The 71,405-nt window shown below is 48.4% G+C and overlaps 2 protein-coding genes across 2 annotated transcripts in view; one reads left to right on the top strand and one right to left on the bottom strand.

The window, feature by feature from the left end:
* Positions 1–8,649, top strand: part of Acbd6 (acyl-CoA binding domain containing 6) — a 144,631-nt gene extending 135,982 nt beyond the window's left edge. The window contains exon 8 of the mRNA XM_059280606.1: positions 8,367–8,649. Within this exon, the coding sequence (XP_059136589.1) occupies positions 8,367–8,521 (155 nt within the window). The 3' untranslated portion in view covers positions 8,522–8,649. The remainder of the gene's footprint in view (positions 1–8,366) is intronic.
* A 16,742-nt stretch (positions 8,650–25,391) lies between these two features.
* On the bottom strand, positions 25,392–66,064 carry Lhx4 (LIM homeobox 4). The gene is made up of 6 exons (XM_059280990.1): positions 65,989–66,064; positions 48,536–48,707; positions 32,733–32,935; positions 28,551–28,705; positions 28,006–28,177; positions 25,392–25,872 (listed from the first exon to the last, which is right to left on the bottom strand). The coding sequence occupies exons 1-6, from the start codon at positions 66,062–66,064 to the stop codon at positions 25,478–25,480; spliced, it is 1,173 nt and encodes a 390-aa protein (XP_059136973.1). The 3' UTR covers positions 25,392–25,477.
* Positions 66,065–71,405: the final 5,341 nt, after the last annotated feature.

Below are 71,405 nucleotides of genomic sequence, written 5' to 3'. Positions count from 1 at the left end.
AAGTAACCTACCCAGGAATAATGAAAACGGGGAAGTCCCTTCTCACTGGCCTTCTTGGTCAGTGAGGCAGAGCCGATTTCCATGACTGCTATGAGTAAACACATGCTGATACTCATGTCCTGTATGCTTTTATAATCTTTTTCTGTTCACTGGGGTATTAGACATTAATAAAAACTATCCTTAATTCAGGAATCTTACCCAAAATTGATCTACTCAGACACCCTCTATTTCTTTCTCTCAGGTTTATTAATCTTTGTGGAAAGAACTCAGCAAATAACCATATATGTTATAATCAAAATAATTAAACACTAAAATAATATCATCAGTCAGAGGTTTGGGCATTACAAATATATAAAACTAAAATGTTTTGACAACTCAGGAGTGCTTCATGAAAATTAATATTTTCAGATTAATAATCACTTTTAGGGTAATTCACTTTTAGTTGTATTTCTTTACTAGATTACTGGAATTTTGACACTTTTTAGAATAGTCAAAATAGTCTTATATGTCATAATAGCAGTAATGATCATTTATTAAGCACCTATTATGTGCCTAGGAGTCTCTTGAGCATATTTTATTCATTTAGTCATTTAATGTTATTTAATCCTTTTTATTTGGTGGGTGCTGTGGCTTCTGATTTGATTTGATTTTAGGGCGTTAACCTATTCTTGGGGTTTCATGAAACTGTAAGTATAGTTAAATACAGTGAATGCAGACAGTATTGGGGAGGCCTTTGGGGACTCAGCTATTACTTTTTATGAATTATGGCTGAGCTTGACAGCTGTCCTTGGGTTGACAGCTCTTCTGATTATAGCAGTTGTCAAACTCCATCCTTAAGCAGGTTGTAAATCCTGGCTTCTTCCGATTAAAACTGGGTCAGAGCCAACTGCAGGTTAACTAGAGGCCACTATTGTGCTCCTGTATGGCCTTGCTGGTTTGTCTTAAATGGTCTTTTTGTGGAAACATATTAAAACCCTGATTTCCCCATGTTTTACCTGAGTGTTTTGAGTCTTCAGATACTGGTCCTCCTGTTAATTTTGTGATTAAACATGCTCCATGCTGGAGTATATCGCAGTAAGTGTGGTCTTCCTTATAAATGGCCTGTTAGCTTTCCCCTCCTCTTCCTCCACTGGGAATACTAATATCATTGCATCTGTGTCTCCCAGGGGAAATCAAGGCTTTCCTTGCACGTATGGTCATGTGATTGCAGAGTGGGCCGGCTTTGTATCCTCATGAGCCCTCAGGCTTCCACGGAAAGCACCATCTGTTCTGTTCCTTCCACACTGTTACAGGGCAGTGGGAGGAGGCAGTAGAGTGAAAATAAATAAAATAAAACAAGAAAGAAATTCATCATCAAAACCCCGAGGATTAATGGAGTCAGAAGGCTCACTGCTCTGAATGAAAATTCATCTTCACCTGTGCCAGTGTCGGGGCTGCCTGTATGGCACTTGACAAATAGAGGTTCCCAGGGTACCATAAATTCACCAACTGTGCTGGTCCCTGTAGACTGGCTTGGGCTTTTCCAGGATGGGCTTCCGACTGTTTTTGTGTTTCCCTGACTTTGTGGGCACCGATGAGGCCCTCGCTAATTTGGTGGATGTTAGCCCCGGTCCCCGTCTCCATCACCTTCTTTCCTTTCCCGTTGTCTTTGCCTTTGTTTTGAGAGAGTGAGAAGATTACACATTCTGGCTTGTGACCTGTGAGTCACTCAAGATGCCAGAGGCAGGGGAATCAATTCTGAGCAAATTCTAACTTCTCAGCACCATGCTGGATGGATGGAAAGGATACCTAAACAAACAAACAAACAAATAAATAAATAAACTAGAGCATGCACTGGAGAGAGGATACAAAACCAGCAAGCATGTGACTGGAGATCCAGGTCCATTTCTTCAACAGCAGTGTGCTGGGCACCTGTGTGAGCCAATCTCCCCTAGGTTCCAGTGTGCCCCCCGCATGCCTCCCTCAGATCCAGCATCAAACTCACTTGTATGGCTTTATAGGCAAGATCCCATCATTTAAATTGATCTGTCTCTCTTTTCCTCTGCTGTGACTCCCGGCTTGTCTGTGCTTCCATGTGGGTCTGTCTTTGCATGAACCTCAGGTGCGTGTTAATAAAACTCTTTATGTATGTGTATGCAGCACACTCTGCTCTGGAATATTGTCAGTTAAGCCTCACTCCCCTTCACTGAGTGAAATTCAGCTTCACTCAGTCAGTCGTGCTAGGGACTGTTACACAACGCAAGCACTGTTTCCTTAGTTGGGTGGTTGCAGTCAGCCAGCTATGGAATTCAATTCTTAAACCTCTGCTCCCGAGTTAGAACCTGAGTAGATCATACTTCACTGCTGGAAAGGTGACTTCGTGGCCCAGCACCCCTGGAACTGCCGCTTTGCCTGCGAGACCACATTCTGCATCTTCAGTACACATCTCCTCAGCCCCATCCTGCTTAAGTGCTGGGTTAGAAGAACTACGTGTTAGATCACGATGGCTGTCCTGAATTATGTAAGGGTTTGTATAGAGAGTTTCTAACAAATACTGTTAAAAAGATCCCCCTTTAAAAGCTAACCAAGTGCTCCCCACAGCAACTGCTGAGTGGTTATTGTTTAGAATGTAGATGTTCTGTGGATAGGTTTTAGTGTGTGTGTGTGTGTGTGTGTGTGTGTGTGTGTGTGTGTGTGTGTAATGTATATGTATATTTGTGTGTATGATGTATATGTATATATGTGTGCATATATAATGTATGTGTATATGTGTGTGTAATGTATATGTGTGTTGTGTGTATGTATGTATAATGTATATGTATGTGTGTGTATAACGTATATGTATGTGTGTATGTAATGTGTATGTGTGTGATGTATATGTATATATGTGTATAATGCATATGTGTATAATGTATATGTGTGTATGTAATATATGTGTGTGTAATGTATATGTGTGTGTATAATGCATATGTATATGTCCTCACAGCTACTTGACCCCCCAGGCAGTGCATCTTTAACTGCTTCTATTTTATGGGACTGTCTGCATGTCAGTCTAAGTGGGTATACAGTTATTTGTGTTTAAACTCTGGAAATTTAAAGTAGAAATATTGATTGAGATTATTTGAGGGGGCAGTTTTAAATTCTCAGTGTCAGTTGGTGGCCTGGTCATATGGCTCAGTGGTACAGTACATGCAGACTGCATGAGGCCCCAGCATCACACAAGATGGATGGGGGGAGATGCTGAAAGAGTGTTCTAATTTTAAACACTATGTGATCTTGGACCTTGGGCCTGTCTCTGCCTTCCTCCCTGTCGGGGAAGTTCCTCAGGAGTAACTCTCGAGGCTCGGGGTCTGCACATACTTACACATACCTGCACACACATACATTACGTCACCAAGCAGTAGCTGCTCTAAGTGTGGAACTGACGCTTCTTGCTTCTCTCTGCCTTTTCTCTGTTCTCCATCCATTCATCAAATGCTACTTTCCCATGCAGGAGATCCTTCGCCACTGAAGGCAGAGATAGCGTTCCCAGGTGGTCTTCTTTTAGCTCAGAAAATGCCCATCCTCCACTCTGGTTCACTTAGAACCGGGTTCTCTCTGGTTATGGACAAGAGTTTGTTGACTTAAGTAATTAGGATAGGGGACGTAAAAAGCCATCCGAGGCCTGGAGAGATGGTTCAGCCATAAAAAGATAAGGCTCCCAACCAAAATATAAAAAGACACCAGAGCTACACCAGTTTATAGTCTACCATCACCTGGCTTTTGCTCAACAACTCTTGCCTTCTTCATAGCATACAATCAGGTCAAAGCTGGAAGCACTGGCCTAGGAGTAAAGATAGTCAGGCTCTTTAATTATTAATACCAATAGAGCAGGACAGTAATCTTACACACACACACACACACACACACACACACACACACACTAGAAATCATGCAAATTTTACCATCTGACCACCACAGAACTAAGTTAGAACTCAATAACACATATATTTGGAAAACACCCAACTATTTGAAAATTTAACATAATTTTGAATAACTTATAAATAAAAGAAATTCATGGGGTTGAGGAGATAGCCCGGAAGGTAAAGGGCATGCTTCATAAGCATGAGGACCTGAGTTCTCTCCCAGCACCCATGTAAGTCTGGCACAGTGGCCCTCTCCTGAGATGTCTGCTGGTGAGGCGGAGACTGGCGGTTCCTGGAGTTTGCTCACCAGTAGTTAGTTGAATAGACAAGGTCAGGTTCAGTGAGACACCCTGTCTCAAAAAAATATGGAGTAAAGGATAAAGGAAGACACCGATGTCCTGCTCTGGCCTCTACATGTGCCTGCTTGTGCACCTGCACCCACACACTCCATACATACATACACACCACACACATGTGCAAGAAAAGAGCAATTTCAAGCATGAGACAATGACCAATATCTTACACTGTATTGTTAAGCAAACAAGGAAACATCATGAACAACTTTCAACCAATAAATTAGATAGCCTAGATGAAATGGAAAGATTTCTTGAAAGATATTATTAAAGTTCTCTTTCTCAAGAAAGAAAAGAAATGTCTGAGGTCCTACATCCATTAAAGAGATTGACTGGTAGCTTAGAACACCCTCAATAAAGGCCAGGCCTCCATTGCTTCTGGTGTTGAGTTCTACTAAGTGTCTATGCATGAAATAATACCAGTTCTGCACACTAACTGTTTCAGAAAATCATGGTCAAGTAAGTATTACCTAGGTGTGTAAGATTGGTTGGACAGTTTGAAATCATTGTGTTATACCATAGTGATCAGGACAGTTTGAAATCATTGTGTTATACCATAGTGATCAGGACAGTTTGAAATCATTGTGTTATACCATAGCAATCAGGACAGTTTGAAATCATTGTGTTATACCATAGCGATCAGGACAGTTTGAAATCATTGTGTTATACCATAGCGATCAGGACAGTTTGAAATCATTGTGTTATACCATAGCGATCAGGACAGTTTGAAATCATTGTGTTATACCATAGCGATCAGGACAGTTTGAAATCATTGTGTTATACCATAGCGATCAGGACAGTTTGAAATCATTGTGTTATACCATAGCGATCAGGACAGTTTGAAATCATTGTGTTATACCATAGCGATCAGGACAGTTTGAAATCATTGTGTTATACCATAGCGATCAGGACAGTTTGAAATCATTGTGTTATACCATAGCGATCAGGACAGTTTGAAATCATTGTGTTATACCATAGTGATCAGGACAGTTTGAAATCATTGTGTTATACCATAGTGATCAGGACAGTTTGAAATCATTGTGTTATACCATAGTGATCAGGACAGTTTGAAATCATTGTGTTATACCATAGTGATCAGGACAGTTTGAAATCATTGTGTTATACCATAGTGATCAGGACAGTTTGAAATCATTGTGTTATACCATAGCGATCAGGACAGTTTGAAATCATTGTGTTATACCATAGCGATCAGGACAGTTTGAAATCATTGTGTTATACCATAGCGATCAGGACAGTTTGAAATCATTGTGTTATACCATAGCGATCAGGACAGTTTGAAATCATTGTGTTATACCATAGTGATCAGGACAGTTTGAAATCATTGTGTTATACCATAGTGATCAGGACAGTTTGAAATCATTGTGTTATACCATAGCGATCAGGACAGTTTGAAATCATTGTGTTATACCATAGCGATCAGGACAAAGGACGTGAACATCTGATATAGGTGGAAACGGCTGTTAACCAAAGTCACCCTCCTGTTGTGGCTAAAATAACCGAATAGAAAGAGCCTGGTTGAATACCCTTTTTATCCCAGCATTCAGGCGGCAGATGGGTAGATCTCTATGAGTTCAAGACTAGCCTGTCTACATAATGAGTTCCAGGTCAGCCAGAGGTATATGGTGAGACCCTGTCTCAAAAAAAAAAAAAAAAAAAAACAAACAGCAAAGTAGGAGTATCAGGGAGCTTCCTCAGCCTAGGGAATTAGCAGCTAAAGCTGTCCTCAGTGTGAAGAGGTCAAGTGCTTCCCTCCCTTTCCTCCCCCTCTGCCTTAGCCATGTGTCTCTGCCACAACACTCACTTGTTTACCAGAGTGGGCTATTTACGTGTATCAGAAGTTCTCACAGCAGGAACCTCAACTGCATCCCTGACAAGATGGGTGCAGAATTTGCTCACCACAGCAGCCCTGGGATCAGCCTCCATAGCCTTCTGTGCCTCTTCTCAGGAGGCTTTTTGTTGTTGCAGGACGCATCATACCCCAGAAACCTCTGTGAAATGTGTGGGTGAGGTAAATCACAGCTGTAGAAAACGGGTCTGCTCCCTGGCTTAAGAACTGGAACATCACCAGTCCATCTGGTGAGCCCTGGAGGGTGGTGCTCCAATCACGTCCTTCCTTTAGTACCCTGGTCACTGTGGTAATTACCACTACTCAAGTTCTGTTTAGTTGTGTTGAAACAGGGTCCCACTGTAGTTCCAGCTGACCTAGAATGCACTCTGTAGATCAGGCTGGCCTTGAATTTATCATAACCCTCCTGCCTAGGCCTCTCAGGTGCTGAATTATGGGTGTGTGCCCAGTTTTATTGCAAATTTTATATGAATGCTTTCTTTCATAGTTTCACAACATAGTTGTATGTCTAAGCAATAATCAACTTTGTCTGTTTTTAAGTGTTTCTTTAAATAGAATCCTGCTAAAGTGTATTCTTTTTTTTTTTTTTTTTTTTGGTTTTTTGAGACAGGGTTTCTCTGTGTAGCTTTGTGCCTTTCCTGGAACTCACTTTGGAGACCAGGCTGGCCTCGAACTCACAGAGATCCGCCTGGCTCTGCCTCCCGAGTGCTGGGATTAAAGGCGTGCGCCACCACTGCCCGGCTAAAGTGTATTCTTATTTGCTTTTTTTTTTTAATTCTTCAACCTTATGTGTTTGAGATAAACCCATCTTGTGTAAAGTTGGAGTTCCTTGGTTTTCACAGTGTGTAGAATTTCATACTAGATGAACAGTGTTCCGTTTCTACCCGTTACTGCTCGTGAACATTTGAGCCGTCTGCACTTGATGCTCTTTAGGAATGGTGCTGATGTGTGCATTCCTCAGATACCTGCTGGAGAACCTGCAGAGATCTCTATAGACATCACTAGAAGCGGATCTCTCACTGGGGCGGGGGGGGGGGGGTGGGGGGTGGGCTGTTTAAGGCTAGCCTGTAATGACGAGTCATTGTCCACAGTGACTGCCCCAGGGTGTGTGCTCAGGAGACTTCAGGGTGCCTTCCTTGCGTCAGGCCTCCCTGCTTAGCATTGTCAGTTGACTCTGCATTCATTTTTATTGTGTGACACTGGTGTGGCTGCTCACCTTTGTGTTTGCCGCTGTTGATGTTTCATTTGGTGTGAGATGCCCGTGTGCCTTCAGCTCAAGTCATTTCCGCCCATCTGATTGTTAGATCTGGTTGCTCCTTGATTGGAATCCTGGCTTTGTCCTAGATCTGATTGCTGTATATATGCAGAAGGTAAACGGCTCTCTGCCTCTAATCCATTGGTCTGTCTGTCTGTCCTGGGGCAGTAACAGTACCATCTTCATCACAAGTCTTGATGGTCTCCCCTTCTGTGCCCTAGACCTGGTGACGCTAGTCACTCCCTTTCTCTCCTTTGAAGATTTCAGGGGCTGGGGAGATGGCTAATGTGTAAAATACTCACTATGTAAGTTTGAGGAAATGAGTCCAGAGCCTCGACACACACATATAAAAGCCAGGCTACCCCCCTGTAACTCCGGTTCTGAGGGAAGGAGACAGCAGGGTCCCAGGAGCTTGCTGACCAGCCAGCTCCAGATCAGTAAGAGACCCTGTGGGCAGCAATGGAGGGCACTTGACGCTGAACTCTGGTCACCATGCATTCACACCCAGGTGAGCACACCTGCACATGCATGTGAACATGCGAACCCACACACAAGATTTCACATAGTGATTGATGGTCTAATTCCTAGACCAGGTTTTCTTTCCTATGTGAATTTAATTATATCTGTATGCTTCCTCTTCAAAGACCAAACAGAATGTTTTCTTTGATGCAGTGATTTAGCCTTTTGACATGAGTTACCCACTTATCATTATTTGGAAAATGTAGATCAACATAAAACATTTAACTACTGCTTTTTTTACTCTTTGTTTTCATTTTGTCCCTGCAAATAGGGTCAAAGCCTCACAATTTTACAAATACACTCTGTGTTTCTACACAAGGAAAAAGATCTGATTTTCCTAAGACTTGTTCTCGCTGCAAGGCCCGATCATATCATGCAGCCACCGTAAGGGTGCGCGCTGTTGTGGCTGCCTGGCACTTCCTGCCGCACAGGAGTGGTTTTCCTGTCTTGCTGAAACTCGTTTTCATGTTTGTCAATTTCCCTTGCAGCTGCTGCCTGTGAGTTTTTGGACATTGTGGAGCTGCTGCTCCAGTCTGGCGCTGACCCCACTCTCCGAGACCAAGACGGCTGTCTGCCAGAAGAGGTGACGGGCTGTAAGGCAGTTTCTCTGGTGCTGCAGCGGCACAGAGCTGGCAAAGCTTGATCCAGAGACTGGAAAAGCACAGTCTGGTGGGACAGGACTTGAGGATGAAAGAAACTGCAAAAACGATCCTTCCTTACCACCCGTCTTTGGTATGCATTGGCTAATAAAATCAGTTCTGAGGAACTGGGGTTCTGACGTCTCAGCAATTCATTCTCCATGCATACATTCTGGGGGAGTACAGTTTTGGTGATGAACATGTGTACTGTGCATAATATAATCCAATTCTGCCGAGCACGCTTTGAAATTTATCACTGCTCTAGAGGGTGGGGAGAGGAGCAGACAGGTCATATTTCACAATATTAAACATGGCTGCACTCGCTCGCGCGCGCGCTCTCTCTCTCTCTCGCTCTCTCTCTCTCTCTCTCTCTCTCTCTCTCTCTCTCTCTCTCTATTGATCTATCTAATCCATCTATCCATCTCTATCTCTCTTTCTCAGTACAGAAGCAAAATGTGCCAATCAGCACAGGACTACACTGACAGTTAGGGAAGTCGTGAAATCCCGGCCCGGTAAAGAGCAAATGGTCCTGTAGCGTTCCACAGCTGATCTGAATAGGTGGTTAAAATGGCTCTCTGTTAAGACAGACTTGAAAACATACTATAAGGAGAGGAGGGGTGTTAAGAAAGGAAAGCGAGAGAGGGAGAGGACAGAATTCTGTCACCTGGGTCTGTGGAAGTCAGTTCAACAGTCAGTGAAAACTCAGGACCCTTAGCATTTCAGCGCAGTACTCAGCAACCTCACTTGAGGATTGAGACATAGGTTCTGGAGAACATCTGTTAGATCAGGATTCCTTAAACACAAAGCGGGAAAAGAATTTCCCTAAGGACCCTAAGTTAGCTATAAGGACCTTTGCAGCAGTATTCGAAAAAAAAACCAACTCGGGCCTGCCCTGGCACCTGCTGGGCTGTCTGCTTGCCCTGTGTGCTCCTGTTGGAGTTGTTTCTGGTGCTGGGGGAACACTGTTTTGTTTTAGAAGCATAGTAAGTAGGCAGGTGTGCCACTTATTTTATTTTAAAGATACAATTGTACCAACTCTGAGCCTGACTCCCTGGTTTTTCCCTTTTAAATCTTAAGAACTTCACCTAGGGAATTCCTTGACGTTCTTATTATATAAGAAAGAGAAATGAAGGAAGAAATTAGCTGCAATGCAAACGTAGCCATTAAAAGATGATTTTCTAACAGGTGTGACTGTCACACTAGCACACCTTGCTTGGTGGAGGCCTGTAGCAGTGCGTACTGTTTTTGTTAGCTTGAGCTAGCCTATCCTGGAGCAAACCCCTCCACAGCATCTGGCATATGAGTACTGCTTGTTTTATGATTTTTATACCTCGGTACATTCTGAGATGCAAAAGCAAGCCATTCACCAAGGCTAATCATTTTTTGAAATGATTTTGTAACTACCTGTGGGAAATGGCCTTGGTGCACACTGGGAAGTTAGTGTAATCCTCTGTTCTGTCACTGCAGCCCTGGCTGTGCTGTGGTCTGCCTTAACCCAAGTCTTTTGTGTCCACGTTCATCAAATGAATCTTCTAAAAAAAAAAAAAGCTGGCCATGGTTGCGTACACCTTTATTCCGAACACTTGGGAGACAGAGGCAGGCAGATCTCTGTGAATTCGAGGCCAGCCTGGTCTCCAAAGCAAGTTCTAGGAAAGGCACAAAGCTACACAGAGAAACCCTGTCTGAAAAAACAAAAAAATAAAAATTATACCTCGGTTACAGTAAAGTGGCCGAGGCACTGACACTATGTGCAGTGTTTAATTGGCATTATTTTGTCCCTTTTTCAGCATTAACAAGGCAAGTTATTCGTTCATCTAAACATTTTAGAGTACTTCTCTGAGCAAGAAACGATTCAGGAACTTCTTTTTCCATCTACTTTCCTTTTGCAGATAGAACTCAGTACTTAGACAGGTTTTTTATGGCTTGCTCTGCCACAATTAAAACTATATAGACTTTTTGAGCAAAAGATATAGATTGTGTTGCCTACTTTATTTTAAAGATTTTAAATCCAAGACTATGAGTAAAAACAGTTATCAGTGAGGCAGAGTGTGATGGTGCCCGTCATCCCAGTACTGGGGAGGCTGAGGGGGAGAGATTATAAGTTCAAAGCAAGCCTGAGTTACATGCAAGAACTTGTCTCAATAAATAAATTTAAAAAATGTGTGTATGAGGGGGATAATATCATATCAGTTTAATAGTTTCAAGTATGGTGAATTCTAAAATTAATTTCCAAAACTTCTATTCTTCTGTTCCCAACATCTGAATTTCCAAAAGCCTTACTATCACACAGTATTCTATGGATCATTTTCCTGAATCTTCTATAGAAGATTTCATCCATAAATGTCAGCGAACACTGAGTCATGGTTTATTTTCATTCCCTTTAAATTATTGAATTATTATGCTCGCCTGTCACACACCGGTCAGATCCTGAGTTCATTACCAAAGGCTGCAGTTCATCAGCGAAGAACAGTGCCCTGAAGCAGCCAGCCAGCCGACTTCCCTGATGCATAGGGCCTGTGCTTTTCACATACTCCAGCAGGCTCAGGCAGTAATGCCGTAGCTTCATGCTAGTCATGTGTAAGGCAACTGCTTATTAGAACATGCCATAGGAAGTCTTCACCCAGGAGAGTCATTTCTGCTCAGACCTCAGCAATGTCCAGCTCTTTTTGGTTTTTGGCTTTTTGGGGGGTTTTTTTTGTTTGTTTTTTGTTTTTCAAGACAGTGTTTCTCTGTGTAGTTTTTGGTGCCTGTCCTAGAACTCCCTCTGTAGACCAGGCTGGCCTCCAACTCACAGAGATCTGCCTGGCTCTGCCTCCCAAGTGCTGGGATTAAAGGCATGTGCCACTGCCGCCTGGTGAAAATGTCCAGCTCTTTTTGTTTTTAATGTTTACTAATTAGGATTTTTTTACCTCATCCTTGCTTTCCGCTCTCCAATTTGATATTTCTAATGCATATGAGCATTTTAAAAATGGTTACTAAAAGCTGGGTGGCAGGACTCATAAAGTGGTTGTGATGAGACACACTTGTTACAGCACCACCTTTGGTATCTAGACGGTACGTACCACCTTCCTATTCTGCTTTCTCAGGTCTCTATTTCTTGGACTGTCATCCAGAATGCCTCCTCCATAGTGTGCCTATGTGTGAACGCGTGCTTACCTTCTTTCTTTATGTTGCTTTTTTTTGGCTTTGTATTTAAAATTTATTCATGGTTATCATTTACTTTGTCCTCTATCGACTGATCTAAAAGGCCCCAATTGCCTTTACAGTAGTCTCGGTGTGGTCATGGTAGTTTTGGTGCACACTGGTGAAAAATGAGAAATGCAAAGAAAACCAAGTCAACAAATATCAAAGAGAGGGCAAAGTGTCTGACTCAGTTAAGCTTCGGAACCCTGGCTGAGTCTGCATGTGTAAATCATAGCAGACACTGAAGGCAGGGCCTTGGGCGGGCTAGGCAAGCACTCTGCCCTAACACCCAGGCCTTGCCCAAGCCCTGCCTTCTAGTTGGTAGCTCTTAAATGTGAGCGGGTTTCAGGTGACTTGGAAAAGCTGGAACCTCCTGGCTTGGGACAGTGCTGTGCTGGGAACGGAATTTTGAGGGCTTTACACTCTCCTAAAGCCCGTCCATTGTCGCCGTTCGGTCTCTCAGAGATACAGTTTCTGGTTCCTGTCACAGACGAGAACCTTTGGTTAGCTGCCAGTTTTCTTTGTTTTAAGTGCTTCTACTGTGTGGTCTACGTGGTGTTGCTATGCCTCTTAGAAAAACTGGACAGGAGGGGTTGGTGGCAGCGATGGTGGCGTGGGTGCCCAAGCCACACAGCCAGGACCTTGTCTTTGCTCAGGCTTTTCACCAGGCTAGATGTCTGATTTTGTTTTTCTTTTTAAATCATTGACCAAGAATCCAACTAGAATACATATTAATATACATATCCACACTAACTACCACATTAGGAGTCTTTCATGAGACATTAGCTAAGAAGTTGAGCTAAATTATTTGGCCTCAGATTGAGAAATGAGCCCATCCACTGAATTGTGTGTGTGTAGTGAGATTTTTTTTTTTTTGCATGTCTATTTAATTTCATTTTGCTTTTCAGAATGATTTCATAGGCATTGTTTAACCTGTCATCACTGCACAGTAGCTTTGTAAAGCAGACTTTGTTAGTAGGACAGTGTGAGGAAAAATGAAAGACGCAGGCTGGTTAATAGAGCCACTGCTGAGGACACATCTACTGAATCCCATTTGCTCTTGTTAGACCTCAAAGCAGCTTGAAGTTTTCAGGCTTTTCATTCAACCTGCAGGTATTTCTTGGACTTACTGACAGTCTAACCCAGTGACCCTAGGTTTTCTGTCAGCATGGGTGTTAAGAATTAACACGTCTCGGGATTCTGTCCAAGATGTCTAGAAAAGTCTCCTAGAACATCGTGGCTTACCATCAGGAACTGACTAAATTGTTAACAATCTCTAATATTGAAGAGCAGGAGTCAGCCAGCTGGTCACATGCTGCTGCCCCTATGCTTGCCGGGTACAAGGAGAACAGCCTGAGCATAATCTCTGGAATTCTGTCTTGTTTTAATGTTTCAGCGGTTTTCAGTTAAAAGGTTCCCATGATCCAGTGACCCCACCTGTTAAATAAGAATTTCATAGCTTCCTGCCAGGTTTAACTACTTAGCTATAGGTTATTATTCTGTGTGAAGTACATCATCTCCAAGATTAATGAATAAGATATGTGACAGGCAGAGCTAGCTTGTAGAAAAGGTTTCATGTCGAAGAAAATACATGCTCAATTGGACATGAAGACTTTTAAATGTTTATTCTTTTCAAGTTGAAACACAAAGGATATTATCAAACTTTGAGTCCCTAAAAAAATCATTTTACAAACGTTAACACTAAATAAGTGTGTACCTACGAGATTCGATTTCATAATGAAAATACATTAACTTTACATATTTATTAAGTGATTTGGGCCAAATGTTTTCATAGTAATTAAAGTACTAGATCTAGTCTAAGAGGCCAAATTTTCACATTAATATTTCCAGAGTTGGATGTCTTATAGACAGTGGTGGGTATGGCTCCTGTATGGTTTGAATCTGAAATATGGCCCTGTAGACTCAGTGTTTAACACCTCATCCCGACTGGGAGTCTGTGAAACATTGTGGACTTGGGGCTTCCCTGGCAGACATAGGGTAGTAAGGGCAGGCCTTGAGAGTCATAGCCTGCCCAATGTCTGTTTTCTCCACCTCTGAGCTGTGGAGTCCCAGCCCACACTCCTGCTCAGGCCTCCCCACCAAGGTGGACATGTCCTCCCACTGTGGGGATTCCCCACAGCCGTGGAGCAGCACCACAAATGACTCATAGAATCCAGTTGTCTCTATTTAAGTGAGGTGTAAACTAACACATCTTACCATCAGTGGTACCAGCCTCAGTGTACTAACCAGTTTCCTTTTATGCAGGATTTATTCTTGGGAACTTAATTTCACCTAAGAATAGTTGTAAAGATAAAAATAATTGCCATTTTCTCTAGTCTACAAAGTAAGGAAATTGAAACTCGGAACTGAGATTGTCCAAGGTCATAAGCTAGGACAGTAAAAGGCCCATTTTAACATAAGCTTCATGATATATACATTATACATGAGTCTTATTTCTTTGAAATCTCAGGGAATTCCCAAGTCCTTTAATATCAGATCCAAAAGTTCTTTTTCTATCATGTTTTCAGGATAAACAAAACAGCCACCTTCAAAAGTTGCATTATCGGGTATCTTAGTAGATATTGTATCTATCTACTGGGCTCTCTGTTAGAACACAAATTCCTTAATTCAGTCTTGTAGTCATGTCACTTCAAAAGTATGGTGACACTATTGAGCTTTGCCTTGAACAGGCATCTGTCTGTGTTTCTATAGCCAGTCACAATTCTTCACCAGAGAGTTTTTGGTTCAAAGCATGGAGATTATCAGACTCATAGGCTCCGTCACTTCTTATACTTACCATTTAGCGTGTATCATACACCAAGTATGATCAGTTTTTCAGACATGCAGTAATTGGCATTCCACTGAAAGTAGAACAGGAAAAGCTGTGTAGCCTCATCTGTAACCAGAGCCCTGAGATACTCTGGGTATGGAGTTCCCTCAGGAGCAGAATGCAAGTCAGCATGGTGTGAGTCATTCACTTGTATGCATGAATTCTTCACACTTTCCTTTGCTGTGTTTTGTTACAGTCACAGAGTCAAGTTATTAGTTGACATTTTTAGGGTGCATGTGCTGGATCATTTAAAGGTAGTATTCCTTCATCCACCAGTGTCTAGCTTCCTGGCCCTAAAAACCAGAGCAGGGTGTTCACAGCCACACACACACACACACACACACACACACACACACACACACACACACTGCTTTGTATGTGGGGCCAAATTGTCCTGGCTCTTTTTTTTGACTCATCTTATAAGGAATGAGTGAGTCAGCAGTTAAAGTTTAAAAGCAGCTAGAAACTGTGGTGGTGGAACACCCGTGTCTCACACTTGAAATGCTGATGCAAGATGTCCGAGTCCAGACTGGGCAATGTAACAAGATCCGTCTCAATAAAACCAACCAACTGAACAACCAAAAAAGATAAAACCAGGAAAAGCTGTCCCACAATGTGCATATGCCTCCCAGGAACCCTAGGCATTCGGTGGGAGTCTCTCTCTTAGGTGGGGAATGACTGTTTGACCCTGAATGCTGTGGCTGAACCTGCGGGTCCGTGGAGACAGTCACGTTCAGTGAGCTGCCTTGTGTGGCAGCGTTGGTCATCAACTCCACTGCAGCCAGGATTTATTTTTTTTTCTCCCAGTTGAGTGGCGATCCTGGTTTCTATTTTAATATTTAGCAGGTAAGTTCATTTGATGGACACTTTGTGTAATAAAAAGCTCTTTCAAAGTACGTGCACACAGACGTACATGGGATAAAAAGTGGCACTCTGATGCTGTGGCTTTCACAGAGTACATTTGTGAAGCCCAAAGCTTAGTCCTGGATATGTTTATAGCACTTTAGCCCTGTTTGTGAGTTTGGAACCCTTCCAGAAAAAGAAGAGAAAGACATATATTATTGTTTATAATCTGCTTTATTCCGCCAAACCTTGACTGAACAGACTTGTGGATTGCTGTTTAAATCCCTCCGTGCCTTTAACTACCGATACAGAAAGTGGTTAATGCGCATTCTAAACGAAGCTTGGCATCCACTCCAGGAAATCACTTTAATTGAGGAGCATTAAATGTTAAAATGATTTTTTTAAAAAAGGAAAAAGCCAGCACACATATTGAGTATAAATGTCCTGGCCCACCAGTAATCGAGTTTCTTGGTTATCATAGGCCTCCAGCCTGGGTGAGCTTTAAGCCCTGCAGTTGACAGGTGTCGAAAATGTAACCTGAATTCCCCAGGTCGCTGTCTGCAGGCAGCCGCCTCTCAGCTGGCCGGTGAACAGGCAGCCTCAAGGACTCCACTTCAGAGACGAGGAGGGAGCTGTCAACTTTATGGATGTTTGTTTTTCTGCAATAATAAACTAGTCCCAGGTGACTAAAATATGAGATTTAACCCCAAAGTCCTTGCCTGGGCTTTCTATTGCTGTGGAAAAGCCATCTGTTAAAATCTATTTACCATTTTAATGGCTTAAAAAAAAAACTGCTTATTTCCAACTGGAAGGGTATGCCAAGACCACTTTTTTCAGTCTGTATTTTATCTTTTATAAAGCAGTCCTCCCCAACCCCCACCTTTCACAGATCCCCAAGCCCCTCCCAACCACAAGAGATGCTGGTCCAGATTTGGCTAGCAAAAGGAAGATAAATCTTTAATAATAATACCAATGACAGTGGTGGCTCAGCCAATCAATGCCCTTAACCAAGGCTACCAACCTGATTTTAATCCTTGGGACGGTGGAAGGAGAAAACCAACTTGTGTAAGTTGCCCTCTGACCTTTGACCCCTACATGTGCACTACAGCATGTGTGCAAACATACATACACATAAATAAATGTATTCTTAAAAGCTTTTAAATAATACATAAAGCCGGGGTGTGGTGGCACACACCTCTAATCCCAGCACTTGGGAGGCGGAGTCAGACAGATCTCTGCGAGTTCGAAGCCAACCTGGTCTATAGATCAAGTTCCAGGACATCCAGAGCTGTTACACAGAGAAACCCGGCCTCAAACAAAACCAAACAAGAAATAATAATACATAAAGTCCTTTGGCGACAGCTCAGCTTCACCGCCTCGTCAGCTCTGGCCACTCAACCTGTGTCAGTCTCCACTCGGAAGTCATTCTGACCTTAGATTCGATCCATGAGACGTGGTGGGGCATGCCTGTAACCCTACTACGTGGGAAGTAGAGACAGGCATTCAAAGGTCATCCTCAGTTACACAGTGAGTTCAAGGCCAGCCCGGGAGCCCCTGGTTCTTGACGTGCTGTTTTGAGGACAGTTTCCATCTGCCAGACACAGCCTGTGACTTGTTACATTTATAGAATAATGTATAGCTTGTGTGTATCTCAATTCAACCTTTGTGTCTGAGGAGAAGAGCAAAGGAAAAATCACTCTCGGGACAGGAGACCTTGAAGTCGCATTGGCAAAAAAACGTGAAGAAACAAATGCTTCGTTGGGAGCGCAGCTCTGCTTTCTCTGAAAGGATGTGCTGTGTCTTCCCAGGGCAGGTGCTGATCGCTTAAATGACCTTCCAGTTTGGACAGCTCGTTTGCAGGACTCCTTTTAGAAGGAAAACTTCATTTCCTCGTGATTGGGCCCATGGGACACGCGGTTTTTCCCTGTGGTTAAGCCCTAGCATTTCCTCTAGCAGCACTGTTCCCCACCACGACAGCAGCGATCCAAATAATCCAAGCTGAGCATGCTCACTGCTCCGTGGGCAGCCTCGAGCCTCCCAGTGAAGAAAGGAACCGGGGACTCTGAATGATAAACCCTAAAGAAGTGTGGTAAAAGGGAGTGAGCAGTTTTCCCTTTAGTGTGTGAAGGACATTTTTTTTTTTTTTTTTTTTTTTTGGTTTTTCGAGACAGGGTTTCTCTGTGTAGCTTTGCGCCTTTCCTGGGACTCACTTGGTAGCCCAGGCTGGCCTCGAACTCACAGAGATCCGCCTGGCTCTGCCTCCCGAGTGCTGGGATTAAAGGCGTGCGCCACCACCGCCCGGCCGAAGGACATTTTGTATACGTGTGGAATTTGGGGGGTGGTTGTTGGTTTGAGACAGGATTTCATGTAGCCCAGGTTGGCCTTGAACTCACTGTGTAGCTGAGGATGACCCTGAACTCTACGTCCCAAGTACTAGTATTACAGACGTGCCCCACCACATCTCAAGAATCAAATCTGGGGGAGCACACTGGGGTACACTGAGGAGCGTCTCTCTTCTGATCTGTCCTCTAGTTCAGCAATTGGTTAGAACCCACAGCATGGCCTTGGATCTCTTTATCCTGTTTAATTTTAGCTCAGTAGAATCACAAGCCCGAAAGACGGCTAGCTAGGAAAGCAATGGACCGTGGTGGTTGGGCTTCTAATTGTTTTCCTCAGAGGGCCGTGTGTGTGTGTGTGTGTGTGTGTGTGTGTGTGTGTGTGTGTGTGTGTGTGTGTGTATGTGTGTGTGTACCTCTATCCATGTATATGGGTGGGTGCACATGCATGTTTGTGCATGTGCAGGTAGAGGCCAGAGGTCAACCCCAGTGTTGCTCTTCAGGAACCACCTACTTGGTTCTGTTTTTAAAACAGGCAGGCTCCTTTACTAGAACCTGGGGCCTACAGATTAGACTAGGCGGATTGAACAGTGAGCCCCGGGGACCCACTGATCTCTGCCTCCCCAGTGCTGGGATTATAAGCATCCAACACCAAAGGCTTTCTGTGCCTTCCACGTGAGTTCTGGGGTTGAAGCAAGGCAAGCTCTTTACCAAGTGAGCCATCCCCCAAGCCCAGTGCGCCTTATTTAATGCTTTCTGGCCTGCGGTTCCTCGTCTGTAGTTTGTTTATTGATTTTCTGCATCAGCGTCTGTCTATGAAGTCCTGGCTGTCCTGGAGCTCCCTTTGTAGACCAGGAACTCACAGGGATCTACCTGCCTCTGCCTCCCAAGCGCTAGGATTAAAGGCGTGCGCCACTTTTTAAATTACGTATATATATGTGTAGTGGCAGGGGAGTGTGCTCCTGTCACGTGAGCGCTGGTGCCCGTGGAGACCGAAGGTGTTGGATTCCTCTGGTGCTCGAGTTACTTGCTGTTGTGAGCCACTTGATGCTGGTGCTGGGAACTGAACTCAGGTCCTCCCAAAGAGCAGTACATGCTTTTAACCACTGAGCCGTCTCTCCAGCCCCCACCCCTTCACTTTCCTTCTTAAGCAGCTGCCCTTTTGAAAAGTCGTGGTCCTGCCGGGCGGTGGTGGTGCACGCCTTTAATCCCAGCACTCGGGAGGCAGAGGCAGGCGGATCTCTGTGAGTTCGAGGCCAGCCTGGGCTACCAAGTGAGTTCCAGGAAAAGGCGCAAAGCTACACAGAGAGAAACCCTGTCTCGAAAAACCAAAAAAAAAAAAAAAAAAAAAAAAAAGAAAGAAAGAAAGAAAAGTCTTGGTCCGAAACAACATCACACTTCTCAGGAGCTGCTTCCCAGCGACAAAACCAGAATCGGGGCAGGAGGGACAACCTGGTCCTCTCTCCAATATTTCCAAAAGGCTGGCACTGCGGTGGGAGCTGTGGGCACTACGGCACAGGGTGAAAATGGCCCCACAGGTTCCAGCCTACTGTGCTGTACAAAAACTCGTAGGCTGGTGACAAAGGGCTGAGAATGGGAGACAAATGAGACTCTCCAAGATTGGTTTGCAGCATGCCCATCAGTCCCAACGGCAGTGCTTCAGGAATAGGTAAGTCACCAGCTGGCACACTGCAGAACCTTTGGTAGCAGGCTCTGCTTTCCATAAGAACCGCCCAAGGGACTGACTGGGCTAGCTGAGAGGGGGAAGGAAAAAAAAATAACCTTCGTCCAGTTGATGCCTTTATCTTTTCTAGCTTTCTTTGATACATAACCCAGCAAGGTCTTTTGCCATTGTTGGCCTAATGAAATAGCAACCACAGGTGATGAGTTTGGCAAAGGGCATGAATCTCCTTGATAGCAGACATCAGGGCACAGAGTGTGCCTAAGACTTTGATCCCGTCACAGCATCCCAATGGCAGCATTAGAGACCGCAGACCCTGAGTCCAGCCTCCTAGCCTGGGCTTTGAACAAGTCGTTGACTGTCATGCTTTAAACAAAAGGTGTGTATCCAGGAAAGAGGAGAGGCGTACACAAAGCATGACCGGGGGGGGGGGGGGGGGGGGGGGGGGGAGCGGTGTTATATTTGGGAACATGCAGCTCCGGGTATTCCGGGATGGCCAGCAGCTACACATGGGACAGGCGAGTGTTCTCTGCCCACTCTCCCTGGCCAGGCTTTACTAGCACTGGCTGACGGACTGTGTCTGCAATGGGAGGAACTCTTAGATCCGCATTGTCCTGATCCTGCAGCCACCAGCCACAGTGAACCGTGACAAGAGTGGGAACTTTCAGTTTTATTTCATATCAATCCGTTCACATTTAAATAGCTCATGTGCTACCATCTAGGACAAGCAGATGTCTGGGTCATCTCTTCAACCGGACAGAACGAATGACTAGGGGAAGGCAATGCCCTAGATTTTCTGGTGTGAGAGCCCAACTCTGAAGGAATACCGTGACTTCAGTGTCTTGAGGGCTCTTGGTGTTTGTTTTGAAAGATTCATTGTATTTTTAATTACATGTCTATGTGTAGATATGTGCACATGAGTGCTGGTACCTACAGAGTTCAGGAGAGGGTATCGGTGTTCCCCCTCCCCGCCCCCAGCCTGGAGTGCCAGGTGGTTGTGAGCCACTCAGTATGGGTGCTAGGAACCAAATTCTGTAAGAGCAGCAAGCACGCTCAACTGTTGAACCATCTCTCCAGCCCCTTGGTTGGTTGGTTGGTTGGTTGGTTTTTTTCATTGAGAAGGTCTATTGCCCTCTTCATTCTGACTAAACTTCACACTAACATGTCCCCTGCAGAGAAAAAAAGAAAAATAAAAACCCTATATGGAAATTTCCCTAGAAAACAGTTGTCTAAGAGCCTGGATCACTCTGGTGAGGGTTTCTGCTCTCCCTCCTGTCTTCCCTCACCCAAATATAAACATTGCAGATGCTTTGTACAGGAGAGCTTGTAAGTGTGAAAGACTATAAAAATATAGCACGAACAGTCATTACAAATTATGTGGTCAATAGACTTTTTTTTCCTTACCTGTTTCCAAAATCGAGGGGCAGAGGATTGTGCCCCCCAGGAAATTGCTATTTGAAAAACCCAAGGGGATTGGGGTGATGGCTCCGTGAAGCGCCTGCTGTACAATCATGAGGACCTGAGTCCTCATCCCCAGCATCTGCTGTAAAGCTGACCTGGCCTCACGCTGGCCGGCTCGGAGACCGGAGGATCCCTGGGGCTTGGCAGCCGGCCAGCCTGGCATTTCATACTATTTCACGGCTGTGAGTGAATTCAGAGTTATGTTTTGGGTTTCCTTGTGGTGATGACAGGCTTTTTGTGCTGCCTGTGTCAAGAAAGAAAATCTCCAGAGGACCAAGTAAAAAGCAAGGCACGTCAGCTTCTAAAGAATGTCCACCTTTATTTTACAGTTTTACCGTTCACATCTCATGCCAGCAACACAGGAGGCATATACAAGCAAACGCGCCGTCTCTGCTCCCAAAGTCACGTGGCAATAAATTAGGAGGGGTGGGCGCTTTTTTCTTCTTCTTCTTCTTTTCCCAGGAAAATGCAACTTCCTCTCTTTTGAACTGTACAAAATTTACACTGTGAAGGATGGGGCAGGAATCCAAAGCCTAGGAGATCTGGGGCTTTGCGGTCTGAGCGTGAGCTCAGAGTGGCATTCGGAGGGAGTCCTGCGGGCCAGAACCTGCTGGTTAGGCCGAATACAGCCCTCACACGGGAAAGTCCGGTGTGAGCCCTGCCTGTAGGCAGCGGCTGGCGGCGACAGGTGGGAGTGGAGGTGGCCTTGCTCTGCCCACCTGCGCTCTGCCTCACTAAGCAAAGGAACGCTTGGCCCCCCTCCCAAACCTGCAGCTCCTCACCAGGGCTAGCAGCGTGAATCTGTGCTTTTAGTGTGGTTCTACCAAGCAGAGTGGGGATGGGATGGCTTTGCTGAGCTCTCTCTTTTTGGCTCCAGTCACTGTTAGAGCAGTTGGGGCAACTACTGCAAAAAAAAAAAAAAAAGGGGGGGGGGGGCCCTTGACCAGTCCAAGAAAGAGAGAGTCAGTGCTGTGCTTCTGTTTAGCTTTCAGCGTGCCCAGAGCCCTTCAGCAGCAGGCAATAAAACAAAACTCATTTCCGCTTAATTGAATTTTTCTTCATCTCACCGTTTCCAATTTTTAAAGTGCACCGTTTAAAAATGAGTCTCCAGACCCTGCTGGCTGAGGAGGTATGGTCATCATTCCCATGGTCAGAGCTAAGGTGTCAGTAGTAGGATGTGGGAGGGGCTCCGTGAGGATGCAGGAGGGTGGGCTGTCACACAACCCATGGTTCACAAGCCTTGAACCCTTCCTGCCAAGAGGCCCCTCGGTCACCAGGTGGGACTTTCAGATGTGGGCTTGGCTTTTGTTCGACAGATTATTTTACACGTCCTTAATGATGCGCTAACAGCCCTCAATTATCTTACTAGATTTTATGTTTTATAACGGCACAAGATAACTTTCAGGCCACTGCCCAGTGCTTTCCCTGGGTCTTAATTTTGTTCTTTCCCCGTGGTTTCATTGTATTAATTTTTGGGAACAATTTTCTCAATATGGTCGATGGTGTTCGCCTTACATTGTAACTAGTAGAAGTAGTGAGACCCGTGTTCTCTCAGACATATGCATGAGAGAAACATGTCTACATCCACAGTCCTTCACCAAGAGGTTCTGCCCAGCTGGCCAGCAGGCCTTGGGTTTGATGTTTCCTCCAGAACTTTATCACTTTCTCACAAATACAGATGTCTCCAGAGTCCCTCTGTTTCCATCCTTGCTTATGCCAATTGCCACCAGAAACAGGATTGTTTTTGTTTGTTTGTTTGTTTGTTTTTGACTTAATTTTTAAATTTGCTCCAGGATTCAGAGGTCTGCTGGACACACTCTAACAGAGGTGTCAGTTAAATATTCTCTTAGAGGTAAAGCTGGGCCCAAATACTGTAAATGCCTCTGGAAGGTTACACTTCATGTTTTGAAATCATCTTTACCCCTGGACAAGGAGAGAAAGAGCTACCAGAGGGTACTGGTACCCCAGTGTAGAGTTCTCATAAGGAAGCATCCTGTTCTCCATCTTGAACCACAGGCAAGTCGAAGAACAGTCTTCACGTGCAGTACCCATTGGGACACCAGCCCAGCCGTAATGTGAACAGAACTTGCAGGGAGAGCCACCTAAAATCTGAACCCTGTTGTGGCTGTGCTTCTTAATGGGTACTCAGAGTGTGCAGCCCTCTAGGGAGCCAGCTCTGAACAAAATTTAAAGAAAGCCCTCTTCTTAATGCCCCTTCCAAAAAAAAAAAAACAAAACAAAACAAACACCCAAGCAGCTTCTACCAACATCACTGCAATGCCCACCAACTTCCTCAAGACACTCACTATGTTAGTATGAGTGAGACACCCTCCTGTTCTCCCACTACTGAGCTGAGAGTACCACTAACTCATTTTCAAAACCAAAAACCAATTAACATCAATCAGTCTTCAATAGTGCTACATAGAATGTTCAAAAACACAAACCCGGGGCTGGGGATTTAGCTCAGTGGTAGAGCGCTTGCCTAGCAAGAACAAGGCCCTGGGTTCGGTCCTCAGCTCTGGAAAAAAAACAAAAAAAACAAAAAAACCACAAACCCATGAGACACTAACCAATAGTCAAGCTGAGGTGGCAGCAGCTTTTCTGCTAGACTGCCCAGCCTGGCCTTGTTTGTGTGTTATGGGCAGTCTGCTGAGGATGAGGTACTTAAGAAGAAGGTTTTCACATCGACGCTTTCCATTTCTTTCACATGGCATGTTATCTTGTATTTGTGTCTCCAGCATTACCCCAGCATTCACATTGGTGGGGAATTCCAATAGTGCTGAGTAGTGAATATCGTCACCGGTAGACATGAGATCTCAAAAAGTGGTCTGTTGGCACTCTCCAAAGCAAAGCCAGGCCAGCTACAGCCCACCAAACACGACTACAAAACTGACCAGAGAACCGTTTCTTTAAGGGAGCTTAACTGAACCTAGCTTTGAAAGAGACTTGCAGAAAGGCCACCAGCCAGAGAGATGTGTTCCTTCCTTTCCTCTCCCTACCTCGTACCTGAACCCTCAAGTATGCCTGACAGAAAGAAGGAGCCTCGGGCCTCCGTTCTCATCACTTCATGTACAAGAAATCAATGCCTGCTCATCTTTTCCTACCCCTCAGGCCTTGTTTAAAAGAATGTGAGGCCAGAAGAAATAAACCAGTTTCCTGAGGGGATGGAGATCAACTCCAGCTGGCTAACTTCCCATTTTGAACACGGAGCACTTCCTGATGGCCAGAAGTGGGCCACGCCAGGGGCAGCTGCCACCAGTCACAGCTGTGTCTACCACAGAGAAGCAGCCTCTCTCAGACGACAGATTGAGAGCCAGGCTGGCCTCTCTCCCTGTTGCAGGCTTTAGTAAAGCAGGATTGCAAACCTTGCAGGCAGAGAGTCCTTGCACTGTGGCTGGCCAGAGAGCCGGGGCTGTCTGGGTGCGGGACTGAAGCCTGCAGCATGGGACAAGTCCAGGCAGCGACCCCAGAGAGCCCAGAGATTCTTCCAAACAGAGCCAAGGTAAGCCACACACACACACAAAAAAAAAAAAAAAAAAACACCCCACGGCTAGTCCCTGTCATTCAACTCTGCTAGTACAGCAGAGGAAGCTTTTGTTTTAAGAGAGGCGAATAGCCTTGCAAACTCATCAAGACCAACTCTCTCAGAGTACAGTGGATGCTCCAGATCTCACTGCACCCCATCATGAAGCCAGGGGAAGTCAGGGAGACTAGCATCTGCCAGTGTGGTTAACAAACTGCATGTTTGGGATCCGAATATGTACAAATGTTTTCACTGATTGTCGCTCAGGTCTCTGCATGGTTTAGCTTTGATCCCTTGGTGGCCCTCAGCCTGTCTTGGGGAAGAAATGATATAAGCAAATTAAAAGGCACTCTGCACCGAGGGGACCCATCAGACTGTGTGAGGATCCAGAGTCACTCGGCTCTGTCTCAGTCGCTTGCATGGAAGCCACTTCTTGCCATCAGGGGTTCAATACAGATGGGATTTTTTTAAACCCCAGACCTACTCTGGGTCCCACTTGCAGGTAGGAAAAGAGTCATATTTTCCACAGCAACAAACAGAATGGGATGGGGCCATTTTTTTTTTTATATCAAACTGTGGCCATCAGTGTTTTTAACTAGCCTTTCATAATTGGCTTTATTTTGAAAATGAGGGTGTCATCAAGGTGGTCCAGAAACCATTTTATTATTCTCAAGGGCCGTGGTGCCTCTCCCTCAGGAATCCTGGTTCTGGTGAAAGCGGTGATTTTGGAGGCAAAGTGTGAGCTTTGCCGGAGCAGAGTTCCCAAAGGCCAAGGTGGCCTGTCACGGTCACCTTGTGCTGCCAAAGCACTGAGCAGCCAAAGCCTCGAAGCAAGGTGAGAGGGAAGGGAGCCAACAAGCCAGCGTCCCTAGAGCTCTAGGCTGTCACCCCTGTGCTGTGGTTGAGATGAGGATGCTCTGTCACCTCCCAAGAAAGCGGTGTCCTAATACGATCTCAGCTTTCTAGGAACAGCGGAGGACTTCCATTGAAAATAATGGAAATTCACATTGGTGTACTTTTGATCCGTAAGAGGCAAATCTCTTTTGATCCTTGAAGATATTCATTCTCTCAAGTCAGGAGGATAGGTAAGGTGGGGAGGAGAGTCTAAAAAGGAGGATGGTCCATTTCATCGAGCCAAGAGGCTGGGCTAGTTGGGAAATCGGGGTAGCCTACACTGCTTCCTGTGGAGAGGTCAGAGGTGGGTCCCCCAGCCACGGCTCTCAGTGTCTGGCTTACTCCCTGCCCTGCATGCCCAATGATGCCCAGACTACTGTCCACTGGGTAATCCAGCCCATTGAGCAAAGGAGCATGGGATGGCAGGGACGATATGGAGGATGGAGACTGGGGGATTCCATAGGGGCTCCCATCCCTCAAGTCCTGATAGGATTGTCCTGTCCCATCCATGGAGAAGCTCCCATTCATTAACTGTCCGCCTGTAACGTCCCCCACGTTGCCATAAATCCTATTGGTGTGGCCAAGCTCTGAAAGAATTTGATCCTCTGTGGACAAAAGAACGGAGATACATTGTCAGCTGCCAGGACTCTGGTGGTCCCTGCCCTTCACAACCAGCAATACAATGACCGGGAAGGATGCCCACGGGCTGCAGCTGCCTCCCTGCCAAGCACAGGTCAGACACCAACATGTCAGCCTCCCATCCAGAGACCAACCCAGACCAAAGGGAAAACAAGGATCCCCTGTACCTAAATCCCCAAGCGCCATGGGCTGAGAAGTGTCTGGTGAACTTGGTGGTCTAGAGTGGCTCTGAGATACCCTGGTTACACTGAGCAGTGTGAGTGCCTGGGTTTGGTGGGTCACATTGTCTGTATCACAGATGGAAACTGCTAATAGGCTTACTTTACTTGCTGATACCTTACTCTGAAGGCTTTCAAACCAAGAAAAGTGCTTGGTCGGGCTGGTTGGGAAACAGGCCTGTATGATAAAGGTGCTGGAGACCACTCTTAGACCTGTATATAAAATCCAGATCCACCCCAAAATGGAGTTCAGTATCAAAGAACTCAGTTTCTTTCTATATCCAATAACCTACTTACTGAGGATAAAGAATGACTTGATTAAGGCAAATGGACCTTCTGGTTTCTTGAAGAATTTCATTAAGAAGATCTAATGAAATTTGCTGAAAGAATTTCTCTCTCCAATAGGGATGAGCAGGTTTAGTCTTAAGAATCGTGTGATACCCAGAGAGAGACCCACTCATACCCAAGAGAAATGAGCCACAAAAGAAGGTCTGGTGCTCCTGTGTGTTCCAGGCATAGATTTGAGCAGCTCAGATGAGATGAACTGGTTTCCGTAATCCTGCCAAGATGCCTGGGAAGTGGGCATAAATGTCCTTGGCTCTCCTTGGGTCCTAAGGGTCTAAGATGGCTGAGTTTGGGCTCTGCAGACCCCTGGGCTGAGGTCAGAGATTTTGCAGCTTTGTGCTCATGGTAAGTAACTTGTTCCAGTATCTTCCCTGCCTCCTCCCCACTTTCTACCTGGGCCTACACATTGTCTCCTACAAAAGGTCACCTGTGACTGGACTTCAATGCCCTGTCTCTCTGATCCCCACATTCCACTCAGGAACATAAAAAAGAGGGAGCGTATGTCATTCAAAGGGAGCAGGAAGGTGAAGACTTAGACTCAGCTCCACTGTCTGTGCCACTTGACCCTTCACCTGGAACCTGCTGTCCCCTATGATGGGCTCCTATGGGAACAACCATGCCATCCACGCGTCCTCCTGTACACAGGTGTCCTTAGCTTTCCCCGGGCACATCCACACTTGGCTATGTTCACTGCCGCCCAGGACAGCTCTGAGATGCGTAAGGATGTGGCACTCCCCGTGTATAGACTGAGACTCAGGAGAAACAGATGGCTTTGACAGAGCTACACTAGAAATCGGGTGTCTGATCCTCAGTTCAGGACTCTTCCCTCCCCCACCCACACACAAAAAAAAATCTTCTGTTTTTGAGGGCCCAGTGACCAAGAACAGTCATGGTTATTTGCAAACAACCTGAGGATCCACTCATGCGGTCATTTGCAATTTTGCTGATGCACAGATTTGGATGTAGCGCATGCTGCGAAGCTTGTATGCAGAGGACAGGATGGAGTGAGTGGTGAGGGGGAGGGATTTCAGAAAGGCAGCCAGTTCCCCGTCATGCACTCACATTATTGATTTCCCAGGAAAAGGCCTGTTGAGCATGTCCTCCTGCCACCAGGATTGGAGGAACGGCTCATTCTAGGGGACCGTGGGAGGAGCTTAGTGTCCCTGCAAAGGGAGAAGTGCAGGAGGGCTGGTGCAAAGACTGATGCGTGGCCATCTGTCCGCAACTGCAACTGTGTGGACTGGTGAGGGCGCCTCTGGCAGCAGGAAAGTGGGGGAGGCCTCTGGGCCAGGACAGGGCTAGGCGGGGTCCCGGGGACCCCAGCCTCTGTATCTCAGCAGCAGCTGGTCTCTTGCTCTCTACTCCTCACCCCTTCCGGAAGGGCCACTAACACCCTTCCCACCCTTTACTGAAAGTCTAGGAAAACCCTGTGCCCCGGAGGGTGCCATCAGAAAGATCCCTCCTGCTGCTGGCAAGGATTACTGTCCCCCAGGGCCTCACCTAGGGCCTCAGCCTCACCCCTCCAGCCCTGCTCACCTTGGAAGCTCAGCTCACTGTCACTAACCCCACAGTCCTCTGCCGAGCTCTCCTTCCCCTGCTTGCTGCCTCCCCGGGTCCTCTTGACGCTCTTGTAGAACTGGCCCCAGCGATGCCGCCCCGCGTCCTTCTTCAGCCGTTTCTCCTTGGCCCTTCTGTTCTGAAACCAAACCTGCCACAAAGCACAGAGAACACATTCAGGGGTTGCCTAAAGACCCCAGAGCCGCCCCCCTCCCCAGGCACTCAGGAGGTACCTAAAGCCCCTGGACCCTCAAGGCAAGTGGTTGGAAACGGACCGAAGCTTTGGTGGTGGGCCAGCGCAAAGGGTAGGGTGCCCGTTGTCTCCTCAGCCTGAGCCTCATGCCCAGGGTGGTGGTCCTGAACTCATGCCCAGGATGGTGGTTCTGAACTCCGCTCCCTACAGACTCAGGGCCACCCACTCACCAGATGACGTCACTCAGGTCCCCAAGCTTCCCTTAGGTGGAGGTCACAGACCTGCCCCAGGCCCGGATCAGTCAGGGGCAAAGCAGTATGGGGCGTCTCACCTGTACCACCCTCATGTCCAGGCCTGTCTCGGAGGAGAGTTGCTCCCTCACGTGCCGGGCAGGCTTCGGGGAGTTCTTGTATGCGTTCTTTAGCGTCTCCAGCTGCTTAGCTGTGATGGTGGTCCTGGGCCGCTTAGCCCCAGCCTCCGAGTCATCTGCAGTGAAGACCACCTTAACGGAATCAGCCGAGCTGAAGCAGCTGGGCCTCCTCGGCCTCCCTTCCCTCCCCCAGACAACCTGGGGGGAGGAACAGGCGGTGTCGTGAGGAAGAGCTGCCCACCCAGGGATGCATAGTGAGATGAAACCGTTTGTCTGTCTCCCAGCACTTAGACGCGGCTCTGCCTAGCCTATCGGGGGAAGCCAAGAATAAAGTTGGCAAGAAATAAAGTGACCCCCGACTCTTCTGGGCTTTCAGATGTGTTCTTGCCTTCCTCCCTACGGTTTCCTCCTTCCATTTCCCTCTTCCTTTCAATTAAAAAAAAAAAAAAAAAGCCCTCATTTAGACCAACAATACCGGCCAACATTTATTAAGTACCTACTGTGTACGAATTTGCTACGAGCCTTATATGCATTCAGTCCCTGGTTCTAGGAGATGCTTGGGAGTCAACACACTGAGCTGGGCCTTCCTGGTGAGTGACTCTGGTAAGCAGTGTCTAAAGCTGGGAGCCAAGAGCTTCCCCCTGTGGGGTTCCACGCTCTGGGAATTCGGCACACAGGGAAGGGTGAAGGATTCAGTGTCCTGTCCTCCTCAGTCACTGTCATCTCAGAATCGCTCTCAGCCAACTCAACCGACAAGGGGCAGGGTCCAGAGTTCCTAGGCAGATCGCTGCCTAGGAAAGCCCCTTCACTTTAAATGTGGTGAGGGCTGGGCCCTTCCTGCCCAGATTTATAGACCTCACAATGTAACACTGTTTAACACAACCTAAATTATATAAACATGAAATGATGTGCTTTCCAAAAGTGCAGATGCCCTCTATTTACAAATGTCCAAATAGGAAACTTGAAAAAGAAGTGTAAGCCTATAGTCCCAGCTGCTCAAGAGGCTGAGGCAGGAGGATCACTTGAGCCTAAGAGTTTGAGGCCAGACTGGACAAGACAATGAGACTCTCTCACTCAGAAAAAAACGAAGTGTTATGGCAGAATGTGTGTGTTGGGGGGGAGGGGGGGCAATTCATGAGAGTCAATTCCAGAACAGGTTGGCCAAGTGAATCAGAAGTCATTTTTTCACAGCCCATGTCAGTGCCCTGTCAGGATGTGGGTGGCTGGTTGGTCCAACACCACTGCTCATATGCATGTATTTCTCCGTGTGATTATGGGAACTATTATGCTGTTATTTTAACATTCGCTGTGATTATAATTTAAAATCTTTTTTATATCCTATAACAATGTCATCCAAGTATTCATTAAGTAGTGGTGGCCGTGCTCACGCTGAAAAATGTACCCAAAAATCAATAACTTTGGTGCGGAAGTTAAATGTGATAAAAACACTATGAGGAGGGCCAAGCAAGACCATGACACCCTGGGCTGTTAATTTAGGAGAGAGCGTTCAGCAAGGTACTGGAGATAATGCTGAGAAAATAAAAAGGAACATTAGAGCAAAATACACTTTGGTTATGGATTGGTGTGACTGCAGAATACACCCTCACGACACACACTTACAGCATTAATTCCCATGGAGAATTAGCCTTAACATATGTTCGTTCTGAATTATACAGTGTCTCCTAAAACTTGTCCCTGGCATAAGCTGCAGCCTCGTTGAAAATGCAAATATCGCAGGAGATGAGATGAAGGAGCAAAATCTTTCCCACTGAGGTGCAAGTAGCTGATACTAGACCCTTTCTTTAGCTCAAGGGAGGGAGTTGTGAGCTTGGAAAAAGGTTTAGAGAAACAAGAAGAGATGAAAATTAAAAACAGCCAGATATACTACAGCAGACAAATGTCCCCTACCATGTCAAGGCTCCTGGGATTGCACAGAAGGGAAGGGACAGCTAGGGGCAGTGGGGACCTAGGGGACAAGCACAGAACTCTTGAGCTGCTTGTAACCCTTTTGCACACTTCGCCTCCGGTCTACATTTCTCTCCACTAGGGCCTCACTCTTATTTAATATTCCCTTTTATAAGCATCATCCTAGTTAGCCTCAGGGAACAGCAGTGCAGCAAGGCTTCCTCAGCTCGCCAGAGAAGCTCCAAATCTGTAAGCCACCCACCCAGCCTTGGATGCCAAGACCAGAGCTGTCCATTGTCCTATGGAGGCTGCAGTAGGACAAACTCCTTCCAGAAGATGACAAGCCCTGCCTTTCTTGCCTCCCCTGTGACATTACTGCTTGTCTCCCTCTTCTCTGGGATTACCCACAGCACCAGGAGATTCTGGGCTATGAACACACAAGGTCAACATGAGGTCTTTGACAATAAGATCTAGCACAGGCCTAGGAGAGGCGTGCATGGCTTTGGTGAAGGTCTGGTAGGGTCTCGTTCTAAATTGTCTTGGTATCTCTAAATCTACCTGCGTTGACGCCCTTCTGTGACAACCTGGTGGATTCCAAAGCAATAGCATGGGATTTTAAGGAACTAGAGCAGTGGTTCTCAACATGTGGGTGGCAACCCTTTGGGGGTCACTTAAGACCATTGGGAAACACAGATATTTACATTATGATTTATAACAGTAGCAAAGTTACAGTTATGAAGTAGCAATGAGAATAATTTTATGGTTGGAGGTCACCACAACATGAGGAACTGTATTAAAAGGTTGCAGTATTAGGAAGGTTGAGAATCACTAAAACAGAGTAAATGAGCTCATCAAGGCAGAGGTTTGGATGGGATCTACAGAGGTCTCTAGTCTCCGGGGAAGAAGGCCAATGTCCTTGGTCCACTAGTAAAGGCCAGAGCTAGGAGTCCCCAAGAGAGGTGAGGCCCCTGTCCCATCATGCCACAAGCCAAAGCCAAGGTTAGCCCAGCTGGCTCACCCCAGGGCCCTGAAGAATTGCCTCAGCCTGCTCCCTACCACAAATAATAATAATAATAATAATAATAATAATAATAATAATAATAATAATAGTAATAATAGTAATAATTTCTCCATGAATTAATCAGACCCAGATAGAATGGGTAAGTGAACCCAGGAAAGAACTAGAAAGAAATACATGAAATTATTTGTCTGCCTGTCTGCTTCCATCAGGCCCAGACCCATCAACAGAGCTGCCTTCCACAGAAATACCTGAGTAAATAAAAATGCTAGTCAAGGACAAAGGACCCTGATGTTCTGGGAGCTGTGGCTGAAGAGTCCTAGGTTGGGTTTGGTCAGATTCTGAATTCAGAGGCAGGATGTGATACCCTCACCCTCTTGCCAGAGCTGTGACTGAGAATCCAGGAATGGGGGTGCTTCAGGAAGGTGAGAGTCAGGACTGGCCTTCCTGGGGGGAATTTGGGGGACACGCTGCTCTGAGCCTCGTGCAGGCAGAAAAGTCTCTGCTCTGTGAGGCCAGGACAAGGCGGGCAAGAGCAGCAGCTTCTCGGGCTGCTCAGTTGAGGCCAGGTTCCCAGGGGTGTCTGGGAAACACTGAGGGGTGACATCAGCCTGCACTGAGCTCTGAGTTATCACTGAGCAGGGCTGTGGCCTCGAGGTAAGGTAAGGGCCATCACACTGTTGAGTCTCCCTAAGCGTGGCTCCTCCCAGCCATTGATCTGAGGGACACACCTACTCCAGCTTCAGGGCTTCAGGCACTCAAGGGTCTGTTCCCCTGAGCCCACAGCCCGAGGAGAGACAGGAGACAACTGAAAACAAGCCAACCTGCAAATCCTGTGGCTCTTGCTGACCGCAGCCTGTGAAACATAGGATGATGAGGACGTGTGCATCTCAAACGTCCCCGGCCAACCAAGCTCACCAGCCCCGCTCCAGGCAGAGATGACCGAGTTCACTACCTCATGAGGGCCTCGGCAGCTCTCAGTAACTACCGCTTCACTAATGCCTCACAGAGCCAGCAAGGTCTCAGGGTTTGGGGGTGCTCAGAACTAACTCTCCCTGTGGAGCTCTGGTTACGATTCCGTGTTGGCGGAGGGGAGGCTGAGTATTGGCAGCGCCCGGAGGGCTGGACAGGAGGGACCCAGAGAGACAAGCGCCTCAGTGAGGAGCACACGGGCTGCACAGCGCTGGAGGAGCTCGCGCGCGCGGGGCCATGCTGCTTACCATTTTGCTTGGCAGTCTCATAGTCTTCTTTGCACACTAGCCGCCCGTCCTCCATGAGGTAGAACTCGTCCCCCGTGGCCAGCTGCCGGTTGCAGATGATGCAGGCGAAGCAGTGCAGGTGATAGACAAAGTCCTGGGCCTTGCGGACCACCTGGGTTGGGGGGATGCCCTGCTGGCAGGCTGTGCATTTTGTGCCAAAGCGCCTGTCAGGACAGCGGCAAAAGGAATTAAAAAACAAGGGGGCCGTGGTTGGAGTCTCCACCATTTGTCAGCCCTCTCCTACCCCCACCACTCCAGTGTCCGAGAAACACCAAAGCGCACGTGCTCTGGGCCTCCTACCAGCTTCATCGCTTTGTGCCAGGGGTGCTAGGACAGCAAGCTAAGGGACTGGACCAGAGCTAGAGTCATCAGCTCCCGTCCCACCGCTGACATCCCAGGGATCCACACCGACACCCTCAATGCCCAGAGGCAGAGGGAGGGGCTTCTAAGTGTCCCCCGGCGTAGGAAGTCACCCTTCACCTCCTGCTTTTCTCATCTTTATGGTGCTTCCTAAAAGACCAGCCTGGCAGGGAACCATGTATGCTGTGGGCCACTCAGACTAGCACACACAGTCTTCAGCAAAGCTTCCCACAGGAGGAGGCCCTGTGCAGCTGGCGGGAGGGCAGCACATGCCCGTATCCACACTGGCACTCAGGAGAAAACACTGTCAGCAGAGTGAGGCTCACCTGAAGACTTCTCCTGTTCCTTCTGAGCCCTCCCCGAAACACACATGCGCACATACACACACACACACACACACACACACACACACAAACACACAAACACACACGCACACATACACACACACATGCACACACACACACACATGCACACGTGCACACACACACACACACACACACACACACACACACATGCACACGCACATGTATTGAGCACACAGAAAAGCCCAGACCTCTCCATGCATCCTGGGATGTCACTGTCCCAGGAAGGCCCAGGAAGCCATACTGTCAGACCCTTACTATATTCTCCAGTAAGGAATCTGCAGGTCTGACTTTGGAAAAGCCTGCTTTCAACAGTTCTCAGCTGTACCCCTTTCTGGACTGGCACCAAGGCAAGAGGAAGCCAGCCACTGCCACCCTGTACCAGGGCTAGCAAGGGAGGAGAAACAGATACATTGGAAGAAGCATCCAGCGAGGTCCTTGAAGCCCTATCTCCCCATCCCAGACATAGAGGCACACGGAGCCATCGCGGTGGCCACAGAAACGAGAGAGAGAGAGGGGGGGGAAGAGAGGGAGAGAGAGAGAGGGGGAGAGGAGAGAGAGAGAGAGAGAGAGAGAGAGAGAGAGAGAGAGAGAGAGAGAGAGAGAGACTAGAGTCGAGGCAGCAAAGGGGGTGGTCGGCCACAGGTAATTCTTCCCTGGTCTGGATGGAAAGGAGGGAGGCAGGAGGGGACGGGAAGCTGGGGCAGAGTTTAAAACAGCAATCAACCTAATTATTCATGACACTTCACACAGCAGAACTTTATCTTCTTCAGGATGAGAGACTTCGCCTAATGGATCTGGGGAAGGTTTGATTTTAATGGTCCTTTTAACTAATGCTTATAGGCAGCCCGATTTCCCCTGAAAGGACAGTACATATTTCATCCACATTAATACCAAATAAATTAATTATGGTCATGGCTATCATGATGAATCCCAGATTAATGCAGAATGATGGGTCTCTTATGCGGCAATGATACCTGCTGAGGGGGCTGCACGGCCCTGCAACAGGCATGGACAGCTGTGGCTTCCACAGCACCCCCACCAGGGACATAGTGTCCTGGAGAGAAGTGGGGGGTCTCCATCAAGCGTAGATTCCCAACTGCCAGTAGTGTGGTAGGGAGACTGCTTTTCTGAGAGCATACGAAAGAAGGGCTGCGTATGAGGAGCTGAGATGTGCCTCTTACCTTAGAGAAAGCTAGCCTCTTAGAGCAGGAGTTTGGGACCTTATGAGGCCCCCAGATGGTCAGAATCCTGCCTAGAGGGACCTGGGCTTTTGTCAGATTTTCATAGGGATGCAGAACCCAGAAGAGCAGTTTCTATTTGCAGAATAAAAAAAAAAATTAGAGGATGTTCACAGAGGGCTGAACTTGAGTGTGAGAGCACAGTGCCAAGTCTGCACCGGCCTCAGCTGCCCGGAACATGGATGATGCCCAGGCTCCCTCCAACGGAAAGACAGGACAGCTCTGCCCTATATATGTGCATGCACCTGCATGTCCCTGTGTGCATGGGAATGGGACAGGGAGGCAGACAGAACAGACGCCTGCATCCATGTCACTTTTCCCATCTGCCCCTGCCAATGAACAGTACCTCCGCTGTGCTCACTACAAACCCTTCCAAGAAGTTCTAGAAGGAATGGGAGAGTGCATCCAACACCTGCAGGCCGAAGATGCTGGGGCAGAAACCTCTCCAGGGAGGATGTCTCTAACACCAGTCCTTCCCAGGAGAAGAGGGAGAGGGGAGAGCCCAGAGCGGAGCAAGACCCCGAAGCAGCCTCTCCCCCAAGAAAGCCACTTCTCCTGGCCCCTAAAAAGCAGCTGGACTTTCAATAGCCAGAAGAGCCCGGCTGACACGAGCAACCAAGACATGAACGATACCGCGGGATAAATTTAATCTCATCCCGACAGTGATTCATGCCCGAGGGTGCAAGTGCACAAGGAAAATGAAAAATAAATGGACTTGCACACTAGCGTGTTTTTTTTTTTTCCCCAGCCATTGAAGCAATTTTCCTGATTGTGGGATTTATACCAGTGGTAAGTGGAAGCTGCCCCCTCGCTACCTTTTCCTCCTGAAGTATGGCCAACAGGATCCTTGCCAGGGGCACTCTGTGCACTGCCTTGGTCCTATAGCTACCCTGGCTTGTCCTAGCCCCAAGGAGCACTGCAGTCACAGCCTGTGGTCCCAGAATACGTGGCTCGGCTATTAGGGTGGGGCAGGTTGTACACGGCGAGGACAATGGTCTCCAGTGTCCAATCTCAGACCAGTCACAGTCACAGAGGAAGAAGCTCTGGCAGGTGACACAACTGTCATGTGACCAGACGTACTGCAACACACAGCCATGTTTAAAAACCCCAAACAAACTAAAAGTCTGAGTGTGGCTGCTACACAGAGAGCAGATAGCCTTAACAATAGTCTGGTTGGTTTTGAAGGATGCTGGGGTGAGGGAGGAGGTGGACACTAGCTAGGGAACATGGCTACTGGGGGGAGTTCCCAGGCAGCACCTCCTCAGTGCCCATTCCACAGATCCACAGATCCTGCACTCTGGCCTCACTCTCCAGAAGGCCATTCCCGCCAGCTGTGCCCAACTAAGCCTCATAGGACGGTCAGTTTCCCACCGAGAGCAGCTAGAGCTCATCCAAAATGAGCATGCCCAAGACACTAGGCTCCCACAGTGCCACAAAGACAAAGGAATGCCAGGGAGGGCTTGCTGGCGGCTCACCTCCTGTTTGTTGATCTCATCCTCACCCAGCATGCAGTAGGGAAGCAACAAGACCTGCAGAATGAATGAATGGACTCCTGAAAGGTGCACCTGAGTAGCCAGGAAGAGCAGCTCCCGAGAGCGGAACAGCTCCCACCAAAAGCTTTTCTAGTGAGGACATGGCGTCCCGTGTTGCGGTTCACTTAAAACAGGAAACTTTCCACCCACTCTCATTGTCATCACATTCATCTCAGAGATGTCTCCAGCGTCCAAGCTGAAAAGTGGGTGTCGTGATGCCTTGTAAGAGATAGGAAACTGGGGCGCAGAGTGGTAGCATGCTGGTTCCCGCTCACACCAGTGGCGAATGAGAGAGCAAGGATTTGAACTCAACACTTCCAAAGCAATATAGGTTGTGCACAGCTGGCATCCGAGGGAACAGGCACAGATATGGTGCCTGGGATGGCTTGATCTTGCTTGTCAACTTGATTGATGGAGAGACACCTGGGAGATTAGTGCAGCCCACGCTGGCTGTGTCTGTGACGGTATTTGCAGAGAGGACTAACTAAATGGGGAAGACCTGCCCTAGTGGAGATGGCATCATCCTATAGGTTGGGGGTCCAGGGTGGAATAAAAGAAGAAGGCTGGAATGCAGGTCATTGCTCCATCTCTCTTCTCCACCTCCTGATCAACACAATGCAATCTGCTCCTCCATGCCTTCTCTGCCATAACGAGATGCAAACTCCTGACGGGGTGAGCTAAAGCAAACCTTTCCCTTCTCGTGTTTACTTCTCTCTGGTATTCATCACAGCAACAGGAGGCTAACACAGTACCCCTGACCAAAGCCAAGCTTAAATACAGGAGCTCATGCCCTTCACATGTCCCCAGCAGCTCCCGGGCAGTAGAATCCCAGTCCCGTAAGGCGGGAGCTGCTGCAGTAGCCAAAATGTATTCACCCATCACACAGCTCAGGGGCTAAGAAAGTGACAAAGACATCAGAGCCATCTCTCAGAACTACCCGTGACCCCAGGAGGGGCCAGGCCTTCTGTCCTTGTCCCACCCTCTGCTCTAGCGCCTTGCCTGAGTCCCTGCCTCTGTCTACCGCTCTGATCTTGAGGGGCCTGGTTGGAGCACTCACAAGTACAAGAACAGTCACGGTGTCTGGATCCTACTGAAAGACAGCGGTGGGCAGGCCCTGCAGGCACAGAGCTTCTCGAACTAGGGTCGCAGAAATCCTACGCTACAGACATGCCACACTTGGACAGTTTTAAATGCTGTCACATGGCCAGATCCACGTAATTGTTTTGTGGTCTCTGAGACATCACTAAGTGCCATTCACCAAGCTCCTACTGTGTGTCCTGTGACATACATGAGCCACCATCCCTCCCCACCAGGCCCTCAACTCAGCACTCTCTTGTCTTCTCCATGGCACCCACTGCCACCCCAGCACCCCCTCCTCAGTCCTTGGTGACTACAGCTCTGGCTCAGCATCTGGACCAAGACCTCCAGTGACGTCATTACACAGCCCTCCTGTTCTGCCCACTTGGGTACCTGATCTCTTCCTGAAGGTCATAGCCTTTACCCTTCCTCAACTGCTCATTCTGAGAGTCTACCCAAGATCTTGTCTCTAGTCATCCCGCTGGGGGGGTGACAGCCCCCTGACCACTACGCCCTCGTTCCCAAGTGCGCTCTAGCATTGACTCCAGGACACTATGCCTACATTATCTCACCTCTGCCTCTCACACCCCAGCCCTGTGGCCTCAGTTTCATCTCTACCCAGCAAAGAGTCCACGTCCATCTGACTAATCCTTCCCTTAAACTCTCTGGCTTTCCTGGCTTCTTTCTAACTTCACCTTTCCCCAAAGCTCAGGTGTCTGGGCAGAGCTGAGGAAAAACACATCACTTCACTGCTTAGACTTCCTTTAAACAATAATCATACTCCAAGGGGACTCCAGAGATCAACACAGACCCAAAGAGTAGACCTAGATGCAGACCTACCATGTGTTACCCCAACCAATCCTCCACCCACCATAGTACCAGGAGATTTATTTCCCCAGTCCTGGCTTCTTATAGGTGGCCAGAGCTACTGTTCACAGCCCACACAGAGTGTGGGCATGGAGGGCCTGACTGGATTCCCCAAACAGCTGTGCCCTCGGCCTTCCACATCCTTCTACCTGTTTCCTTGATCCTTCCCTTCAGCACACAGGACACATGACACTGTTTCTGATACTTGACCTGCACAGTCCCCATCTACCACCCACGCCTCGACTTCCCTTTAGAGCAAACTCCATGCCCCATCCCACCTTCTACACAGCCCCCTCCTTTAGCAAACTCCTCAGAAAAGGTCTAGAATTGATAACTCCTGTGCTCCTGAGCCAAGCTTCTCTTGAAGTCAGCCTGTCAGTGAGCTGCCCGGCCAATCAAGCCTGCACGGATAGCCTTGTATTGCTAAATCCAGCAGTCAGCTCTCATCCTCCCACTGACATCCTATCTCTAGAGCTGTGTCCCCTTCCCAGAGTAGGGCCTGGGTTCCAAGAATATGTGGAATAGCCACACAAGCCACACAATAGCCACTCATTAAAGATGAGAAGTGGGTAAGGTGGCCTCATAGCTGAAAACCACAGAGATGGGGTTCGATCCTAGAGCCCTTCCTAAGGGCTTCCCTCACGCTTGGCGGCTGGGAGGCAGGCAGTGGGCACCAAGCCAGGCCCCAGTTCAACCTCCCATGAGCGGGAGCTGCCACCTCCTGATGCGCCATCCGAAGGAAACAAAATACTGCCTAACTTGATTTTATGCTTTAATTGCTTGGCGGTGATTTACTGCTGGCTGTATATTTTTTTATCGGCTGACACTTCCCTACATGTATTTCTTTTATCTATCACCACACTTGACAGGTGAGTTGCTGATATTTACTGTTACTGTATGTACCAATATTTCCAACATATATCACCACCCACTCTATGGCCACAACCATGTCATGGGCACGTAAAGCTCTGCCCGCTCTATGGTCAGCCTGCTCCACACATAAAAAGGGGGTCACATCTGCAGGAGGCTGACACCAGAGTACAGGAGAGCCTCTGGGATGGGGATCTAGCACCGCTCATGGCATGAAATCATATAGTCACATTCCCACAGTGCCAGGATTGCCTCACGATCTCATTTTTTAAAAATGTGTGTATACAATGTATGTGCAGTATGTATATGTACGTGCATGCTCAAGAGGATTGGTCATGCAGATGCTGCACATGTGTGTGGAGGGTCAGAGGGCAGTCTTGGGTGTTAGTCCTTGCCTACCACCTTACGTGAGGTAGGGACTCTTTATTTCGATGGCTGCATATGCTAGGAGAGCTGGCCCGCCAGCTCCCGGGGATTCTCACCACGGGTGGGCTGGGATTATGGTGTGCACTACTCTACCTGGCTTTCCGTGGTTCTAGGGATTAGAACTCGGGTCCCCATGCTTGCACACCCTGCGCTTTACCCACTGAGCCATCTCCTTAGCCCACAGTCTGCTTTTTATTTGGGTTTTTATTATTATTACTTGGTTTTTCTGAGACAGGGTCTCACTGTGTAATTCTGGCTGGCCTTGAACTCACAGAGATCTGCCTGCCTCTGCCTCCCAAGTGCTGGGATTAAGGGCATATACTACCATGCCTGACCATTAATGTGATTTGTTGCTGTTGTTGTTGTTGTTGTTGTTTTGAGACAAGGTTTCTCTGTGTAGTTTTGGAGCCTGTCCTGGATCTCACTCTGTAGCCCAGGCTGGCCTTGAACTCACAGAGATCCACCTGCCTCTGCCTCCCGAGTGCTGAGATTAAAGGCATGCACCACCACTGCTCGGCTTAATGTGATATTTTAATTTTCTATAAATAGCATGCAGCGTTGTTATTCTGAGATGAATGTTACTTGCGAAGCCTTAGAACTAATAACTTAATCCAACCCCATCACCTAAGGGAGAAGGAAACTGGAGCCCGGAGATGGGTAATGACTTACCCAAGACCACACAGTTCATAGTGAGAAAGAGTTGGGAGGGCCTGAGTTAATCTCCCTTGTCAACTTGACTAGACTTAGAATCATCACGTAAGTAGATGTCTGGGCATCACTAGGACGGTCTTTTTGGAAAGGTCTGATTGAGCAACAAGGCCCCACCCTGAATGTGGACAGGAAGTCCCAGACTGAATAAAATGGAGAAAGTGAGCTGAGCACCAGCACTCATATCTCGGCTTCCTGACAGGGACACAATGTAACCAGCTGCCTCCTGCTGCTACTACTGTGGACACAATGTAACCAGCTGCCTCCTGCTGCTACTACTGTGGACACAATGTAACTAGCTGTCTCCTACTGCTACCACTGTGGACACAATGTAACTAGCTGTCTCCTACTGCTACTACTGTGGACACAATGTAACTAGCTGTTTCCTGCTGCTACTACTGTGGACACAATGTAACCAGCTGCCTCCTGCTGCTACCACTGTGGACACAATGTAACTAGCTGTTTCCTGCTGCTACTACTGTGGACACAATGTAACCAGCTGCCTCCTGCTGCTACCACTGTGGACACAATGTAACTAGCTGTCTCCTACTGCTACCACTGTGGACACAATGTAACCAGCTGCCTCCTGCTGCTACCACTGTAGACACAATGTAACTAGCTGCCTCCTGCTGCTACTACTGTGGACACAATGTAACCAGCTGCCTCCTGCTGCTACCACTGTGACTGTCCAGCCGTAACTGACTCTTACACCACCAGCCAAAAGAAACCCTTCCTTCCTCAAGCTGTTTTTGCTGGGCGTTTTACCACAGTGACGAGAAAACTAAGGAATACAGAGGCCACATGTCCTCTCTTGCCTTGCTAGAGCCATATGCGCTTCCTAAGAAGGAATGGGGCACAGAGAACCTGCACCCCCAAAGCTTTCAGAAGCCAAGCCTTTCTCTGTCTGTGGTCACCTCACCCCCCGTTGCCTCCTGAAACTTCCAAGCTCAGCATTCCTGGTCCCACAGTCTGGCTCCCCTTCATCTCCTGCTGAATCTCTGGCCAAGGTCACACCATGGTTGTCAAAGCCAGTGTCTGGCCACTGCCCATGTAATATGCACCCAGAAATGTCATTTGAATAACCCCACTAAAGCATTCAACAGCCCTTGTAGGCAGGTGTTATTATTAGTATTCCCAATGGCAAGAGACTTGGAACCATCAATTTGGTGCACAGTAACCCCTTCATCCCCCACTCATCTTCCCTAGGCCTAAAAGACCCTTGTCACTCTGTGTTGGTCAGCATCTGCCCAGGGGTTGGCTCAGCTGTTACCAACAACCATGGGCAGAAGACTCACCTTGTAGACTTGATCCTGGGCCAGGGTCCAGGCTGTGACCAGAATCATGGTACCCCATACATCTGTGAACAGATAGTCTGTAGACCTTACACGCTTACCCTGTTTCCTGCAGCCAGAGGTTGCTGATCTCTGAGTCCCAAACTGCAGTAGTTTGGCAGACACTGGCAGACAGTGGAAAGGGAACTCGGAGACAGAGTGCCACCCAGTCCCTCAGGATTTTTTTTTCCCCTCTGCTCACCGCTAACACTGACCACAGACTCCAACCCTCTTCTGTTTCTCCCTCTCAAAGTGGGATTCTAGGGACATAGAAAGTTCTCTGAGCAACAGAATCACAAATCAGACACTGGCTCTGACAACCATGGTGTAACCTTGGCCAGAGATTCAGCAGGAGATGAACGGGAGCCAGATTGTGGGACCAGGATTGCCAAGCTTGAAAGTTTCAGGAGGTGGCGGGAGTTAGTTGACCAGAGAGGGGCCTGGCAGGAAGGGATGGGTGGGTTGATGGAGCTGCAAGGGGAAAGGGTGGCTGTCTGGAAGCCTTGGTAGTGCAGAAGTGTCTACCAGGAGCCTGTGGGACAGCGGCAGTAGGCATGACAAGGAGGCTTCTAGATGGCCTGATGTGGCTTGCCACCTGAATAGGCAGGCATGAGAGCGAAGGAGAGCATAAAAAGGCTTGCCTGGACTGCTGCTGGCCTTGATGCTGCCCACAGCTGCCACTCCTGCGTCACCCAGCTCCACCATGCTTGGGGACCTGTTTGTTCAGCCCAGTGCCATCTGCCCCCCGGACTGATTTGCAACTGTTTAGTTACAAAGCGTCCCCCATGGCAGGAGATCCCGGGGTGTGATATCCACAGATGTCGGGAGGCTGGGCTCTGGAGGGTGGACATAGGGCACAGCTGAACTCAAGGGAGCTGGGTGGTCAGACAGATAATCCTGGGCTCATCACCACCTGATACATGGCTGCTGGTCCCCAGGGGGACCTGCTGGGCTAAGTAATTGCTTCTGTCTTGATTACTGGCTGTCACAAATGACTGTGGCTTGGTCCCTCCAGTGTGTTCAAGTCTTACAAATGTCCATGCACACAGGCACTATCAGGACCATCTGATCGTTACCTTAAAAGGTTTAATTTGTTTAGCAAGGGAATTAGGCTATAAACTATTCAGAAATTATGGAAAGCCACATGTCAAAGAGACCCTCCTGCCTACAGGCCTGCAGGTTCCTCATCTCTGTGTGTGTGTGTGTGTGTGTGTGTGTGTGTGTGGTGTGGGCATGGGGGTGTGTGGGGATGTGGTGTTGGGGAGGGTGTGGTGTGTGTGTGGTGTGCGTAGTGTGTATGTGTTTGATGTGCCTATGTGTGTGTGTGTGTCTGTCTGTCTGTCTGTCTCCCAGCAAGTGTATAGTTATCAGGAAAACAAATGGCAGAGCCAGAGTCTGGCCCCAGACTGCATCTACAACCATTAACCAGCTCCAGAATGTTCTCAGTCTAAAGCAACAGGCTCCCATCCTACATCCACATCAAAACTGGCTCCAAGGATCTGACCTATCATGGCCACAACTTCTGCCCAGAGCCCTGCCTGGCCCCGGGCTTTTTACAGTCTCAACACCCCAGCCCACCCCCCCAGGACAAGCCTTCTCTCTTTCTTTCCTACCACTGCATAGACATCACTACCCTGACGAGAAGCACTCATAATGGTAAGTGGCTAGCATTTGCTTCCTCTAACTCAACCCTAACAGTAACTCAGAAGGACTGATGCTCTCATTCCCACTTTAGAGATGGCAAAGCGAGGCTCAGCGAGGTCTGATGCTTCAAGTTCACACAGATCCTGGATTATTAACGCCTCACTCCTACACGGTCTAAGAAGCCCACCAAGGAGAGGCCAACCTCGGTTCTTAAAGACAAGCCCATATGCAAATCAGTTAAGGAATAGAGAGGTTCTGGTCACTGAGAGACTAGGTGGAGGACACCAGTGAAGACCTGTGCACAGCCAGCAAAACCACCCTGTGGCAGCCAAATAGCCAGCATGCTGCAACGCAGCGTCCCGGACCGCAGGGATAAATCACACAGCCCCAAGGACGCTGCCTACCTGCCCTTGGCTGACAGCCACTTGGAGATTGACTGGCTGGGGGAGGGGCTGGTGAGGCAGAGGGAATGCTCACCCACATAGTTCCCTGGAGCTGTGTCCTTCGCCCCTTGGGAGAGTCCCTTAGCTACCTATCAGGGCGAAGGCTGCAGGATCAGGGAGGTATCCCCCCCTAAAAGCACTACCTTTCAGATAGAAGCCCTCTAGCATCCCAGCACTCTAGAAAGCCCAAGCCTGTCTCCCACAGCCCCTGACAGACCCCTGGTGGCCCAGGGTAGCCCGATGCTCCCCACATCGCAGAATGACCTTGAAGTCTTCCCTTCCCCTGGATGCTGTATGAACCTCACAGCACTCCACTCCACAGCCATGCTTTCTCTCACATCATAAGCATCCTGTTTTCTCTTTCAAACTACATCAATCAACAGGACCAGTTTCTCTGTGGCTTAGCATCTAACACACTGCTAACTCCCTCCCACACGCCGCTCGCTGCCCTATCTGGACGTGAGCCACTGTAGGCAGATACAGGTCATCTCTACCAGATGCTCTCAAAGCTGAAGGAGCGAGAACAGGAGAGGTGGGAGCAGCTCGGGCCCAGAAGGGGGGCTCTAACAGCCATACCCTCCACATCAGGGCCAGGTACCCAGAAATAGTCACAAAGCCCCTAGTGTTGTGTGGACATGGTTTCCCACTACCTTCTCCCCACTCTAGAGGTCAATGTGTGCTCTTCAAAGGCAGAGGAAGGCTGGGTACTTGTTTTTGTTTTTGTTTTTGTTTTTCAGACAAGCAGCTAGTAAAAGATAAGACAGACACCATCAAGCACCATCTGGGGTCACCAATCTGCTTCTACAACTCCATTTTGCAAAGTGATCCTGTGCACTGAGGATCTTCTCTAGCAAGTAACATCAGAATTCTTACTTTTCCTAAATAAAGCAACAAAGCCCAGAGATGTTAAGGGGTCGGTCTGTCTAATGGCACCAGTGTAGGAAGCCAGCTCCTGGGTGCACTGTGCTTCATTTGGTAAACTCCCAGGGCTCCCTGCCACCTTGATGGTGATGATGCGTGGGCTCAGAAGGGCCCCCACACCCCTACTCTCCTCAGGCTCTGGCCCTGAGACATGGAGACAAGTTGGACAAATAGTCTGGAAAGAACTTGCCTAATGAATGCAGTACAACAGGATTTAGGGTGCCCTCTGCATGGAGGGTGGCTCTCCTCGCCCCTGACTGGACTCAGTGAATTACACAGCCCCATTTCTATGTATTAGTACCTCTCCCCTTGGGCTTGAAGATTTTATCTCCTTTGGAGAAGAGAAGCTAAAGGCCCAGAAAGCAAAAACAACAACAAAAGAAAAAAAAATCAACCTGTGATACTGAGCGAGCAGGTCAGAAGTCAACAACCCCAGTAAGAAAAGAATGCAACCTCCACGTAGTAGTTCTTTCTTTGGGTTTACAACAACATCGCCCCCTGCTGCCTGTGGCCAGTATTACCATAGCTCCCTGGTGGAAGGACAGCCAAGTCCTGACCGGTGTGGCTCTCTCAGTTCCCACTCTTTGCTGCTGAGATAATACACGCTTCCAAGGGCACTCACTCTTCACATTACGTTCTTGACTTGCAAACTTCATACAGAACACAAGTGAGGAATTTCCCTGTGGCTATGCAAAGCAATAAAGTAGTTGCCCTGCCCCATGCTGTGGGCAAACATTATTATTATTCCAGGAACTTAGAACCACAGTGAGGGTCAGCAGAGCAGGTGAGTCGTATCCCCGTCTCGGGGCAGGGCTATGCAGCAGCTGCCAGGAAAAAAAAAACAAAACAAAAAAAAACAAAAACAAAAAAAAAAACATGGTTTTCTTCCTCTGTTCCTTCAAAAGAGCACAGAGAAAGGATTTTCCCTGGCTCTGACCAGTGTCTTCCAAATTCCACACCAGAGAACACACTGCAGTACGTGCTAACTGATTCCTTTTGCAGAGTTCCCAAAGGTGAGACTTCTGGTAGCCAAATGTGACCAGAGGGAATGTTCCTGCCACACCCCTAAGCTTCTCTAGGCAGCAGTTACTTGTATGGAAGCAGGTGACATCTAATGAGCTATAATAAGGAGCAGATTGCCCCTGAGCCCCAAATAGGCAGCAGATCCTAAAGTACCAGGCGATGGGAAGTACAACTCTAACTGACAGCCTGCTCCCTCCCGATCCTTACCTGGGACGGGGTCTGCAGCATCATCCAATAAGCCTCAGTCCCAGGGAATTGGGCGAGATGCATAAATCAAATCTCCTCACTGGACACTTGGAAGTTGCCAATCTTCCCCTCTGGTTAATGGCCTTGGCTTGACGTTCCTTCCACACAGCACCCCTCACAGAGCTAATGGCCTGCTTCAGCACTGAACCTGTGGCTAGCTCCCTCCCTGCCAACCCAGACTGAGCTCAGCAGAGCTGCCTTGCAGAACAAAGGGAATCATTACAGCTGTGTTTCTCAAGACACCAAGCAAAATACAGAAGAAACTGTTCACCAAAGCCCTTGTAACCCTGTTGTGGAATTTACTACTGGTTTCTCAAACCCAGCAATGGTCTATGGGCAAAGGTTGGGTGTTTATGTGGAGGAATACACAGGTCCCCAGCCAACAAGGAAGATAAGACAGGCTCAGGAGGAATGAGCCTGCCTGGGTCAGCCTTGTAGGAGAAGGGGACCATGGGAGAGGGTGTGATGCCTCTCCAGGGCTCCTACTATCAAGGACTTTTCTCTGAGCTTCCACAGTGGGGTGAGTCACCCTTAAGAGTATAGTCATCCTGCCCGGAGGAGGAAGCAGCCTGGAACATGTGCTGAAGCAGGAGAAGAACCACAAGGAAGCAGTGAGTGAGGACCAGAAGCCCTGAGCCAAAGCCTCGGAGAGTGCCACCAGTCAGTTCTGCAGATAAAGGGGCCCTGGAGAAAGAGTGAGCTGAGATCGGGACCTGAGCTGTGAGTCAAGGCAGCCAATCTGGAGAGGCTTCTGGACTTCAGGAAGCAGGGGAGAGCCAGTTAGAAGCTACTCCTACCAGGCCAGGAAAGGGGCCAAGTGAGAGCCATGGTGTGGGGAGACCATGGAGGCAGGGGCTGCTGGGGTAGTGGCCTGAGTGAAGAAGGCCTGTAGTGATCACTCCCCTGCCCCCACTCTAAGCCCCTCCTGGACTTAGGGAGACCTTCTTTCCTTGTTATTCCTTCTTCCAAACCCTTGTGTCCCACTCCCTTTCTCAAGCTACAGCCAGCTAGACACTGTCAAAACTAGACAGGCCCCACAGGCAATACTGAGAGGCTCAGGGGGAACTTCTGATGGGGAAGCCCTGAACCCAAGGCTCTGGCAGCCTCTGCCTCTACCATACCTGCTACCCTCACCTGCCAGGCTAGACCAGCCAGAGTCCCTGTGGACTGTGATGTCTGGTCCAGGGAGCTCTCAGTACCTGCCCCAGCTCTGTCTCTCCGTGTCTGAGAGGGTAATTTAGACTTCGTCTCACCTCTGGAGCTCTCTGAGGCTGTCCCAAAGTGCAGGGACAAACTAGAGGGTGTTGCCCTCATCACAGAAGGAGGCCACCCCTTCCCCAGCCTCTCTAGCTCTCCTTAGACACACACACACACACACACACACACACACACACACACACACTCCTGAAGGAATCCACTCCATAAGGACTGCCAGGCTGCCTGGCCAAGGCATCACTGAGGCACCAAGACAGAGACTTTGTCACCCGCTGAGCCACAGCGTGAGTGAAAGAGTAGAAACACAGAGGAGTCAGAAGTGGAGAAAACCGGAGGAGGATGGGAAGAAGGAGAAGCAGTGATGGTCCCCTCCAAAAACAAAGGAAGGAAGAGACGGGGTCGGTAATATTTCATGAAAGGGATTAGAGAAACCTCAGTGTCTCCCATTATCTCTCCTCCTTGTCTCCAGAACACAGGTGACCAGGAGGCTGTGTGCTGCCCCTGTATGGCTGGCCATTGGTCTCAAATGCTTCGGGACTGGGTGAGCCTCCCTGGCAGCCCCGCTTTACTCTCATGGAGCTGGGGGAGGGGGGGTTGTGTGAGTGAGCACTAGGCTCAGGGTCACTAATGTGTCACTCAACCCACCCCCACCCCTGGGCTTGGTTTTCCTTGGGTTGGACAGTCCATGTTGACTAAACCATCCGCCTTAGGTAATGAATGGGTCCTAGGAAGGAACTAGGATTCAGGAAATAAATTCTGGGAGACTCTCCCTGACCCAAAAGCCCAGCAAGTTTTTCCTGATGAACTCAATCCCAGAATGAAAAGTCCAGAACAGCCTAGAGAACCAATGTCAGGTGACCTTTCCTCTCAAAAACTTTACATATATCCCCCTATTTAAAGCCAATGTGAGAGAAGAGCTCTATTTATAGCCCCATTCTACAGATAAGCAAATTAAGGTACACCAAAGTTAATCAACTGACTAAAAGAACATAGCCAATAAGTGGTTTCAAACCCAGACAGGGCTGGGCTCTTAACTATCATATGAGACTGCCTCCTCACGTATTTCCATTCCAGACAACAAAACCCATAGAGCCTGGCTCAGATCCCTCAGAAGCAACTTTCCCTCACCTCAGAGGCCTGAAAGCAGCCAAGGAAACAGCCATGAACACTCCTCCAGGCGTAGGGCATAAACTAAAAGCATTTGCTCTGAGAGTCCCCCCGCCCCGAGAATGATTTGGCAAACCCTGAACCCCAACTCCCTGAGACAGAAAGCACAGTCCCTCATGCAAAGCCCTGCCTGTGCCCTCTGCTACAACCCGCTCTGAAGAGCCCCAGAGAGGCCAGACGGTAGCAATGGGCTTGAGGGGGACCTCAGCAAAGGGCATGCCCAGAATTCCTTCAGCTCCTCGGGAACTGAAGACCCTGCACTCTCCCTGTCCTCTCCACTGGCCCAGGGAAGGCAGAGGCAGCCAAGTGAGGAGCATAGGCTGTGACTCACTTGAAGAAGTCCTCCTTGCAGTAGACGCTCCCGGCCCTGGAGAAGCACCTGTCAGCCAGCTGCATCTGGCAGTCTGCACACTTGAGGCAGGAGCTGTGCCAATGTCTATCCAGGACCTTCAGGATGAACTTATCCAGGATGTGCTGATTGCAGCCAGCACACTGGGGGATCTCTATGGAGAGAAGAGAGAGAGACAGTGTGAGCCTTCCACAGCCAGACCAGGTCCTGAAATGGATGCCTCATGGACTCAACCCCCCAGGCTGCCACATTTTCACTACTAGGTAGAAGTTGTATTGAAAAGCACCGTGTCTAGGCATGGACAGAGAACATCTGGCCTAAAAAGCAAATGCTATCAGGAGTGGGGTTAAGCCAAGGTCCAGGCCTGAGGGTGCTCAAGGGAATCTCAGCATCTTCATGAACTGAAAAAGATGCCATGACTGGCCCGAGCCTGTGCCCCCGGTGATGTTTTTTGCCTGTGCTTCAGGCAGGAAAGGCACACATCGGTTTTCTAGACTCCCTTCCAGCTTGGGTTCTGAAATGCCAGGGATGGAATCCAGGGCCTCACACATGCTGGACATACTCTACCACTGAGCCACATCCCCAACTCCCAGTTTGGGTTTTGAGTTGATCGAAGCCCACCAATCAGAGGTACTGAAAGAAATTCAGACCTGAGTGAAATGGAAGACAGCTGAGGAATAGCCTTGCATCATACCAATATGGTCTTAGTAGAGGAAATGAGGAGCTGTGGTCCAAACGCCCTGAACAGTCATGGCAAAGGCAATGATGTTCTGGAGGGTGGGCATTATCCCTGGAAGCTCAGGAGTGAGCTGGCTCCTCCAGGCTGAAAGTCACTCAGCACCTGATAATGGACCATGGTCTACTACAATAAGGAAAGTAGGTTCTGATGCCTGCAACTGAACTCTAACCACTGCTCCATCCTTTTCCTCAGCGATTCCTGGTCTGCTTTTCCAACTAATCCTATCAAGGGATTGCCTGGAGGTTTGAAAATATCTTGGACCACTACTCCAAAATCTGTAAAATGATCAGGCTTCCGCGCTGGATGAACAAAGCGTGCTAGTGTCTCCAGTTATTTCCCCTACACACACACACACACACACACACACACACACACACACACACACACACGGGAGGTAACAGATAGGAAGACTAAAAGCATAAAGGTCCAAGCATTGGCCCACCTCTAGTCTCCTCCAGATAAGCACTCATGGAGCTCACATCTACAAGTTTCCCTTCTCTGTTATAATTAATTTTTGCTAATTGCATGCACATAGCTTCTCTCACTGGGAAGAAGGATCCTCAGGGGCAGAAGCAGTGTTTCTCTCTCACCAATTAGCAGGCCTGGCACAAGAGGACAATCCCACAAGGTTATCTACTAGACAGCAACTGCTCCAGCTCTCACTACCAACATTGGCCCGAAATGGTTCCCGTGTTCCCTCCGTGCTCCACAATGTTGACGAAAGTACCAAATCCAAACAGCTCATGAATCCTGCATGTTCCTCCACTCATGCCGTGCTCAAGAGTGAGATACAAGTTTTAAAATGTCAGCATGGGGAAAACATTGAGGGAAAAAACCCGCCATATCAAAATCTACATAGCCACTGAGATTTCACTCTCAGCTGAATGTCTGTCATGGAGAAACGAACAGCAAATGTCAGGGAAGATGTGGGTGGGAAGAGAACTCCATACACTATTGATGGGAATATAAATTAATGCAGCCACTATGGAAAGTCCTGTGGATGTTCCTAAAGACTAAAACTAGAACTGATGGATGCCTAGCCACTGCACCATTCCTACGGATATATCCTAAGGAACCACAGGCAGCACACAGTGGACACCTCATGCCATGGTTAGTGCAGCACTATTCACCATAGCTGAGTTGGGGGATCAGCCTAAGTGTCCATCAGCAGGTGAATGGATAAAGAAAATAGGAAATGGGTCTAGAGAGATGGCTGAACAATTAAGAGCACTTCCTGTTCTTTCAGAGACCTAAGTTTGGTCCCCAGTACCTACACATCAGGAGGCTCTCAAACTGCCCATAACTCCAGCTGCAGGGGATCTAATACCCTCTTCAGCCCTCTGTGGACACCTGCACACATGTAGTGTACACATACACACACACACACACACACACACACACACACACACACACACACACACACGGCTGAGTGTGATGGTGTATGCCTTAAGTCCCACCTCTCAAGAGGCAGAAGAAGACAGGTCTCTGTGTTTGAGGCCAGCCTAAGCTACATGTTCCAGACTAGGCACAGCAGCATAGGGAGACACTGTCTCCAAAAGGGGGTGGGTATATTTACACAATGAGTTTTCATTCAGTCATAAATAATGAAATTAGGACTGAGCAGATTCTAAGGGGGAAAAAAAGACAGGACTAGAGAGATGGCTCAGCAGTTCAGAGGACCAGAGTTCTGTTCCCAGCCCATGCACGGTGTCTCACAACCATCCTTAACTCCAGTTTCAGAAGAGCTAATACCCTCCTCTGACATCTGCAGACAGCAGCCAGGTACATGGTGCACAGACATGCATCCAGGCAAAATACTCATACACATAAAATAAAACTGATTAACTAATAAAAAATAAGTCTGCAAGTAGAAGGAGGCTAGGTGTACCTGTAATTCCAGCAGTTGGGAGGTGGAGGCAGGAGGATCAGGAGTTCAAGAATAGCTACATAGAACATTACAAAGATAGTTACAGAGAACATTTGAGGCTAGTCTAGATGACATGAGATCCTGTTAGAAGAAAAGAAGGAAGGGAGGGAAGGAGGGAGAGAGAGAGAGGAAGAGAGAGAGAGAGAGAGAGAGAGAGAGAGAGAGAGAAGAAGAAGAAGAAGAAGAAGAAGAAGAAGAAGAAGAAGAAGAAGAAGAAAGGAAGGAAGGAAGGAAGGAAGGAAGGAAGGTGACTATTAGACAAAAGAAAGGGAATGTGGGAGCAGGGACCTATGGGGCAAACAAATGTGATCAAAATACATTATATATGTGTATAAAAAGCTCACAATGAAACTCATTATTATGTATTAACGTATGCTAACAAAAAATGTCTTACAAACATCATGTTCAGAGAAAGTTTTCTTAACTATCAAGATACTTATTTGAACTTGGGATGTTTGCTAAACATCATCAATAGTCCTGTAACACCCAAGTGGCCACCTTGAATCTAATTAAGCCCCAAACTCACCTGTCCCTTTCAGAGCCTAAATACCACCAGTACTTGTTTGCAAATCAGATCTACTAGTGTGTGCCTTGCTCTGTGACTACCACAAAGGAGAGACACAGGATGGACACACTCGCTAACTATCCCAGTTTGCATTATAGGATTTCTTTTTTCTTTCTACTTCATAGATTTTTTTTTTCCAAGCCAGGAATGTGATGCACACCTGATATCCCAGCACTCAGGAAACTGAAGCAGGATCGAGAGCTTGAGAAATTAGGCTATATAGCAAGGCCTTGTCTCAAACAAAATTAGTTTTCCTCTGTGAGAAAGGCAGTTTTTAGCTGGTAAGTACTTAAGGAAGAGTTCTAATTGCCCGTGATAGTGACTTAACAAGAGCGACCGGAAGGACAGTGTTAACGCCTGGATTCTAGAACCAGACTGCCTGAGTTTGAAAACTGGCTGTTTTTTCGCCTTGGACAAATGACCACTCTGCCTCAGCTCCTTACTTGGAAAACTGGGGAGATGGGACCAATATTGCACGTACACCGGCCCCCGGCATGCGCCCCAGGACTATTGCTGTGAAAGAATCAACACTGGGAAAAAGTCAGGAGAGGGCAGGGTACACAGCCGGCCTCCATGGGGTTCTCTGTGGTTACAAGATACAGGAGCACGTTAAGGCATGCGAAGTCCTGCCGGTGTGTCTGCCGGCTTCGTCTTTCTGGGCCTTCATAAGCATTTCTCCACAAACTCACTGCCCTCCGGTGCAGATGCAAAGAATGACCATCGAAGGGCAACCCAGAAAGACTTGAGGGATTACCTGCCGGCCATAAAGTATTTATCCAGCAACTCGCATGCTCTCTCTCTCTGGCCGCCAGGGAGTGCACCCCAGCCCCCAAGAGGCGGGGGAAGGCTTGGAAAAGGTGCTGGCTAGGAGAGACTGCGGGGAGGCACAGCCCTGCGGTGGATAGCCAGTTCAAGCCAAACCTCCAGCAAGGGACAGTGGCTGGTCCTGTCCTGAAGTGGAGGGGCTGGGTTGGAGGTTAGCAGGGATGGCCGCTCTCACAAATCGGGCAGGGAGAGGCAGACAACTCAGAAGCCTCCTAGATCAAGTAAGTGAGCCAAGGACAGAAAGATGCAGAGCCCGTTGAAGCTGAACAAGGACCCTGAGGGCGGGTCACGGTGCAGCGCCGGTGGCCATTTGACTGCTGTGTAAGGCTGCACCGGCCACCTGCCGCCGCCGGGCATGGGCCCTGCTCAGCAGAGTTGGTGACGCCTGGGTCACGATGCCTCACCGGGGACTTCTTTGTGGAACCGAGCGAGGGAGCCAGCCGCAGGATTCCGGAACAGGGGAACTGGGTGTCGCAGCGGGTTTTCTCTTGGCTTCCCAGGACCACAGCCTAAGCCTACCCCCAATTGTTTGAGGGTAGGATACGACTGTATTTCTCCTCCAACCTACAAATGCATGTGATGAGGGCGAGGATGTATTGCCATAAAATTTATTTCGAGCAAGGTACCTAGCGGGAGACTTAATATGATGGGTATTCGAGAAAGAATACATTAGGGCTAATGTATGCAGGGAGCAGCGGCGGAGCGGAGCGGAGCGGGAGCGCAGGGCACAGCGCGGAGGAACACTAAAGGCTGACAAGCGATCCAGTCTGCAGCTAGGAGACATCACAGCTGGTCAAGCTGGGATACCCAACCAGGGGTGGCCAGAGGAGGCCTGGGAACCAAACTAGACCCTTGGGTTTGACACAAATGTAAGGTATAGATTAAGGGCACATTTTACGTTCAAAGGCCTTTCCAAATGTACTCTGCTATCAACCGAGACATGATGGAGACACAGAAAAGGGGAAATTTTTTAAAGTAAAAGTAAGTTAGGGACAGTTGGAAAGACCCAGGATGTGCAACAGTAAGAATAGTAAAACCAAGTATGGTGGGCCTGCTGTAAACGGTAGCAGGTTTGTGTCATCCCTGCCTCACAGATGAAGAAATGCCTGCCGGGTCAGCAGTGTGCCCAGAGCCTAAGCCTGGCTGAACTGGTTGTTAAAGCAGGCTAACTCCCCCCCCCCCGACAGTGTTGAAGGGGACTGACTCCCCCACACCCACCCACCTTACATTTCTAGACAGGAAATGGACTCTTGTGCTACCTAACATTTGAGCAAATGCAAATATTTGAGACACACATTCAGGATTTGTTTCATCATGGGATAGATACCTAATGCCCACAGAAGGCCTGGGAGCCAGGAAGACCCTGTCCACGAAGAGCTCTTCAGCTGGGAGGAGCTGGCTTTTGCTGATGGCGCCTGTCAAGTTCAGACCCATCCTTCCCCTCAGAAGGTGCCGATTGGGGAACTCAGACCCCACATTCTAGGCTACACAACCCCATTCGATTAGCAAAAAAATGAAAATTATCTGCAAGATTTTCAAATAGCTACAATGTCTTTTTTGGTATATGGAATTATTATTGTTGTTTGCTTATGATTTGGAGAGACTAACCAGGTCATGCAACCTTCCCACCAAGAATCAGAGCTGCACACACCATTTTAGAGGCATGAGACTTTCCAGCTCTTTAGTAAGCTCAACTTCTGGCAGTTTTTAGAAACATCTCAAAGTCCTCCTTTGGAGACTGGAATTTAAGAAGATCTTTGGAGTCACTAAAGACAGATTCTGATCTGTAAAGTCAACTCCCAGTAAGAGGAATCATTTCATTTGAAGTGGGAGTTTTAATCCTAGGTCATACACAGTGTGTGTCCTGCAGTGATGGTCTCTGCAGACAGCAAACTCGGGCTTGGAAAGACAGCAGAAACTCCGAGATAGCTAAAGAAGGAAACGGTGATGCTGAACCACACACCAGAGCAGTCCTGCAGAGTGGCATGACCCAGGCATGGACTTAGGTCCAGCTGCATGTACACATAGGCACCCTAATTACCCACGCAGATCTCCTCACATACAGCCACACTCTCATAGTCTCAATAGACAGAGATGTGCATCTACACACAGAGAAACACAATCACAGATAAACAAAGACACATCCTGAGACACATGCACCTATGTACAAGCCTTATCTGGCTCAATTCTGTCATTTTATGGAGGGGAAATGAAGGCAGAGAGAGAGTCTTGAAACTGATATTTTGCAGAGTGACTAGAAGATAGATGAGCCACTGGCCAAAGGTTGCACACACACACACACACACACACACACATACACACACACACATACACACACTCACAAATACTTAAAAACACACATATAATCCAGATGTACACATGTACACAAGTGCAAATAGGCCACCTGTTTTGCACAGATGTGCACACATGTGCAGCAATGCATACAAGCATGAATATATACATAGGCTAAGGCATTGCCATTTTGGCAAAAAGCTAAGCCTGAAGTGAAGCATAGTGGAAAAAAGCCACTACTGGTCCAAGGGCACTGTTGGTTGGGGGAGTGAGCATGAAAGACACAGAAAGCTCTTGGGGAGGAGAGATAGAGGGATGGATGGATAGATGATAGATAGATAGATAGATAGATAGATAGATAGATAGACAGATAGTTCAAAACTCCTGGGTGATTTTGAAAGCTTTTAATGCTGTCTCAAGTTTGGACCTCCACATCCTTAGGTCTGCCTTCTTAGAGACTGGAGCCAGATTTATACACAGATCCAAGATGCGAGAAAATTACTGAACTTCTTTGAGCCTCGGTTTTCTTATGCATAAAATGGGAATGATGGCACCTGTCTGTTATTGCCAGATTGTGATCACATGTGCCAAAGAGCAGGGAACACCCAGCTCTATATGACCATTGCCCAGTGGTTAGTTCCCCTCTCCATGATCTCATAGCCAGTCATGAACAAGGTGACTTTACATATTTGAGGAGCATCAAGATGGCTTCAGGACTGGGGCTGTATCTCAGAGCAGCGGAGCATTTGCCTAGCATGTGTGAGCCTCCAAGTTCAACCTCAGGTACTGTCAAGGAAAACATTACTTCGCACTTCTAGTGAACATGTGAAACTTCTAACATTGTTCTTAGGGACATCTAAATGTCCAAAAGACTATAGAATCTTCCCTGGAACCATAAGCTATTTCTTTTCTTTTCGAGACAGGATTTCTCTGTGCATCCCTGATTGTCCTGGAACTCACTCTGTAGACCAGGCTGGCCTTGAACTCACAGAGATCCACCTGTCCCTGCCTCCCAAGTACTAGGATTAAAGGTGTGAGCCACCACTGCCTAGCTCATAAGCTATTTCTTCATCAAGAGTCTACAAGACCCACAGCCTGCCCTCAAAGCTCCTCAAGTATTTATAGGAGGGCCCAGTGAGGCTTAGTTTACAGACTGGTCCAACAGAAAGTGGGTTGTTCTTTTAAGGCCCGAATTCCTCCATCAGGAGTTTCAGGAAGCTGAGAAGTGGAAGAGCCCAAAAGGTCTGATGTGGTCTGTGGCAGATCAAATCATCCATGCCCTCTTGTGCTATCTAAAGAGCACTGTCCATTTTCATCCCCTACCTGTGGGTTTTTTCACTTTCAAGAAACTGCTCTCAAGGAATCAGAGGCCACCAGCAAACATTTCAGAGGGTTTGTGTTTACTGGATCGATTTTAATTCTTTTAAAAAATGATGTTTTCTATCTCTTTGGTCACAGAAGGTCAACAGTGTAGAAGGGGGAAAAAAATCACTAAGGAGACTCCAACACACCCACCAGTGCCTTCTAAAATGTACTTGAAAAAGTTCGCCTTTCTGGGGAAATGAATCACAGTTTTAAATCTTCCCAGTGGAATCACAATGCTGATGCATGGCTCTGATGTTTTTAAAGCAAGTTAGTTTGTCCTGATAGGGCTAATGTCCATTTGACCATGCTCTGACGCCAGATTAACATTTTGCAAAATCTGAACTTGCAGTCTTTATGGGGCATTGCTTTTTAACTGCCTTTTGAATGGATAGAGTCCAGTTTCTCACAATTGGGCTCAGCAGTCTGATGGTCAGATGGGATTTCTCCTGGTTGCTTTCAAGAAAGGGCTATGTGGAAGATGCTTCCTTGGTTCCCTGTTTGTGGACCTCACAATACTACTCTCACTCAGTTTGGTCATCTTGGGACATCAAGGAGTTCACCCAGCTGCTGCATCTGCAAAGTAAGAACTGTGGGTCTAGTCTCTGGTCACCTCTGAATGTTGTCACTTACTTTCAAATTCTCATGGTCATTCAGTTATTTCCAGACACCATTGGAAGGAGATCATTAGAAGGTCGTGAGACTAAGGGTCTTCCCTAAGGGCACATACTCGGGGGCTTAATCAGGACTAGGACCTTCTTTGTCTCCAGGACAGTTTCTGGGGCTGACTGAAGGCCCTAGCTTCCACAGATAGCACCAAAACCACCTCTCTCTGAGACTTTTCTCCTCAAATTCTTTTATAGGTAACTCCACCTGAGTAAGTAGTTGGTTGATATAAGTTTCAAAAAAAAACTCAACCTAAGTTTCTTTACTAACTCTTCAAAACGGGCACTAAGGAAATTCACACACAACTGAATTGTGCGTGCTCTCTTCTTGAAAATTTGCACTCCTGTCCTTCTGTGTAAGGAGGAGAAAACAATGGTCAGAGATGTTCCCTAAGAACAAAGCGGAGAGCCCTTTCACTTTTTTTGTCTTTTGGGTTTTGTTTTTTGTTGTTGTTTTGTTTTGTATTGGTTTAGTTTTTGTTTTGTTTTGCTTTAATCCTGGTCTTGGAAAAACACAAATGTGGATCCTCATCAGTTCACTCTGAGAATGACCAGTTCTAAAGTGTCCCCATGCGCTAAGACAGGACATACCAAGTGATAGGACACTTGGCCAACTCATCCCTGAATTCTGAAACATCTAAGTCTTCTGAGCATAGATCAGAGATAAAGCCATGTTGAAATTAAATTATAGTTTTGTGCCTGGACACTTGTCTCGAAAATAAACTTTCCAATTCAAAGGTGTCACCATTACTGCTGGCAATAAAATCCTACTTTTGAATCACATACTCTCTTTTAAGTTGTCTGACAATTGTGGCCTATAGAACCAAGGGCTGGTTCAACCAGCAATTTACCACGAGGATGCCTAAGACCCGGGGTTGGGTCATATGAGACAAATTGTGACTAGATGCATGTGGCATTCCCCGCCTTCTTCCTGACTCTTTGTTACTAAAGACATTTAGTTAATTTTTATTGAGCTATTTATAGTTACCTTTTTAATGTTTTTATTTAGTCTAGTGTGTTTTCTAAAATGTCAAAATTGTAAGTGATTTTCATAACTTAGTTCAAAGTAATTTCAAAAACAGCATTACTAGAGCACAGAATTCTGATACTAATTATTTAAAAACAAAGAGAAAAGATGCATTGATCATCATAATATTTTGTGGTGAGAGAGAAAGGGCAAAGCCACAGAAATGTTGGGGGGGGAAGCCCAATTTAAAAATTGGCACCACATTTAAGATAATCATATTCTCTAGATGATTATATCTGTTCCCATGCTTTAAATATATTAATCTACAAGCATCTTGTTCACTAATTCCTTCATTCCCTCCCTAGTTTGTTTCAACAAATGTCTTACCAACTAGAAGAGAGCTAGGCAACCCTGGTGCCAGAAGTGACCCATGATGGTGTCCTTCTAGTCTCTCTAGTCCTCTTTCCCCAATAGATCTTATTTGTTTACTTGGCAGTCTGAGGTCTTTTTGAAAACCTCTTTTGTTCTGTGTCTGCTTAGACAGTGCAAAAAAAAAAAAAAAATCAAAACAACAACAACAACCACAAAAGCCCCAGCCGGTTCTGGGGAATCAGCTCAATGTTACCATTTTAAAGCTGTAATCTTGATAATATTTTCATATGAGTCCACAGCAAACAACACTGGAGTGTCATGTGTATTTGCAGAGAAAAGATTATCTTCCAGAAGATACACTGCCATGGAATTAGTATCCTTCCCTGGGATATAAAATACTCTGATAACTATAAATAAAACAGAAAAATACACTAAACAAATCCGGGGTTGTCTGGCGGTGCTGGAGATACATCCCTATTTCTATTCCCCTTTCCCATCTAATCATTGCTAAATCTCCACACAGCATTTTTCTGATGTCACATTCTGTAGCAATAGCCCATATGTTTGGCAGCCTCTCCCTCATAAGAAGAAACTTCCAATTAATTTGGCTGTGAAGTTTTGCTCTATTTGTCTATCCCCAGAACCAATCCTTTAACCCCCCAACATTATAATTAAAGCAAATTATAATTTAAGGGCATCTAGGGGTGAGGTACTGCGGTAAAACATCTGTGGCTAGACCCAGCTTGACAGAGAGAGGATAATGGGAAGTCTGGAAAAAGGAAATCTCGGAAAACAGCAGCAGAAGCGAGGAGGAGGACTCACCTCACAGGATAACCATCCAGTCTCCCTCTAATACAGTTAACTCCAAGTATATTTCGTAAGGGAGAATCAATTTCAATTTTGCCAATTAAACCCAGTCTGGTTATCTACCACCACCAACGGCCTTAAGATGGTTGATACATGCTCTATTTTGATGATGGCCCCTATAAAACTGAGGGGGGGAAAAAAAAGGCCGCATCTATTTGCAGTTGATTTTTCTGCCACATACAACAGTGGGAGCCAGCGCCAGGGGCAGCTTATGTCCCACACCTGACACTTTGTGTCGTGTTGCCGATCCTGAGGACAGGAGGCGGCTCTCGAGGCCCTCAAAGTTGCTGGCACACTCCTCTAAGAAAACCCAGGTGCAGTAAATTTCAGCTCCACATTCCTGCAAAGATTTCTCTAAGCATTGGAGGGGTGGAAGAAGATGGGGAGGGGACTAACCAAGAGGAAAGAGGACCTTTAAGCCAGCAAGCCAGGTTGGGCCCTGTCTGCATACATCTGTATTATGGGCATTGCTAATACCAATTCCGGGAGGAAGGCAGGGAGAAAGGGCAGAAAATCATCGCAGAGGTAAATCGGGCCCCCAATCAAGCCACCTCCAAACCCGCAGTGCCTACAGAAGCGCCTAGTGCCGCAACAGCAAGCTTCGGAGTCTCTCTAACCTTGGGTTTCCCAAAGTGAGTAACATCACTCACTACTTCTTCCTCATCAGCGTCGTGCACCCAAAGCTTCTCAGCCCTGTTCTTGATAAATCTTCCTAATTGCAAGAAATGACATAAGATCCCTCCATCCAACCCCATCCACCCTCCCCCATCCACAAGTCTTCAATTAGAAGGGCACACGTGTTTCCCAGCCAGAGAAATCCACCAAATAGTCACCATGTCAGCCCCAAAATTGGAGTCTCAAAGGACGTTTCTTAACGCAACAGAAAGTACCCTTAATCCCAGTTAATTAATTGTCCATTCCTGCAGAACTGCAAGCGCCTGCCCTTGCTCCTGGCCTCTGCCTCCGCCGCACTGGGCGCTCTCCCGCTCTCCGGCTCGTCCGTCCGCTAATGCGGGTGGTAAGTAATCGCTAATTGACTGTACTGTGGAGTGAAAGCGCACTAAAATCCGAAGCAAATGGGAAATTGGGACAGTGCAAATATTTAGGACTTGAGACTCTCTACACCTGGTCAGCGGGGTCATCAGGTCACTGTTCAAACACTGTCGCCCATGTTTTTGTCTACTCAATGGGAAGAAATTGCTTTGTGGGTTTCCCACCTTCCCCAGTTCTCGCTCCACCTGCAAAAAGACTGGGTCTTAAAACCATTCCGGAATTTGCCGTCAGATGGGGCGGGGCGGGGTGGGGGTCTCAACGACGTCTGGAGGGCTCCCGGATTCCTAATCCCCACCGCATTCAGCCACATTCTTGCCTTAACCTCCTTTGTCAGGGTGGAGGTGGTCCAGGCAGGCTCGGCCGCCTGCCCTCCCTCCCCTAACTTCCTGCGTTTTTATCCTATGCCCGCTTTCCTAATAATTCTTTGTCATTAGTTGCACCTTCGGGTCTCTTTAAAAGCGCGCTGCCCTTGTTGTATAAAAATAACTTTAAATTTTTCTGTTAAAGTCCAGGCTAGGAAAAGGCCATCCTGGCGTGGCACAGGATAAAGCCAGTGCCAGGTCGTAAGCCAGGCGCCGCCTTCTGGAAACGTGTGTGTCACCCACGACCGGCGTGGTCGCCTTCCCGGGCTTGGGGTTACCAACTGGCCGGCGACGGGCCCAGCATCACCTACTGTCCACCTACAGACCTTGCTTTCTCTCGAGGCCGCGGGGGTGCAGCCCTCTCCAAGTCCTCAGCAAGGGGAGTGGAGACTCGAACCCTGCGGAAAGTGCGAGCCGCAGTGCCACGGGGCTGCGGGTCGCCTCCCGGCAGCTGGAGAAAGCCGTGGCTTCCAGAAGGCGAGCAGCGCTTTCCCAGGACGGCGACATCCTGCGGGAGGCCCTGGCCGGCGCCTACGCTTCGGTTCGGTCTTTCCCGGAGTTGGGCACGAACTGGGCGCGGGCAGCACAGAAGGTCGCTCCCCGAGCGCGCGCGGCCTCGTGGGCACCACGCTCACGGTCGCCCGAGCCGCTCTTCCCTCGCGGAGAGAGTCCCGGCCACAGCTCAGAAGCAAGAAACGCGCCCCAGGCTCGGCCACCTTCTCGCTCTGGGTGCGGGAAGGAGCCCAGAAGAGGAGGCGCGCGCGGAGCCGAGGGTAGAGAAAGGAGGCCGGGTGCGCAGCCGGGCGCAGCAGCCTCAGACAGTCCCACCCTTGCCCACTCAGGCCCGCGAGCGACCTCCGCCTCCACCTCGCTCTCCCCGACGCAAGTCCCGAAGGACAATCACCGCGGCACCTGCCTGCACCGGGGAGTGTCCCCAAACCCAGGGCACAAGTCGAGCGCACACTTTCAGGAGCACGAGCCGCCTGCAGGTGCGCGGGAAGGAATCCAGCTTTGTCGCCCAGGCCACCCCAGCCCACGGTGCCCGCGGGGCAGTGAGAGGTCACGCGGGTCGCGCTAACGGACCCAAACAATGCCATCCCCCGCCTCACACCACTGCAGCCAAGCAAATTAGCCAGCGCCGAATTAGGGCCGGATTCCTTGCCTCACTCCCCGCTCGGCAACTTCCCGGGACATTGAGGAACTGCTGAGCGCAGACCTTTGCCCTTCACCCACTCCACCCTCTCCACCGCCGCGTCCGCGATGAGGGTTAATCGTTAAATCTACAGCCTGGGAGGAAGGGGCCCGTGACTTCCCAAATTTCCCTCCGCTCCCACCGCCATCCCAAAGGGGACAGCCAGAGCGGGCTCGCCCTCTCACGCTCCAGGACACCCGTTGTCCTAACTTAGATCTGCTGCGGTCACATTTTCTTCTTTCCACAGGTCTGGCCGAGGGTTGGACAGGGTTCGGTGGTTAGGGAAGACAAAACACGACTCCCCAGGCTTGAAGCGCTAGCCGGGATAACCAGCCTGAACAGCAAAATAAAATAGGCTCGTCTTGAGTGGTTTGTTTGTTTGTTTGTTTGTTTTTGTTTTGGTGAGAATGAAAGGGAGGTCTGCACCGCACTGTACCGGGCTGAAATTCTGTATCGGAATCTGTTGACTTTCTCCCACATCTACGTTCAGTTTTTGTGGGGTCTTCCTCCCGCAGGGAGACAAAGCAGATAACGAGGGAAGAGCGCTTCCTAGAGAAGTCCTGACCTGGAAAATAAGGTCCTTCACCCCAAGCCAGCAGTCAAGGTAGTAAACACTGGTTGGGGGTAGGATTCCGGACTAGACAGACTAGGGCAGGAAAGCTCTGCACCTCAGTGAGTCTCTGGGAAGCAAGCGCAGGCGGTGGGGCTCTTCATCTCGAGCCTACCCAGTGCAAAGAAGAGTCGCCTCTTGCCACTGTTTGGATATTCTGGAGGGCTCACAGTCTTATTTTTTGCAGAGAAGCAGTGAGGCAGAGGTGCTGCTCCTGATTTTACCACGGCCGCCACTCGGGACACGTCTGGTCCTTCTGCTTCTCCCGCAGCGGTTTCCCCACTTGTCCGCCAGCAATCCCCAGATCGCCGGTGTCCATCGCCCGAAATTTCCCTCGTTGCCGAGCAAGACATGTGAAGAGGGGTTAAAACCCAGGGCAAGGGGCAGACAATGCTCCCCACCTTCCTAGGCATCCGAACTTTTCTAACAGACCTTAGTGCGGGAAGGGGACCAACCGGACCCAAATGGCGTGGCGGTGGGGACTGAGACCGGAAGCGCTCACCACACCTGAAGGTGCTGCCCGGGGCAGGTGCTGAGAACCATCCACACCGCCCCCCACCAAAGACACCTACGTGGAACCCTTTCAAAAGGCTCTAGGAAGTGACCTCGCGGGTGTCATCAAAGGAACCCAAAGGTCACCCACCTTAAGGACTGGTGGTTTGGAATTCCGTAAAAGGCACCGGCCCCGAAGAGAAAACTGGGACCCAAGGGAAATCTAAGCAACAGGGACCCTGCTTCTCTACCCCGGGTTGCCTTGGGTATCACTGCCAGCCTTCTCTCTCCGTAATCTTTTGTAGCCAACATCTGGACAGCCGCTGGTAGAGGCGCAGTTTATCAGAGAAGAGCCGGGCGGCATCCTGCCTGAGGCCACCTGAGCTGCGCAGCCAGGCAGGAACCTCTGAAGGGTGAAGCACAAAGAGTGCCCCTGTGCAAACAGGAGCCTACCTAAGGACTGACCTGTGACAGAGAAGCACATATAGTGTCCTGGGCAGACCGGGAAGGGAGGGAATTACTACTCGAGGGGAACACTTTCCTGAGGGGAATGTGTTTATACCAGTCCTCAAACAGACCCCCCCCCCAAAAAAAAAGACCTGGATTTAAAGTCCTAAAATGTCCCTAGAGTCCAGGGCACCAGGGGTACCTAGGTTAGGGATCTATACAATGCTGCCAAGTACACAGTTTATGGTGGTTCTGAGAGATGGAAATGTAGATGCTCGAGCATCTGTAAGGAGGCTTGAGCCAAACTTGCTTGGCCCACTGGAAGGTCCATTTCATGTGAAAGAGTCTGTGCTGTATCTTTTCCAGGGGTTGAGAGAGTCCACAGGCCTGGGGTTACACTTATTTTTCCATCATGCCCAAGGATGTACCCCACATTCTTCCAGCACGCTAATTCTTAAACCATTAAGTCCTACCACCTAGGGAAGAGGAGGCTTGCCCCCTCCCCCCAGTCACAGCTTAAAGCTGGTGGATAGAACTGCTTGTGAGCGGAGACACAGGGCTAAGAGAAAAAAAAAATCCTGAAGTCTCCCGGGATTGGACCCTTCAGTCTTGGCCGGTTCCTCCTCCAACCTACCTTCTCTTTCTTCCACAGAACCCAAGAAAGACAAAAGGAAGGACTGACCGCCCCCTCTTGGTTGGTTTTGCCTTAGGGAGCTATTCTAGAGTAACTTCTCTCTCTCTCTCTCTCTCTCTCTCTCTCTCTCTCTCTCTCTCTCTCTCTCTCCTCTCCTCTTCTCTTCTCTTCTCTCCTCCCCCCCCACCCCGTGCCCAGAGTTCTTTTCTTTACCTCATTAAGTTTTCCATAGCATGGGCTCAGACTCAGAGCCTTGGCGAAGTGTATGAAGCCAAGGTGATTTCCATGCCTTTTAGCAAAGTGAGTTCCTGACATTCAATATCCCTGGGCAAAGGGAACAAAAGTCAAGACAATCTGAATTTTGCACATGCCCAAAAATAAACCATCACAGGAGAGTCCAGAATAAGGACCGAACATCTGTGGACCTAAGTTATCAGCATAAGGGTGCAGGGAGTGCGGAGGACCGACCGGAGTCACACCCACACATCCTTTCTTTTTTCACAGACTGCTCTGACTCCCGCAGCTCGGCTACAAGTAGTTTCAGGACTTGAGCACCTTGGCCAGGGTTCACCTTGCTGTTTGCGCAGGGGTTGAGCACCTGCAGGGTCTCCATGTGGGGGCTGATGGAAGCAATCGCCAATACTGCCTGTAGAATATTTTAACGGTAAATTTTCCACGGTGCAGCGAACTTTGAAACTGTTTGCCAACAGGTGACAGAAAAAATGGTTGGCTACAATCGAGGAACAACCTGAAACAGGTTTGAATGAAGCTATCCCTTCCAGTTTCTCCTCCAGAACTTTCCAACAAAGCTCAAGACGCTGGCTAGACAGCCCGCCCTGAGCTATGCTGGGACAGAGCCTCTGCGATGGAGAGCCGGGGCGCAGGAGGGCGCGCTGCTGCGCCCTAGTCACGGGTAGTCTCCATCCCTGGGTGAGCCTGTTCTTACTTAAACCCCTAACGCACCACTAAAGCAATCATAGGCGGAAGTCTCTTGGCAAGCCCAAGGAGGAAACCCTTCATCTCTCTAGGGTGCTCAGGGGTACCTAGCCCAATGCAGCTTCTGGTGGGTCAGGACTTAAGCAGCCCATAAGCGCGCGCTAAGCTTGAGGACCTGTTCAGATCTCTGTACAGATAGATTCCTTCTCTTTGGCTCTCTGTCTGGAAGCCAGAAACACGGACAGATTCCCTTCCGGAAAATCTCTGCCATGCACGCACCCGCACCCTTACATACATAGAAATCTGGGGCGAGCAACCTGCCCGAACTTCTTGGCCCTTGCTAATTGCAGGCGCTGGAAGAAATCGAGAGAGCAAGCCAAGTGCCCACACATCTGAGTCTCTCCCTCTTCCAAACCCGCGCCGCGAAGATTGCCTACCCTCGCCTAAGCAAAGGCTGAACGCCCAGTCCACAACTTCGTTCCAGAGCTTCTCGCCGCTGCATTCCTCGGCTAGCTGGAATGTAGCGAGAGCATTCGCTCACAGGGAGCAGTCTGTCAGCGGCGGCGACACAGGCGGCGGGTGCCTCGGACAGCAGCGGCTGGGGACTTACTTAACCAGGTGCTCAAATTGCCAAAACCAAGTGTGTGGCAGGGGGCGTCTGCACAACCAGCCCTGGGTACCCGGGACGCGCTCTCCAACTTCCCGCCGGCTAGGGTGAAGTTGGACTAGCGGTTCTGCGAGCTTTGGCCATTGCCACGGAGGATAATCACTTGGGGGGACCACTTTTGCCCTCGGGCCTGGCCTATAGCCGGAAACCTCTGTTGTCCCCAAACAGCATCCTCCCCAGGGTTCCCATAAAAGCCATGGGCCAAAGATGCTACTTTCTGTACCCTTGCGCCCTCCATGAACAGTATACGGGAAGCTTTTATATTTAATCGCAAACAGCCAAGAGCCAGCCAAGCCCTTCATACACTGACGGGTACCCCTGCTCTGTGACCGCGTCTGCGCCCCGACCCCTCCCGGCCAGTGCCACAAGCGGCGTCCGGCCTGCCCGAACCTGCTGAGGCTGTTAGCTGTCTTGTTATCAAATTAAATCAGCGAGAAATGGGGGGGGGGGAGGTGTCTTACGTTGCATCGGCACACCGAGCATCTCCGGGAGCCCCTTGACAGCCCCCTCCGTGGGGACAGCCGCGCTCTGCATCATCTTGGAGCCAGAGGCAGCAAGTCGCAGTCTACCGAGATCTCTCGCTCTCTCCCTCTGGCTGGATTCGGAAATTTGAAAATAATAATAATAATAAAAAACCCAACCAGGCTGCTGAAGTCACAGAGGAAGCCGAGCCCTCCGCCTCTTCGGGAGGACTCCACAGGCTGGCTGGCCCCCTCCCCCCCGCCAGTCCTCAGGCTGTTTCAAATCCCTTTGATCTCGCTCTCCCCGGCTAGTGCACATCCCGGGTTGAGACGCTGTTGCTGCAGCTCTGGCTTTTTTCCCCTCCTCCCTCCTCCCCCCCACCAGCCCCCCCCCCGCCCTCCCTTCTCCCCCTCCCCCTCCACCCTTCGCGTGCCGGCTGCCCGGGAGGCCGCGGTCACCTAGGCATTTTGATTCATTCACACTGCAGGAGCGGCCGTGACGTCGCTCTCCGCAGGGAAGCCCGCCCTCCAGCCAGTCCTCCCAACCTGGCAGCTGGCTGCAGACCCTCGGCTGACCAGAGTGGGGGGCGAAGAGGGAGGGGGGGGGTCCGGTAGCCCCGAGTCCGGTCGGAGGCGCGGGAGGGCGGGGCCGCTCGCAGCGGGGCGTGGCCTCGCAGCCCCTCCCCCACACCACCGGGCAGGCTTGCGCCCTGGTATAAATACTGCGGCGGGCTGGGCCGCGGCAGCAGGTGGTCCCGGAGCAGGCCGTCCGCGCCCCGCAGGTTTCTGCGGGTGCTTCGGGATTCCTGGCTAGTCCTCAGCATCCTTCCTGCAGGATTAAGGGGAGGAGTGATGGGGGTCGGGGGGGTTGGGCCCCGCGGACCCTGGGTTGGCGCTCTAGGTTCCCGGCTTCTCCACCCGACCGAGCGTGTTCTGTAACTGGATGATTCCATCCATCCTCCACTGATTTTTTCCCTGGCCAATTTCTTTCCGGCCGGCCGGCACTAACCAGACCCTGCTCCCTCTCCCCCGCGTCTGGCTGAGGCTGGGCCAGGGACAGCCCGTACTCGGCCGGGAACGCGCGAGTCACGCAGCGGGCGGCCGCGGGGCCCGGTGCAGGAAGGCGACCTGGGACGCGCGCGGAGGTGGCCGGGCGCGGGTCTCCGTGCGCGCCCACATTCGCCCCGGCCCTCCGCCACAGTCCGCACTCTCACCACCCAGGGTCCAGCCCCAGCCCCAGCCACACCCTCCCCGCGGCGGGGCCTGGGTCACCCAGATCGGCCCTCTTCTGGCTCGCAGAGACCGCTCAGCGGAGCTCGCTGCAACCGCGGGCGCTTTGAAATATCTCCGGCCACGTGTGCGCGAAGCGGAAGCGTGCACCCGGCCCCCCGGGGGCAGACCAGCGAAAGGCGTGCGTTGCTATTGTGTTTACAAGACACGCGAGCGTATACACACACACACACACACACACACACACACACACACGAATGCTCGCGCTGAAAATTAATTCTCCTTATGTCCATTCTCGGAGGAAATAAAGCAAGGATCAACGAAGTGTCTTCGAAGTCGCTATCACTTTTTCAGACACTCGACTCCTGACCATAGGCGTGGGAAGCCCACCGTGTCAGCCCGGGGCACAGCCACCTCAACACCGCCATTTCTAATTTAGTTGCCTACTAGACGTCAGAAGGGTCTTTCCAGCCTGATAGGATCCCGCATGGGCCGGAAGGGGGACTCTGCACCCTCATCATAATCTTCCTGAGAAATTTTTTTTTTTTTTTCACTATTGGTGTTTTTAAGGCTGGTGATTGAGGAGCATGGAACTGTAAGAGGAGGGCGTGGCTGTGTGTAATAGTCTCTGTCTCCAATGAGGTTACAATGACTTCTATGGGTCCTGGCACTAACTAGTGTCCTGTGAGCTGGCTCAACAAATTCAGAGAATACCTGCAAGGGAGGAGGGGAGGCAAAGCACCTGGTGATATTTTAAATGTTTACCAAAATGTTTTCTATAGACATACTCTTGGAAAACAAACGCCGGCTTCATTAGCAACCAAACACACGGAAACCAGCAGTGCGTTCCGTACTTTTTCCTTTCCTTTCTTTTCTTTTTGTAAATCTGTTTGTTTGTTAAATGACCACCTGGGAGGAAATCGGGAATTATTTGGTAAGGATGTTTGTAAATATTTCTCCCACAGATATTGCTGGTGTCTTTATGAACTCTCAATATCCGCTTGGAAAGAAATTTAGGGATATTTATCATATCCATAAAATCTTCCTACCTTTTAGCTCATGTAATTCCATTTTTTTTGAGTGTTTAATCCACAAAAATAACCTAGAGTATTTTTTAAAGGTGCATACATTAAGATATTTATTAGAGCATGATAGTTTGGAGGGGGAAATGACCTAAATACCCAACAGAAGAAAATAAGTTGAAGAAGTATATTAGATTTGCTAGATAGTATCTTAAGCAATCATTGAAGCTAATTATAAAGTCCAGCAACATGGAAATGCTGTGACAACCGGTAAAAATGTTAGTTAATTAGGAAAGCAGTGATAACACCCATGGTTGGTTTGGGTGTGAAGAAGACAGGAAAAAACCCTAGGGGGAATACAAATGTCTTCTAAGGGCATTTCGACAATAGTTGTTCTGTACAGCTGGGGATAGAATTCAGGGCGTTGTACCTGCTGGGCAAGTAAGCATGGGCTCTACCATGCAACTATATCCCTAGCCTAAGGCAAGACATACCCTAAACATGCCATTTATATAGAAATATATTCAAAGAACGTGATTAAGAATGTTAAACAAGCCATTTGTACCTTTAAAAAGAAAATAGCATAGGGGTTGAGAGAATAGCTCAGTTGTAGAATAGAAAACATAGGATTTAATTTCCAGGGAAAGAAAAAAAAAAAAAGGAGAAGAAGGGCGGGAGGAAGAGAGAGACACAGGGAGTGATTTATTCAACACTATAGGATTATTGAATAAATTAGAGCAAACTAAATGCTAAGAAGTCACTAGAAATAATAAAAGAATATCTGGTAATGTAGAAAATGTAGGATATATATTAGAAAATTGGGAAAGAGATTATAAAGCAATATGAATTTAAGAACTTAAAAAAATCCTAACTATGCCAGGTGGTGGTGGCGCACACCTTTAATCCCAGCACTCAGGAGGCAGAGGCAGGCGGATTTTTGTGAGTTCAAGGCCAGCCTGGTCTACAGAGCGAGATCCAGGAAAGGTGCAAAGCTACACAGAGAAACCTTGTCTCAAAAAACCAAAAAAAAAAAAAAAAATCCTAACTAGAAAAATATGCTAAAATATAAAAGTGGTTATCTACATAGCAGATAGATAATTTCATTCTTCTTGCCTTCTTAAAAGTTTTCTCAATAAGTGCATTATTTTACAAAGCAGGAAAAACTGATTAAAAACCAGAAGAAAATACATCAAAATACTATCCAAAAAAATCTGTTTTCAAAGTATATTAGAGAAATGTATATGAAGTAACTTTTTTATTTTATAGATTTTCTGTTGTGTAGCTGTATTTTTTCAGTAGTGTTCATAAAGGATATCCTAGGCAATGATATGTACAGCAAATATAGTGATTCCTAACACATGCAGAAGGTCATGTAGCCTGGGCTGACCACACTCCTGCTGTGTAGCTGAAAATGACTTTGAAAATGGCTGATCCCCCTGCCTCTCCACCTTCCAAGTGCTGGCTTTATAGATGAACACCACCATTCTCCAATCCACCCCCAACCCACCTCACTTCCCTCCGAGACGGTGTCCCGCTTTGCAGCCCAAGTTGGCCTAGAGCACACTATGTAGCTCAGACTAGCCTTAAACTTGTGGAAATCCTCCTGCTCTCAGCCTTCTGAGTAATTATAACCTAAAGTTATACTTGAAGCCGGGCGGTGTTGATGCACACTTTTAACCCCAGCACTCAGGAGGCAGAGGCAGGTGGATCTCTGAGTCTGAAGCGAGCTTGGTCTACACAGTGAGTACCAGGACAGCCAGGGCTACACAGGGGAACCCTGTCTCTAAAAAACAAAAATCAATAAATTAATATTTTAAACCATCCTCTGCCACTCTTGTCCCACTCTGGTATAAACTGGCTGGATGCTGCTGCCTGCTTCTCATTGGCAGGGTACTGGTCAGTCATCAAGTAGCGGATAATGTGTCCTGGTGCTGGGCTAAGTATTCTTCTGTCCTGGGATGATGGAGGAAATGCCAGTGTCACACCTGTCCCTTGACAGATGATTCCTTGGCTTCAGGTCTTGAACCTGTGGGCGGCAGCCTCTCAGTGCCGTCAGTACCCCCAAACCTACCCATAATGTACCTCAAGCCAATAAATACTCTCTCCCTGGGCATTTGACCCTGGTATGAGCTGGGTCTTGTTCCCAAGGTTATTACATTTCACTTCCCTTTGGAGGCCTCTGCTTTTGCATCTGCCAATAGGGAAACATTAGCTAAAAGCTTTCCTTAACCTGGATGTTTAGCGTCTAGTGCAGATGGCGGTCACAATAACAACTGGTATTTATTGAAAGTTTACAACCGTACCAAGCACCATGGTAAGTACTTCCACCTGCATACTGCCGTGTTTCTTCACCACAAGCCAAGAAGTGGTACTTGGTGGATGAACAGACAGGCTGAGAGGGCCTAAGCAACCTCCACAATGTCCTGCCCAGAATGGGAGGCTGACCAATTCCTGCAGAGCCCCACTATGAAGAAAGGCCCAGAAGACCCTGGGTAGGACTCAGAATTTAGGCCTCTATTTGGTTCAATCACCTTTTCTCACCAAGAGCCCAGGCTGGAAGGCTGCCTCTTGGGAACAACATTCCTTAGAGCCCCCTACTCTCAGATCCTATCTTTGGGCAAGGATATTCCAGAGGGTAGTCACCACAGGACAGGCAGTAGTGGTGTGGCTTTCTTTGGGTCTGTCCGAGAAGTTGGCCAATAGCCAGCACAAAGAACCTAGTACTTTCTAGACATTTATACAATACATTTCTGGGAACCAAATCTAACATGTCAGTGGGTCCGATTCCAAGGGGGAGAAATCCAATCTGGGAGAATGATGATAGCTGGCAATTTGTCTAGCACTTACATTTTACAAAGGTCCTGCGTGCAGTTTATCTCATTTGATCTCAAACATCACGCTTGGACTTGGGTATGATTATCAGGAATCAGAGAGGTTAAGTGGTCTGCCTGAGGTCACAGAGCTAATAAGCTGCAGAGAGGCCTGCAAATTAAATCCAGCCTTTTGACTCCCAAGCCGGTGTGTGTGTCTTCTAACCTTTACATTTTAGGAGTTTCATGGAGTGGGCAAGCTCCCCCTCCAAAGCGAGGAATCCTGGCCTTTTTCTCACCGCCCCTGCCTCCCCATCACCTCTCTCTAATCATCTCCTCCTCGTCCTCATTCCTC

The sequence above is a fragment of the Peromyscus eremicus genome, chromosome 15, assembly GCF_949786415.1.
Source record: "Peromyscus eremicus chromosome 15, PerEre_H2_v1, whole genome shotgun sequence".
NCBI lineage: Eukaryota > Metazoa > Chordata > Mammalia > Rodentia > Cricetidae > Peromyscus > Peromyscus eremicus.
The sequence above is the reverse complement of the archived record's forward strand: the minus strand, read 5'-3'. Positions and strand labels throughout refer to the sequence as shown.

Excerpts from the sequence above, each read along its gene's own strand:
- Lhx4 (XM_059280990.1), bottom strand. The coding sequence starts at position 66,064 with ATGATGCAGAGCGCGGCTGTCCCCACGGAGGGGGCTGTCAAGGGGCTC. Across the intron at positions 48,708-65,988 it reads GCTCGGTGTGCCGATGCAAC|AGATCCCCCAGTGTGCTGGC; the intron begins GTAAGACACCTC and ends TTCTCTCCATAG. Across the intron at positions 28,706-32,732 it reads TGAGACTGCCAAGCAAAATG|ATGACTCGGAGGCTGGGGCT; the intron begins GTAAGCAGCATG and ends TCTTCACTGCAG.